Below are 71,677 nucleotides of genomic sequence, written 5' to 3' on the forward strand. Positions count from 1 at the left end.
GTATTCTGATGTTTACAATGACAAATCATTGAAGAGGATGGGATTTGTTAAATCTGAGAAAAAATGGACTCATAAAGGGAAGGAAATTCAAGATGACAGTGGTCAAGACACTCCTACACCACACAAAGGCAAAAGAATTCCTACACAAGCACCTCCAACAGAACCTTCAGTCAGTCAGTTTCCACCTATTCAAAGGCAATCAAATCCTCCACTCAGACTTGAAAAATGGCAACTAAAAGCTATTGGGGACAACATTATTACAGCACTGCTTAATTCTGGAGTCAGTTTTAGCAAAGTCCATCATCTCACTAACATGATCCAAGAAGTGAAAGCAGAACTGCAAGGTTTAAGGCAACTAGCAGCTAACCAACAGAAGAGAATTACTGAGATTGAAAAATAGCTGCAAGCACAAGAAAATTCTGTTCAAGGCTCCATCCAAGAATTAAAAGAAGAACACACTCAGCTCACTAGCTCCATCACTACACTAAACAGTAAAATTGACAAGCTGATGGAAGAGCCAAAGGAAGATCAGTCTGGACCTTCATCTTCAAAATCTTGAACCTAGACTGACCTTAGACTGAACCTAACCTGAGCTTAGACTGAAACCCATGTTCTCAAAACATAACCATGTACTAAGCTTGTTTTGGCACACTTGTATGCTGTCTAATACAAATTGATCTCAATTGTAATCTTTTTGATTTATCAAGTGTACTTCATTTATCAAATGTAATGAATGCTTACCCTTCTTGAAATGCAGTGAATGTCTTTATTGATTTGTATGCTGCTCTGATATATTTTGAATCAATCCTAAATCCTTAATGTTGGTATCAGAAATTATTGTTAATTTCCTTCCTTTTGTTGATGACAAAAAGGGGAAGAAATATATGAAAAAGAATTCTAAACTGAGAGATAAGAAATATGAAAAGAATTCAGAATACAAATCGGGAGAAGTATATGAAAAAGAATTCTAATCTGAGAAATAAGAAATGTGAAAAGAATTCAGAATACCAATCTCTACATTAAAGATAATATATAGGAGGAGATTTAAATTATGATGGTAAACAAAACTTAAGAAAAGATGAAGAACAAGAACTCTGCATAATTCAAATGATTATAATTGATAGGGGGAGACTTTTCTCCTTAATTTGGTGAAATTATGCATATATCTCTGAATGTCATATTTGCTCTGAACTTCATTATAAAATTCTGATAATTGCTATGAAATTTTTTTAACTTAATGGTTTTGTCATCATCAAAAAGGAGGAGATTGTCAACCCTAAAGGATGAATTTTAATGATTACAAAATACTTGAGATAATGTTGTGTACTAATGACATTGGTCTAATTTTGAAGATTTCTAAGTCAAGAAAAATCAGAATGAATAAAGCACTGCAAAATCATAAGTTCTTCACAAACATCTCATGGGACATGTTCTAAAAGAAAATGATCTTAATCTAATCCATGGAGATCAGAGATGAGGTCTAAAATTTTCTGTTTAAAAGATTTGAGTCAATTTCTAAGAAAAAAGGACAAGTTTAAGTTGATTCTGATAAGTTTTATTCAAAGAACACAGTCAATGAGTCGACCCCCGCAAAACATGAGTCGATCCTTGTGTGGTTGAAAGTAAACAGAAAGTCTTTACCGCCTGAGAAAAACTTGAAGAGTCGATCCTTGTTCAAAATGAGTCGACCCCCAAAATTGAAGAGTCGATCCTTGCGTTTGAAGAGTCAACCTCAGCTAAGTTTAAGCGACAGCCGGAAAATTATGGTATGAGTTGACTCTTATATTTAAAGTGGCGACTCCTGAAGACAATGAGTCGACCCTTATGTTTAAAGAGGCGACTCCTGATGAAGATGAGCCGACTCTTAAGAATTAAGAGTTGACCCTTTGAAAATGACATAGCAAAAGTTTTTTCCACGTTTTGAAGTGCCGATCCAGAATGAATATGAGTCGACCTCTGAGATACATGAGTCGACCCTTGTACTGCTGGGACCACAACGGAAAGCTGTGAACGACTTTTATCTTCTTCTGTAACAGAAAAAGATTCTCATCAGAACGGAAAGAAAAGAATTCAAATCCCGTCGAAGAATTTGTCTATAAATACGAGGGAACCTCAGAATGGAAACAAAAAGGAAAAAGGAAAAGATTCTATTGAAAACAAAAGGTTTCCACTAAGAGAAAGGGAAGAAAAGCTTAACAGTTCATCTTCCTCACCAGTATTGTAATCTGAAACTTTCTCTTGTGAGGAGATCAGTCGAAGTTTCTCACTACATCGTGAAGAGCTGCTGTTCGGACATTGGAACATCCTTCCACAGCCAACTTCTTCATCGGCTTCAGTTTTTTACTTTCATTGATTTATTTTTTATATGCTCTGAAGCTTTAAGTTTTTTAGTTACAGCATTCTTTTAGTTGGATTAATTGTTGCTGTAACAGTTTCATTGATTTGAAATTTGTAAAAGCTCTTCCAAGCCTTAATTGGAAGTTGCTGAATCGAAAATATTCAACAAGAAAAAAGTTTCTGGTTGGTTTATCTGAAAACCAACTGGGTTGTTTGTGAGCCTGGAAAAACAAATGGTGTAAAGTTTTTGGTTGGTTTGTCTGAAAACCAACTAGGTTGTTTGTGAGCTCAGAAAAACAAATGGTGTAAAGTTTTTGGTTGGTTTGTCTGAAAACCAACTGGGTTGTTTGTGATCCCGGAAAACAAAAGGTTTCCGGTTGGTTGCCTGGAAAAACCAACTGATTTTGATTGTGAGCCCGGAAAACAATCAAGCTGTAATCTGCTGGGTTATAGTGAAATCTCAAGCTAGGCTTGAGAAGTGGACGTAGGTGCTGGGAGTGCACCGAACCACTATAAACTTTGATGTTTGTGATTGTGGTTTTTCTCTTCCTTTCCTCTGCATTTTTCTAACTGCTTTCCTAACTTTATTTACTGTCGTATTTGTGCAATCTTATTTCCGCTGTTGAATCTATAACATAATAGTAATTCAAACTCTCCATACGTTTTAACTTTGATTATTTTTAAAGAGATCCAATTCATCCCCCCACCCCCCCCCCCCCCCCCCACCTCTCTTGGGCTGCACCTCTGGGCAACACTTGGGAAACATGCGAGATAAAAGTTGCAGTTTAGATCTTAAATGCATGCCGAAGGTAGTCTAACCAAGACCTTGAATTGATTGGTTGGATTGTTTGGTAAAAGTGAGGAATCAAAGATTCACAAGCAAGAATAGTTATAACCATCATGATGGCTGCATAACTTGATAAGTTAGTTACTTAGCATATGACTGCTTTCATACTTTAAGATTCTTTTAGAGAGTTAACATAGAGAACATTGCAATTTATCATGGATCTACTTTAAGATTCTTTTAACTGCAAATTCTTTAAAATAAAGAATTTGCAGTTAAAAAGGTCTGTTAACAGAATATTCCAAAATTTCGTTATGAATGTTGTCGTGGATATTTTATATAGATGCCATGATCCAAAGTAGAGAATTTTTGCAAATTTTTTAGACTACTTTTTTTTAAATTCTCTACTGTTCGGTTTCATGATATTGAAGCTTGTTTCATGTGTAAAATATGATGGAAATCAACTGGTCATTTGGAAGAGCACCTATAAACAAAGGGTGCAGCAGTCAGGTCAAAGCAAGCGAAAATGTGGTTGTGGATTGTCTTTTCAGCAAGTGCTCTAGTTGAGTTGATTTCTGCTTTTAGATAATTTTAGTTGTTTGTGAGATTATTTATGTATGTTCAACAGTATGGATTGGTTTTAAAATAGTATTAGGGGAAATTTCTTGCTATAAAGGTTAAAAAATAGGCTGTAAATTATGTTTTTTTGGGAGTACAATCTGAAGCTTGAAGGAGAGATTGTCAGATTTTTCTCTTTTGTACCCCGTATCTATGCAGTGTCTTGGTTTGCTTTGGATTGAGCAAAATTAGCCCTTCTACCCTAGCTATATTGGTACTGATGAGAATAATGTAGAAATGTACTAAATCTATGGCTTCTTATGGACATGACCTCATAATTATACAAAGCAAAGGAGCTGGACTTGCTTTTATCTTTACTAGTCATTTATTCGCATGATTGTGTACTTCCAATCTCCTGAATACAAAAACTAATGACTGCAACACATAAGATAAAAAGGATATAGAAATTCTTCTGTTGTCCTTAGAATTGGGTGAGGATTATCATGGTCAAGGACCAATATTATGCAAGACTAGGAAGATGGATCAAATCAAAAGTAGTTTTTAGATTGTACTGCCTAGTAAAATGTGAAGCATATTTTCAACAAAAAAAAAAGTGAGGCAAGTATTTTCCTACTCAGTCATAGACTAGGAGGATTCTGCTCAGATCCGCAACTGAAATAACAATAATAACAGTATATTGAGGATTATACAAATACACACATGAATGTTCAGAAAAAAAAGGAAGAAAAAAAAAAGAAGCAAAGAAATCTCATCTCAGTGGCCAGTCTTATCAGCTTCCTGTAATACAAGGACGCTTCAGTTCGCTCTTCCACCTACCCACGGTGTAAAATTTAAAGATACCAAAAAAGACACCAATAGAGCTTTTTAAATTCCCTTCGTCTTCCTCTTATTCTTCTCATTATTATTTTGACATCAGGAACAGTTTCTTCGTGTGTGTGCATGAATCTACTGGCCAACAGCAAGGATCCCCAGTTGATGTGGCCTCAACATTCTCGGATTTTGTATGTCTTGCTTTGCCTTTGTGTCACAAATCTAGTGCAAATCTCTGGAGGGAAACTCTTCTTCCAATGGCCTAAGAACAAGGCATTTTGGGCAAAATCAATTTCAACAACAATGAGGGCTGCAGTTCCATCTGGGTCTGATCTACTTTTATGTCTCCTATAGGCCTGAACTGGGGTTTCCCTACATTCTGCAGTTCAAAGAAACATGGAAAACATGAGAAGATAGGGTCGCTTGATGCAAGATAAAGAACATATAAGAAAAATACATGTACTTGGCCCTTGAAGCATATTATTTTATGGCTTACCATGACTATAGAAAGCTCTTTGTCTAACTACTGAAAAGTGCTCATATACTGTTGAACTCTGCTTGATTAATAAATTGTTGTCTTTGTTCTCCAACCTGGATCATAGAACTGCCACCGTCCTGAAAATGAAGTGCTTTATTTAGTAATGACATCGCTTTTCATTTTGGATTATCTATTAAAAACTTTGATTTTGAACAAATAAGCCTTCTAAAAGGAATAAAGACCTGAGGAAAGGCAGTGGATCCTTGGCAATGTAATAAAAGAGGTACTGAAGGATCCATCATTTGGTAGATATTTCTAGCATTCTCAAAAGCTGGAGGATGAATGTGGGTTGTTTGGTTCACAAGTGGCACTTCTTGTTGTATGCTCTTCATTTTCTGAAATTTATTATTACAGATCCATCAGCATCAAATACCATACTCATAAAACTATAGATAACCATGAAATTCAAAAAAAAGAGAGGAGATATATAGGATAAATCTGCCTTTTGTTCTGCCTTTGGATTCACGGAGTTATCAAGATCCACCCCAAAGTCATATAACATCGGATTCACAGAAGCAAGCTTCATGGAAAGAAACTGCAGATGTTCCAGCAAATGCGGCATTAGAATCACTTCAGATCTGCTAAATAACAAGGGAGACTATCAATTCATGACTTGTGATTACCTCAATTTGGTTCTGCAAAGATTGCACATAGTTGACTATCTCATCGAGCACGAGGGCCTTTCCAGTAACCTACAAATCAAAACCATTAGCAAATCTTTAAGTAAAATGACTTCAAATATAATCCTTGGATTCAAATTAGCGCATTATAAGAAGGAGCTTCACCTTATCACAACCAGGAACAAGGCCTTGCAACATCTTCATCCTTTCACTTATCTTCTCCCTTCTGACCTGAAAGCCCATGACATGTTTCAAGCAACGAGTTTGATAACAAGTAGTCAATTTGGTCACAACAGTAAAAGGATGTATTCAAGACTTCAGGGATACCCTTTCTGCAAGGCTGTGGCTATCTGTTGCTTGACCTCTCTTCGATCTTACATGAATGTAGCCTTCAGGGGGTTCTTCTCCAGCCTTTGCGGCTTTCCAGTCATCACATTTGGGCTTCTTCCCCCGTTTTCCCTTCAATTCACCAATGGGTTTCCTCTGCTTCCTACTCTTACTTTCTTTTGTACTCTAACAACACGGAATATATAGTACATAGAAAAGAAAATAATATTTATTAGAAACCAAGACCTACACACCCTTCAAAAAGTTAAATCTTTTTAGATGGTTTGGGATTACTGCTGTCCTTAGGCTGGATTGGCAATAACTCGAGCGAGCCTCATCTCCATTCTTTCTTTTCTTCTCCATGGATCCTTGTTGTTTGGGGACCTTCTCGTCATGGGGTTTAATTACCGCTGATGAAAGTGGAATCTGGCACTCAACTAAAGGAGCTTTTGTGGCAGTGGCAAGAGAGATGCTGCTCTCATAGGCTGAGGTATCACCAGATGAGACCTCTAGGATGGCTTCAGGTGAGTAGTAATAGGGAAAGCAAGAAGAGGAGTTGTTGCTGGTCTCTCCAACTTGCCGGGTGGAAAGGTGCGTCTCAAAGGGGATGGATGCAAGGATAGGAGAGTCCAGAAGGAAAGGGTAGTATGAGAAGGCTTCCATTGAGGAGAGATGAGGTTTGAAATTTAAAGAGATGGCAGTGGATGGAGATATAGCAGTGAAGCAGGCTGGATCTGATGCTAGGCCTATCCTGGTTTGTATAGCAGTGGGGGTTTGGAGGAGGGAGGCTGGATCTGGTGTTAGGTCTATCCTGGTTTATATAGAAGATAGAAGTGGGGGGTTCGAGTGGGGGGGGGGGGGGGGGGGGGGGGGGGGGGGGGGTGGAAGAGAGAGAGGGTCCATGCAGATATATGCAAGTTTGACTGGTCTAATCAGTTCTGTCTTCCCTCTTCATTTGCTTGAGGATGGGTGAGTGGTCGGTTCTTGCGGTAATTCCCTTCCTAATTGCACCATTGCTGGGAGGAGTTTTAATACTGCAGTTCTTCCAATCTTTAGACAGACCAATCGCGTTCAAGGTAATGTCCTGTTGGGATTGGGGGGTGACAACAAACAAAACAATTAAAGTATAACGGAATCAACAACTCTTCCACCTTGTGTAAACCTGTTAAGAAACAAATAACTAGAGCTAATCCACCTAATATATATATATATATATATATATATATATATATATATATCTCAAGGCATTCACAAATACCTAGTTGCTGATTAAATTATCAGAAACACAAAAGGAACGCCATTTTTTTATATGGAAAACCTTCCCAATGTGGAGAGTAAAAACCACGAAACCGTATTCCACCCATGGACATTACAATCTATTCTCTCTAGCCAACTCTAGAGGCATATATCACCACATAATCTCAAGAACAATATTCTTAGCAAACATCAATAATAAGAGAGAAAGATTGAGAAGATCTCACATGAACAGTAGCGACGTTTCTACAAAATTTGACTATGCTAGAAGACTGCAAATGACGATCATACATTGAAGATTGAAGATCCATGTGTTGTGAGCCTGCTATCAAAATTTCAGCTCGATCGGACCACGAATCGCCTTCCGATTGTCGTTTGATCAAGACTGTGCACTGAATATCAATTTTGCATCTTCTCCATTGCCTCCCTCTATTTTTAACTCATGGAAGATGGCTCATATACCCTACCTTCTCAACATAAAACGTTGCACTAATGAACCTCTCATTTTGGGCCAAAAATAGTCTAACTAAAATGAACTAAAAATAATTAACTTAGCCGACATTTGTTGAGCTAAGTCTCCTCCAACATAGAAGGGATAACTCAACAAATGTCCCTCTCCCGACTATGTGGAGGGATTCACCATTCTGGCAATCAATCAACATGCCTCAAGCTTTTTTCTTGGCAAAGACTTCGTCAACATATTAGAACCATTGTCATCTGTATAAAGTTTCTCAAGTTCTAACAACTTAGAACTCAAAACATCTCGAATCCAATAGTATCTCACATCAATATGCTTCGATCTTGAATAAAAGGTAGAGTTTTTACCAAGGTGGATAGCGCTCTGATTATCACAATATAACATATAGTGCTCTTGCTTGAAACCAAGCTCCTTAATATATTTTCTCAACCATAATAGCTCTTTACATGATTCTATTGTTGCAATGAACTCTGCTTCGGTAGTAAAAAGTGCAACACACTTCTGTAATTTTGATTGCCATGCTACTGCTGGTTTAGTTTCTCCCACATCCAATTGATTTCAACCTCTCAAGATTAGTTTCATCCTCTCCATGGTGCACTGGTGCGGACACGAATACTGGACTGATTATTTTGCGGGATTCTGGTCGTCGCAGAAAGACGGTCCAGCCACTTTCATTGTGGCTGGATTGATTGATGTTTTTCTTTTATTATTATTTATTTTGATAGGATTAGTTTGCATATTGTCTTGTGAGGACCTCTTTCGAATCGTTTTTATTATTGGGACTTATTTGTTATTTGGTGGCCCTATATATATATAGGGCATGCATTTGTTATTTTTTTTAATGAATTATTGAATGAAAATTGGTCTTCTTCTTCCTCCTCCTTTTCTCCTCCTTCTCTTCTTCTTCCCCTCTTCCTCTCCTCTTTCTCTCTGTATTTCAATCCGTACTTCCGTCCTGCATCAGCTTTGGTATCAAAGCAGGGCTGACTTTGCCTCTGTTGCTGAAGTCGAAGGATCCAGTTTATGGACGGACCCCCGCCGATTCCTTTTCGGCCTTTTCCTCACCTGTACTTTGCTAGTTCATTTGCACCGCGAACGCCGGAATGCACGGAAGGTCGTCGCACGGCACGTACTCCGAAGAAGAAGGGTCGCTCCCTTTCTTCATTAGTTTCTTCCCTGTTCATCACCTCACCCACCGAGAAGAAAGAGAAAAACAAAACCCCCCGTCGGTCGACTGTCTTCCGGCGTCAATCCACAGATCGCCTTCGCAAGACGCCGTCGCCGCCCTCTCTTCCCACCGCCGCTGCCTCCGACGCTCTCGCCCTTTCTTTCCCTCCTTCTCTCGGATCTCACGCAGTGAAGAAAGCCACTGTCGCCGGAAAACCCCAAGGCAGCCCGGGAGGCAAATAAGCCGGCCTCCTCGTCAATTTCTCCTCCGATAGTCACTGTGCAAGCATCACCCACCGCATCCGTTTCGCCGCGCCGCCGGTTCGCCCTCGGTCGCCGCCGTGCTTCCCCGGGGGTTTCGGCAGCAGCTTGCTGCCACCGACCGTGGCCGGACCAAGTGAAGGACGTCGCCGCCCGTTCACTGCCGCACCAGCACCCCGCTCCACCGGCGCAACGCCTCCCCGCAACCACCGCCACGAAATCAGGCGCGACCGTCGGAATCGTCGAACGCGACCGTCGGATTCGTCGAAGGTGGAAGAAGATCCACAGTGCGGGTAAGGTTTTGACCCGTTAACCCGATATCCATTAACCCGAATTATTTCAAAAAAAAAAAAAAAAATTTGCGGGTCGGACTGTCCTAGTGGGTTGGGTCCGTTAACCCGACAACCCGGCAACCCGACTTGATTCAAAAAAAAAAAAAAAAAAAAAAAAAAAGAAGCTGCACGTGACGCATAAGTCACGCACGTGCTCTTCCCTTTCCCCTTTCTTCATTCTCCCGAACTTCTTCTTCATCTCCGATCACCGCCTCTCGCCGCCTCCGCCTCTCGTCCCACCACCAACATTCCCGCGGCCTTCCACTGCTCTCTGCGCCACCGCCCTTGTCCCGCCGCCGCCGCCATCTCCGCTGCTTGCACCACCGCGCCGCGCGCCGCTCACGCCTCCTCCGTACCGCCGCTTGCCGCTGCTATTTACTGCCGCACCGCCGCGCCGTCGGGCTGCTCCCACCGCCGCGCCGCCGCGTTGCCGTCGCCGCAGACCGCCGCCGTCGGGTTCTGACAGCCATCACCGCAGACCGCCACTGACGCTTCCCCTGCCAACAGTGGCTCCCACCTCCACCACCGTATCCCGCCCTCCCACCACCGCAACTGTCTGCCTTCCACTGCTGACAGCGCTCCCCGCTCGCTCCCCACCGCCGCTGCCACGCCTGCTGCTGCACCACAGCGCTGCGCACCGCCCCTGCCCTTCTTTACTGCCGCTCGCCGCTGCTAAGTCGCCGCCGCGCCGCTGCTACAACTTGCCATCGCCGGTCACCGCGCCATCAGCAATCACGAACTGTCCCGACCAAAGCCGCCATCAGTTTCTCTGATCACCTTTCCGGGAGGTCTCAGTGACCCCTTCTCTGCCACCGGTCGTCATCGAGCTTCTGTTCTACATCTCTGTAGACCACGTCTCTTCTGCGCGCACGAGTCTCTCTCCAGACCAGGTCAGCGCTGTTCTCCCATTTCCTGCAGATTCAATTTGCTCAATTAAGTTGGCATTAATTTTCTTAATTTGTGCGTGGTACTGCGTCTACAAATCCAAAATACACGCGTTCACACACGTTCACAAGACAAACAGAAACCCTAGTAGCAGCACTTTTAATATTAACTGTGGAGCTAGATCAATTCGGGGAAACATACGTGGCTCCGTACCATCTTGCATAGTCCGAAAACCTAGTACTACTGGACTGCATTACTTGTTGGCCTGCGCTTCATAGTAATTTACAGTTTGCTATGACTATTTGCTAGGGAGTAGTTTTAGTTTATATTGAGCATCTACTTTGCAATTGTGAATTCATTTCATGCATTAGGTCTACTTAGGAACCTTTATAGTTGGTCGGCTACTACATTTTGTCATTCATTTTATGCATCTACGTAGTGGTCGTGTCGCATCTCATCTTGAGTTTCCACTAGACATGGATTCCAAAATTGAAGCCCTATTAAAAGCTATCCATGACACTAATATTCAAGTCCAAAATACGAATGCCCAAGTCCAAGCAAACAACGCCCAAATTCATGACCTAACCACAATGTCCACCCAGGTTAATGCTAGACTCGATTCAATTGAGGCTTCAATTCAAAGGGTTATTGAATCCCAAAAGGTTAGTACTCCCCATTTACCGGGTCTTGATGAGGATGATACCCTAGAACAAATCCTAGAACAACAAGGTTCGGTTCGGCAGGGCAACTTTGATCATAGGTCTGTTCCAGGTCACCATTATGCCTACCCTCGCCCTAGAGGACCTGGTCCCATTCCTCCTGTTGATAGAGTTCACCGACATACCGTAGAATCTAGAGAGCCTCGTGACCCTGATGAAGATGTAATGCGAGGCATTAGGGTTGAAGCCCCCACTTTCGATGGTCGTCTTGATCCGAAGGTCTTCTCCGATTGGCTACACGAAATGGATCACTTCTTTGAGTGGTACAATCTGTCGGAGGAGAAAAAGGTCCGATTCGCTCGAATGAAACTCCTTGGTCGAGCCAAGTTGTTTTGGCAAAACACCGAACAACTGTTAGCCAGGAGACATCAACCTGCTATTACCGATTGGGTAGAGATGAAAGAAAAATTAAAAGAAAAATATCTTCCATTAAGTTATCAATCTGACCTCTTAGATCGATGGAACAATTTAAGACAAGGTAGTCGCACAGCTACTGAATACATCGCCCAATTTGATGAATTTATGATGCGTAGTAATGTAGCTGAAGATGAACGTATGATCTTGAGCCGATTTCGACGAGGCCTAAATGATGAGCTTAGGAAAGAACTTGTCCTTCGTGAAGTGTCCACCTTAGACCAAGCCTATACATTTATGCAAAATTATGAACAATTCTCCAAATCTATGTTTGCTAGGCGCCCTGACACCAGGCGGGTCCCCACTAGTGCCCAACCATCTGGATCCAGACCCCCAGTCGGTTCTGTCCCTCCTAAACCCTTTTCTTCTCCACCTATCCAAAACCGAGATATTAAAGGCAAAGGAATTTTAGGTGAACCTCCAAAACCAAGCTCACGAATTCAGTGCTTTAAATGCCAAGGGTTTGGTCATGTTGCCTCCCAATGTGCAAATCCGACCCTAGTTATTGACACACATGAACCGACGGATGACATAGATAATTTGGAGGAACAAATTTATGAGCCTAATTTAGATGATATTCACGATGTCGAAGACGAAACTGAGGAAGAACCACACATTTTAGGTTGTATCCGACCTACTCCCCAGATAATTGCCCACGAAGCTGACCGATCCACTGTGAATGTAGTGAGGTGTGCAATTACCCAGCCTAAAGAGACTGATGACTGGAGACGAACCTCAATTTTCCACACTTACATTAAATGCGGCGAAAAAGACTGTAAAGTTATCATTGATAGCGGGAGCTGCATTAATGCGATATCTTCCAGCATTGTCGCCCGCTTGGGTCTGACCCCTGTGTCCCAACCTCACCCTTATAAGGTCTCCTAGATCGACACGTCGTCCATTCACATTAAGGAACGGTGTCTTGTACCTATTCAAATCCTCTCTTATAAAGACACTGTCTGGTGTGACGTACTCCCAATGGACGTAGGTCATCTGATATTAGGTAGGCCTTGGTTGTTCGATCTCGATGTCACCATCTACGGTCGAACTAACTCTTGCTCCTTTGTATTCCAGGGTAAAAAGATTAAGCTTAATCCTTTACGGCCCAAAACGCTAAATAAGAGTACAGACAAGAGTAAATCAAAAGGGAAGGAACTGCATATCCTTAACCCCACGGAATTTGAGAGGAACGTCTTTAAGGACTCTCCGGTGTTTGCCCTACTAGTTAAAGAACTTCAGCCCCATCTTAACAGCACATTATCGGCTGAATCCCTCGCTATTCTCGAGGAGTTCAAAGAAGTTTTTCCGGAAGACCTTCCAGATCATTTACCCCCTTTGCGTGATATTCAGCACGCCATTGACCTAGTCCCGGGAGCTACCCTTCCTAACCTGCCCCATTATCGGATGAACCCTTCTGATCATGCAGAGCTCCTAAAGCAAATTAACGAGCTTTTACAAAAGGGATTTATTCGAGAGAGTCTAAGTCCTTGTGCCGTACCTGCCCTTCTTACTCCAAAAAAAGATGGGACTTGGCGAATGTGTGTAGACAGTCGGGCTATTAATAGAATCACGGTCAAATATCGTATTCCTATTCCCCGGCTCGACGATATGCTGGATATGATGGCAGGTGCCTCGATTTTCTCCAAGATTGACTTAAAAAGTGGCTACCATCAAATCCAGATTCGTCCAGGAGATGAATGGAAGACAGCCTTCAAGACAAAAGATGGCCTCTATGAGTGGCTGGTAATGCCTTTCGGCCTCTCAAACGCTCCAAGTACATTTATGCGAGTGATGACTCAAGTACTCCGACCTTTTATGGGCAAATTTTTAGTCGTGTACTTTGACGATATCCTTATTTATAGTCACACTAAGGAGCAACATTTAGGCCATTTAAGGCAAGTTTGTACGACTTTACGCAACGAGCGCCTCTATGCTAACCTTAAGAAGTGTTCATTTTTTACTACTCACATAAACTTCTTAGGGTATATAGTCTCCTCTGAAGGTTTATCTGCTGATCCTGCGAAAATCACCGCAATTGTTGAATGGCCTGAACCTAAGAATATTACTGACATCCGTAGTTTTCACGGCCTGGCCACATTTTACCGTCGTTTCATTAAGGGCTTCAGTACACTTATGTCACCTATCACTGATTGTCTTAAACGAGGTGATTTTCAGTGGACACGCGCAGCCGCTAAAGCATTTAATGACATTAAGACAAAAATAACGGAAGCGCCAGTTATGCGACTCCCTGATTTTAACAAAGTTTTTGAGGTGGAATGTGATGCATCTGGCTTGGGAATAGGTGGTGTGCTTAGTCAAGAACGTCATCCTATAGCCTATTTTAGTGAAAAGCTGAATGAGGCTAGACAACGATATTCCACCTATGACAAGGAATTTTATGCCATAGTCGAGGCCCTACGGTATTGGCGACATTATCTCCTTCCTAATGAATTTGTTCTCTATTCTGACCATGAAGCACTTCGTTTTCTTAATTCCCAGAAAAAACTTAATCATCGACATGCCAAGTGGGTTCAGTTCCTCCAGGATTACACTTTTGTCCTCAAGCATATGTCCGGTGCTGCGAACAAAGCTGCTGATGCGTTAAGTCGTCGAGTAACTCTGTTGTCCGCCATGTCTGTTTCCATCACCGGTTTTGATAGACTTAAGCTCGATTACTTGTCTTGTCCAGATTTTGGCCAACTCTATAATGCCCTTGCTGATGGACAAGGACCTTTGATTGATGGTGTTTATCTACAAGACGGGTACTTGTTCAAAGCTTCCAAGCTCTGCATTCCGCGCACTTCCGTGCGCGATTTCTTGATATGGGAAGTGCATGCCGGTGGTCTCTCTGGACATTTTGGCCGTGATAAGACCATAGAAGAAGTTGAACGTCAATTTTTTTGGCCAAGTTTGAAACGGGATGTTGCTAAAATTGTGGGACAGTGTCGCACGTGTCAACTAGCTAAGCACAAAAAACAAAATACTGGCCTATACACTCCGTTACCTGTCCCAGATCGCCCTTGGCTTGACCTTAGTATCGACTTCGTACTCGGCCTTCCTCGCACATTTCGGAAACATGACTCCATTTTTGTGGTTGTGGATCGTTTTTCTAAAATGGCCCACTTCCTTCCTTGTTCCAAAACTTCTGATGCCTCTCGAGTAGCCAAGATATTTTTTGATGAGATTGTTAAGTTATACGGTTTACCAAAAACCATTGTCTCCGATAGGGATGTCCGTTTCATGAGCTATTTTTGAAAAACCTTGTGGCATCTGGTTGGCACCAAACTTAAATTTTCTACGGCTTATCATCCTCAAACCGATGGCCAAACCGAAGTCGTCAACCGAAGTCTAGGTAACCTTCTGCGTAGTCTAGTCGGGGATCACAATCGTAACTGGGATTCTATTCTGCCTGTCGCCCAATTTGCATATAATTCATCAGTCAATAAATCTATCGGGATGAGTCCATTCGAAGTGGTCCATGGTTATAAAGCTCGCAAACCTGTAGATCTCCTACCTATGTCCCCCCATATTCGCATTTCTGAGTCTGCACATGCATTTGCACAGCACATTCATAATCTGCATCAGGAAATTAGCAAACGCATTCATATGAGTAATGCTCAATATAAGCTACAAGCTGATTCTCATAAGCGAGATAAATCATTTCAAACTGGGGATTATGTGATGATACGTATTCGGCCTGAGCGGTTTCCATCTGGAACCGTCAAGAAACTGCAGGCTCGTAGTGCTGGGCCCTTTCGAGTATTGCAACGCGTGGGTACTAATGCTTACGTTCTTGATCTTCCCTCTGATTTTGGTATTAGCTCCACTTTTAATATTGAGGATTTGGTTGCTTACAAGGGCCCCCTTTCTATTCCTACTGATCCTTTCGCTCCGCCATCACTTGAGCTTGATGATACTCCTCTTCTTGATTCCACCCCATCCCCGACCAATCTAGCTTTACCACCAGCACAAAAAGAACATATTGATGCCATTTTAGATGAGCAGACTGTTTCTACCAGTGATGGGGGTGTTCAGCGTTTTCTGGTTTGTTGGCGAGGACGCCCGGAGTCTGATACTACATGGATTACCCGTGCGGAGTTACAGCGCATTGACCCAGATCTTTTGGAGTACTACCAGAGTCATTCGTCGGGGTCGCCTTCTTCTTACCAGGGGGGAGTTGGTGCGGACACGAATACTGGACTGATTATTTTGCGGGATTCTGGTCGTCGCAGGAAGACGGTCCAGCCACTTTCATTGTGGCTGGATTGATTGATGTTTTTCTTTTATTATTATTTATTTTGATAGGATTAGTTTGCATATTGTCTTGTGAGGACCTCTTTCGAATCGTTTTTATTATTGGGACTTATTTGTTATTTGGTGGCCCTATATATATATAGGGCATGCATTTGTTATTTTTTTTTAATGAATTATTGAATGAAAATTGGTCTTCTTCTTCCTCCTCCTTTTCTCCTCCTTCTCTTCTTCTTCCCCTCTTCCTCTCCTCTTTCTCTCTGTATTTCAATCCGTACTTCCGTCCTGCATCATGCACTATTTGAACCCATACCACGACATTCATCCAAGGATTAGCATCCAATGCTCTTCGCGCTTATCCACAACCGTAAATCAAATTCGTTCCATCCTCTCCCCATTCGGTAAGCATCCCGAACAACTAAATCTAAAGATCCCCTATTTCCCAGCTTCATCTCAGCCGACGGCAGCATCTTCCGAATCCCCTGTTCCCACTGAATCAAGATTCATCCGTTCCCAAGCCATCTAGAACCAAGTCTAGATTAGTATCTAAACTTCCCCTCCCGTCTGTGTCGTCTTCCCATCGTTTCTTCATCACAGATCCACGTCCGAGTTTCTTCTACATCGTTCCATCCTTATCCTATCTCCCAACCAACTCCAAGCTTCATCCCGTTGTGATCTTCTCTTCTCTCGTTCGGATCAAGCAACTAATATCCCCCTGTTTCACATCCCGTTTGTAATCCCACTTATCCCAAAACCATGTCATCTACTTCCCAGATTATCTAGCCTTCATCCTGTTCGCAGATTGACTCCTTCATCCACGGAAAAGATCCAACAAGGATGAGCTTTCCGAACTCCCAGATTTCTTCCCAGCATCCCATGAATCTGGCTTACATTTCGTTGTGATCCATCTTCATCCAAGTTCATCCCAACATCCACGTTTGATCCCAGCTACATCCGTTCGCGTATGATCCTCCGCGTGTCCGAGTATCTCGTGGCCAACCCGAATTACGCTCCACATCACAGCCGAGTCCCAAGCTTTATCTTTCGATCAACTCCCCTATTCCAGCTTGCAGCATTATCCCACGAACATGAATTCATCCCACGACCACATCAAATCCCCTGCATCTCGGATTACAAGCTTATCCCCTGTTCTCAGTCCTTCCCAGCCGAATGCAGCCACCCCCTCACGGAGTCAAACCAACTGTTGGATCCCCTGAGAACAGAGTTTATCGTTTCATTCCTTCCACATTCAAAGCAACCCGCTCTCATCCCTGCTTCGGATCCCATCTTCTCCATGATCCATCCTCATCCCGTGATCACTCGGATTAGCATCCAGATTCTTTCGGCATCTCCACATAGCCGTGAGACTCATTCCGTCGTCCACGTACAATCTTTTCCCCTGCTTCTGAACAGAACCAAAATCCTTTCAACGCCCGTGATGAAGCTTCCCACGGATCACTTTCTTCTGTGGGCTCCCAGCCATCCCAACTTCTAGATCGCCTCTCAGCTGTCCAACACCTCCAACGCATCCGAAGATCAGCACAAAATCCCAGCAAGATGCATCTCCTCTGCGTGGAAGCAGCGTCGGTTTCTCCCTCCGCATCCCAGCAGCATATCAACTTCCGGATCGGCTCCAATCTTTATCCCGCGTCGTCCAAATCTTCTACGCACGCATCAGCCATTCCTCTACCCTTATCTCTTCACTCGGGAAGGCTATAAGAGGGGAAGGAGACGGATCCCATGGAGGAGGCGGGGGGGTTCTCAGGCTGAGTTCCCACCGAACCAAAAAGGGATAGATAATATTTTTTGGGTATTATGGGAATAACTCCCCATGGAAAGAAAATATATGTATATATATATATATATATATATATATATATATATATATATATATATATATGATGAAGGGAGTTTGATTCGTGTTGGGATTAGTCTGAGAAGGGAGTAGGAAGGGAAAAGAGAGAAGAGCCAGTCACAATGAAGGACCTCTGCGCTGCTGCTGTCACCCACGACTCCATGGAAGGCTGATCTCCTCTCCAAGGCTGGATGCAGCTCTAATAAAGGGCTAAAGGTTTTATATTTTTGATTTTTATTCTTGGAGTTGTATAAACTTTATTTTGCTGCTAATGAATATTTTATTCCATCTTATATTTAATTTCTGTGATTTTAAATATGACGTTTATACAATTGTTCTTTATGATCACTAAGTTAATACAAGATCACCCATGCTTAGGAAAGATGCAGTGTCCTGCCATATTAGTTTAGGGTAGACATTTCATGCCGACCGAAGATGGATGTTCCTAAATTACTTTAGTGAATTTTTTTTATTTGAATGCTTATAGGGCTTGCAGCCAATTTGCATGTTAATCCAAGAATGAATTAAAATACAAATAACCCTTGTTCCGATGTTAGTGGTGAATTCCATGCCCTAGGTTCCCTCAAACTGATATCATTTTAATTGTATTTTTTTATTAAATTTCTTAGTTTAATTTTCTTCACAAATTTTTTCTTTTAAATATTTTTATTTTTAAGAAAACAACTGTACCCCAATCTCTATGGATCGATACCCGTAATCACTATCCTATCAGATACGTGCTATTGCATGGTCTTTAAAGTTGACTATCAATGCTTCGAAGAAACTTTGTTCTGCTTACCTGCTAAGCAGTGAGCATAATTTCTCAGATAAGTATTCTTCACTCCAGGTAGTAGTCCTTTCTTGGCCAACATCGATAAGCCATTCTCACTCATGTGACAGTCTCTTGTGCCATAACTTAACTGTATCTTCATTCTCCACTGCATTGATACTGGGTCTGGAGAACCCTGTCAGTAACAAGTATAAAGTTGAGTGACCTGTAGCCACAACCAAAGCTTCTTTAATGAGCTTCCATCTGCCATCAGAGAAGGTATTGCAGAATCCTTCATCATCAAGTCTACCCATAGAAAGTAGGTTGTAACAGATGTCGGAAATATGTTTCACATTTTTAAGAACCAACTTTGTGCCATTGTTGGTTTCTAAACAAACATCGCCTACACCGACAACTTTAGCTATGCCACTATATCCCAATTTTACAACCCTAAAATCACCAGCTATATAGGTCGAAAAGAGATCCCTCCTCGATATAGCATGAATAGAAGCACCACTGTCAACTACCCAGCTCATCTCATGGCATGCAAAATTAAGAACATCAACATCGCAAGCAATAAGAAAGTTTTTAATAATGAAAACCTAATCTTTATCATTATCATCTTTCTTCTTATCTGTATCTTTGTTCTGCTTGTTTTTTCTTTTTAGCTTCCGACAATACTTCTTGATATGCCCCTTTCTATCACAATGATAACACTCAATATTAGCGAAGTTATTGGACTCGCTTCTATTTTTACCTCTGTACTTCGAATCTCTGCTTTTACTCTCCCTCTTGTCTCGATAACTAAGACATCTGACTGTGAAGAGGAAACCGATGATTTTCACCTTATCTCTTCGTTCAGAACACTACTCTTAGCTAAATCCATTGAGAGAACACCATTCGGGGCTGAGTTAGACAACGTTGTTCTCACTGTCTTCCACGAATTCAGTAGAGTGCCTAGAAGCCATAATCCCTGTACCTCATCATCAAAATTGATACCCATTGTGGCCAACTAATTAATGATCCCTTGGAATGTATTCAAATGATCTATTATAGGAGTTCCATCCTGATACCTCAAGAACATCATCTACTTCATGAGGAACAATTTATTGTTTTCAATTTTTCGAGCATACAACTGTTCAAGCTTGGTCCATAAACTACGTGCATGTGTCTCTCCACTAATATGATTCAAAATATTGTCATATATCCATTGCCTGATATATCCACACACTTTTTGATGAAGCAATTTCCACTTCTCTTCAATTTTATCATCGAATTTTGCAGTAGAAAATACCAATTGATGATAACCTTTCATATAGAGAAGATCTTCCATCTTTTCTTTTCATGTATGAGGATTAGTACCATTTAGATTAATCATTCTAGCAGTATTTATCTCCATTGTTCACACAAGATAAAATAATTCAACAACCCGCTCTGATACCACTTGTTGGGATTGGAAGGTAACAACAAATAAAATAATTAAAGCACAATAGAATCAACAACCCTCCCACCTTGTGTAAACCTATTAGGAAACAACAACTAAAGCCAATCCACCTAATATATATATATATATCAAGGCATTCATAAATACCTAACTGCTGATTAAATTATCAGCAACACAAAAGGAACACCAAATTTTTACGTGGAAAACCTCTCCAATGTGGAGAATAAAAATCACAGGACCATAGTCCACCCAAAAACTTTTACTATCAACCAATAATGGGTATTACAATCTATTCTCTCTAGCCAACACTAGAGGCATATATCACCACATAATCTCAAGAACAATATTCTTGGCAAACATCAATAATAAAATAGAAAGATTGAGAAGATCTCACATGAGCAGCTGCCACATTTCTGCAAAATCTGACTATGCTAAAAGATTGCAATAGCGATCACACCGTACAGATTGAAGAACGTTGTTGTGAGCCTGTTGTCCAAACTGTAGTCGATCAGACCAAATATCGCCTTTCGATTGTCATTTGATCAAGACTACGCCTCCCTCTATTTTTAACTCGTGGAAGATGGCTCACATACCATGCCTTCTTAACATAAAACGTTGCCCTAATGAACCTCTCATTTTGGGCCAAAAATAGTCTAACCAAAATAGGCTAAAGATAATTAACTTAGCCCACATTTGTTGGGCTAAGTCTCCTCCAACATAGGAGAGATAACCCAAGATGTCCTTCTCTTTTGTTGACTACACATCCATTATTGGTCATTCCCTTAATATCATTACTCATTTAGACATCTCAAAAAATTCTCACATGATTAGGTTGGACCATTACCTATTATTTTAGCCAATTGATATTAGTGTTGCTACTGCTGGAAATTGGTCCAACCTAGATAATGAGTTGGTGGTGGCCACTTGAGTTTTGATTCGATTAGGAAGACGAAAGATTTTCTCAACTCGCTCAACTCGAATCTCTTAAAAGAAAATTAGAAGAAGATTGGATAATTGTGTAAGTAGGGCTTGAGTCCCTTTTTCCTTTAATGAAGGATAAAAAATGAGGTACACAGTCTCTATTTATAATTATGAAGTCCGTCCTTGAACAATTCTTGTGAGATTCCTCTTTTTAATTCTAATAGGACCTCTATATTTAAATAGACATCATTAGTAGACATAAACTCAAAAAAGATACAATTCTTCATGAGGTATATCTTGACTTTTTCGTTAACTTTGGCTTCTACCACTTCACTTGATTCTTCTCGAATGGAGAGATATATATAGTCAAAATTTTAGCTAAAAAGAAAACTTTCAGTTTTACTACCCTATTTCAACCCCCAAACAATAAAATTGGGCTCGATCGATAGGGGCACTACCACCTAAAGGGTGAGGCATCACATCATAAATCTCAAAAAAATGTTCGATTTAGAAAAAAGATTATCTCAATCAGATATCGTATGATCAGGTTATGGCCTCTGAAAGTTTAGCACGCGACTTAGTTTTCCGATATGGTGGATCTCACTTCTAGATCCTATCCAACTCTACTCATAATGGCTAAAATGATCCACATCGAGTCGTGAGATCCTCCTGGATTAAGGCTCCCCTTATTTAGAAAATTTAGCTTCTACTAAATCAGAACTGAAGATGAGAAAATGCTTGCTTACCTGTCTTATGGTTGAACCACCAGGCTTTGCTAGGAGGCTAATCCTATCGACCGATCCGAAAAGACTCAATCATATTGTTCCTAGTTTCCGTGAATTTTCTCTCGATGTCAAAATCTTTGTCCAATGGTTTTTCTTTCTCCACCCATACGTCATCCACAGTTGGCAACACTAGTTTTTGGACTTGGTTTTCATCTAATATGGAAGGCTCGAACAACTTCAAATTTTCAGCATTAACTATCGGGTACATCTTCATGTGTGGTGGTGAGTCAAGCTGGAGGTATTCTCCCCTACCTTTTTTAGAATTTTGAAGGGAACATATCGAATTGCCTTTAGTTTTCTGCCTTCACCTCTTAATCTATCTTTCCCCGGGTGGAGCCAGACCAGTTCTCCCTCTTGAAAATTGCGCTTCATGCAATGTTTATCATGTCGATCTTTATAATGTTGTTGTGATTTATGCAACTGCATCTCAACCTTCTGATCCACTTTTCTAATATTCTTAAGAAATCTTTGAGCTTGTGTTTGGTCTACCTCCTCCTTACTATTCTTTCGTGGAGAACCAACTATAAACTCTAGGTCAAAGGGACTCTGTGGTAGATAGCCTAAGCAGACCTCAAATTTCTAAGTATAATGATGGATAGCTCGATTGTAAGCAAACCGGAGGTATGGCAGTCTATCATCCCAAGTCTTAGGATGCTTGGAATTATAGCATTGATGGAGAATCACAATGGTATGATTCATGACCTCTGTTTGTCCATCTGTCTATGGGTGGAAGGTAGTGCTCTACTTCAACTTAGTATCTATCATACCTCATAAAGATCTCCAAAAATTACTCAAGAAATAGCTATCTTGATTTGAAATTATTGAAGAAGGTAGCCCAAAGTTTTTCCATACCTGCTGAAAGAACAAACAAGCTACTGCTTCTTCAATAACCATTTTCTTGCAAGGAATCATTCATACCATCTTATTAAATAGATCAACCACCACAAACAAGTAATCATGGCTGTATTTTGTCCTTGGTAAACCTCCCAAAAAAAATCCTCCAAAACACTCTCCCAAGGTCTGCTTTGTACTAGTTGCTGTGTATAAAGTTGAAGCTTCCTATTGGTGAGTTTTGTTGTGCTGCATAGTACGCAATCCTTAGTGAATTGGGCCACATCTACTATTGTTTCAAATTAAATTTATTAGGCCTCTATTTCAAGTCATTAGAAATTTAATAGAAGTTTAAAATTTGAAATTAATGTCACTGCATCTACTAACATTCAGTTTATTAGAGAGTATCTATTTTGGTTCTTACTTTTATGCGTCGATAATCATCTTGTTTCCCTATTTTAATTATCATCTACTATGATTCTCTGGTATGGGTTGTTTCTATTTTGACTTTAGATATACTATGCTCAAAACCAATTGTTTCTCCTTTTCCCCTGTATGTTATAAAAATGTTGTATGTTGACATCAAAACCTACCATTGGATGTTAGTGAGCCAAATTGTAGACTGGTTAATTTTAATTTTGTGTCACAATCAGAAAAACTATTGATTTGTTAAGGTTAATTTGTGAATCTGTGAAGAATCAAATCTAAATTCTTCTAACTCAAATGTTACAAAGCTCACAGATTACCATAGTTTCAAGCCCTCTAAATTAAGAGTCTCGATACTAGCTTTATTTTCTCCCATATGTTTCTTCATGTTTTCACTTGCCTATATCCCCCTATTTTATTTTATTTTGATAGAGGCTCTAATGTCTCAAATTAGTATAGGTTCTCAAAGTGGCTCATCTTGGTTGGATTATTGAAATAAGCTGCTCTATTGTGGTCATGTGGCATCAATAAAAGCTTCGAATTCACAAAAAAATTAAATAATTGTATTACAGTTGTGAAGAACATCATTTCATAGATTGGTGTTTACTAGTAAATAATCAATCTAGAAGTCACTCTTCCATAATGATTGAAATTCAATTCAAGAGATAAGAAGAGAAATAAGTGATTTGAGGGTGGACTTAAGAAAATTGTATTGCAAGTTTATAGAATCAATTGACAATAGTGCTATGACAAAATAAGCTTTTGGTTGGAATTGTAGCATGACTTCTTTTCATAATAGTGTTTAACTGACTACCATTGAATTAGTGTTTGGGAGAACCTTTTATTGTGAGTGTTGTAATAGTATCTAGTATTTGTAAACAATTATGTTTTTTTAGTTAAATGGCATCATGTTATTTTGCTTGCTAATTGTAAGAAGGTGAGGATGACATGTTGTAAGATTGATATTATTGGTTATCATTTCATAGAAATTTTGTTGTAAATTTGATTATATTGACTATCATTTCAAAAATATATGTTGTAAACTCTAATGGAAAGAAGATTTCTGTAATTATGTTAAAATTTGTAAATTGCAATTTGTTTGGGATTTCATTGTTCTTATGATGAGATATTCCTTCAGGCCTAAATGGAGGTATGTCTATGATAGTATATATCATATAGTTTTATTAGTGTTAGAAGAGCTTAGAAATTTACAACGAACAAATGTGTTTGGATTTTGTTTTCTTGCTGTAGAATATACACCTTTCTCAAGATAATAAGCTATGTTAGTAGTTAAAGAGATTAAAAGTTATGGAGAAAGTATCATGCGGCTGAGAAGAAAAAAAGGTGCCTAGAGAAAGCACTTACAACTTCTATGGCCATTTGGTTTGAACTGCAGAAGAAACAGAAGAAGAAAGAAGAACAGGAATGGCTAGATGAGGAAGGTGCTACAACAGCAGAAGCTATTTCTCTTCATGTCCTTCTATAGGAAGATGAGATTGAGTAATGTCAAGTCATGGTGAAGAACAACAAGAGGTTCCACTCTTTGGACCATTCCAGCAATAGTGGCTTTTTCACAAGATATCAAAGCATAGCAATTATTCTGCTGAAGGACTGGGATGGTTATCTGCTTTATATGGCCATTCGTGCATATAGAGTTACTTGTTATGAAAATATAAGCCAATGAGTAGCTATCTTAATATGGCTCAAAGTAGCACAGGCTGTCTCATCACTACAAATAGCAAAAAATTTGCCCAAGGATTTAGTTTTTGGCCAGAGAGCTGCAATTGATTTCAACAAGATGTTGGAAATGAATGATTTGCATGATAATGTCAAAATCTATAATGATTTTTAACTGCATTATCTGGTACACTTGTATATATACATCTCCACTGTGTCATTCAACATGGAAACCAGATAGGAGATTTTGGGGCAAAATTACAGTTGAATGAAACTGCAACCTGGCACTTTTAGAAATCAAAATCAAATGAGAGATTTTGGGAAAAAGCCAACTAGAATATGCCATTCAACCTGAAAAACAGTCACTTGTGATAGAGTATTATCTAAAATAGTTTGGATCATATACAAATTGAAATATAATTCAAAATTATGCACTGAGAATATTTTTTGCATGGGAGATGGAGGATACCATTTGGGACGGAGAGAGGGTGGAGTGCCCAGGCTACAGATCAACATTCTTGCAGCTCCTTTGGAAGACCTAGAGGGGAGAATGGTAGCGCATAAAAAACTAGGAGAGGAGAACTTAGAGGAGGGCTCAGGAGGAGGCCAACGGTGCAAGGAGAGGGCGGAGCACTCGAGCTATAGATCGATGCTCGGGTAGCCCCATCGGAAGATCTGGAGGGGAGAATGGTAGCACACAGAGAACCTAGAGTGGGACTCAGAAGAAGGCCGATGACACAAGGAGAGGGTTGAGCGCTCGAGCTGCAAATCAATGGTCGAGCAGCTTCAATGGAAAATTTGGTGCTAATGATATCAATATTTCATCACCAATGTATAAGATTTTAGTGACAACATATTGCATTGGTACTAAAAACATAGATTTTTAATGATCACTCTATAAGCTCGTCATTAATGGTATATGACTATTTTACAATATTGTCACTAAAGATATTTGCTTTAGTGATGAATCATAAAATAGTCATTAGTATGTTGACTGATATTAATTTTAGCTCCAAAAATTATGACAACATACTATATCGCCACTAAGAACATAGAGCTTTAATGACCACTTCAGCTTGTCATTAAAAGTATATACCTACAATGATCATGATAAAACATCATTCTTAAAAAGTTTAGTGAAAAATTATAAAATTATCATTAGTGATTTGATCAACATCAATTTTGATACCAAAATTATGACAACATAATATATCTTTACTAAAGATATAAATTTTAATCATTAATGACCACTTTATAAGTTTATCATTAAAGATGTATATTTACAGTGACCATTTAAAAATATCATCACTAAAGATATAAATTTTAGTAACGAATTATAAAATTTCTATTAGTAATTTGACCGACATCAATTTTGACACTAGAATTATAGCAACATAATATATTGTCACTAGAAATATAAACTTTAAATGACCACCCTATAAGTTTGTCATTAAAGGTATATATCTACAGTGACCAAGTTAAAATATCATCACTAAAGATATGATTTTAGTGATGAATCATAAATTTGCATTAGTGAGTTGACCAAAATTGATTTTGGTACCAAAATTATTTTTTCACTTTAAAAAAACTCTATTTAATGATAAATTTCTTATGACAAAGTGAAAAATAGTCACAAAAGATATATATTTTGTGATGACATCTCATTTTGTTGTTAAAAATATTGAATGAAATGGTTTGTTGTGACTAATTGTTTTTGTCACTAAATATGAAATTTTTAGTGACTAAACTTATATTTCATCACTAAAATTCTGAATTCTTGTGGTGTGTATTTAGGAATTAGTATCTTTTGAATCTAGCCAATCATAAGTGTTCAATAGTATATGCTATTTGTGTGCATGTTTTTCATGCACTTCAGAATTAATTTTCTTTCAGGTCTAACTAGTGGTGACAAAATGTTGGCATATGTAGATCGATGGCATGCTGATGTATTCAAGAACTAGTCTCTTTTGAGCTTTGCCATACATAGATTATGCACATAGTTGTAGAAAACTAAAAGAGGAAAAACACTTGTTATTGCTTTTACTTATAATTTCATCAAAAGGGTTTCTCGATGAGATGCATTTAAAACTAGTTTTTATTCTAAGATTTTGAATGGTGATATTTCTAAATTGTTAAAAATCTATTTGTCGGTTGTGGATTTCCTTAATGAACATTTACCATATTAGTCTCAATTACAATTTATTATGATATATGCTTTTTTAATATTATTTTATTTAAATATATATTTTCTACACTATTAGCTCATATTTTATTTCTTTTGTTATTTTTAGATACTGATGAATAGCTCAAAAGGGATTATGAAACTAAGAATAGGAGAGGTAAGACCTAGGATTTGCCTTTTTCTTTTTTTTTAAATAACTGTTATGTGATTGACATTTGATCGAGCCTAAGAAAAATGCTGGATTTATAATATCAACTTTTATTATTTTAAGACCTAGACTAATATTATGCAAGAAATATTGAGAATACTTTAATATCTCAAGTAGACTTTGCATATCCTAGAGATCAAACCCTAAAGAGTGGCTGACCGTCTATCACATGCTCGCTCATGCTAGTAGGATGAAGAGTGAAGCATGACAAATTTAGTAGTATTATAGCCTAGACTTTAGATCTTATGCTTAGTCGAGCTAGCCAAGAGAGGATAGATTTTAAGGGATGATGGAATATCTTAGAATAATTTTTGCCTAAAAATAAAAAAGAATAAAAAAATTGTCTGGGTTGTTTAACTTATTAATAACATCGAATCTTATCTCTTCCCATAGATATAGGTTAAGTTGGCTCGACCTAAAACTCAAAAATTAGCCAACCTTGCTTAGGGATCTTGAGCGGCTAGCACTCATCACACTGTAGGCACCTCCCTAGCGAGAAACAACCCTCATGCCCCTTCTACCTCTCAGATGGTTTGATAGCCTGTTGACAACAAGGACATATAGATGGGATATTAGTTCTGCCTACTATCAAGGAGACACCCCCAACATCATTGATAACAATTAGAGAGCTGGTGGAGTTCCAGGGAATCAACACCAGATGGTTGATTTTCTTCGGACCATGACTGGTTTCTATGGCAGATGCAGTGGATAGAGCAACCAAAGACCGAGGTTGGCCAACAATCAAGAGCAGAGATAGGAATTGCTGAGTTTAAGAAAATGGCACCACCCATCTTCAAAAGATCTCCTGAATCTACTAAGTCCCTAAAATGGTTGAAGAAACTAGAAAAGGCTTTGGCAACCATGGATTACACAGACCAAGAGAAGGTTCGCTTCACCACCAATCAACTGCAAAAGGAAGCCTATGAGTGGTAAGAAGCCATCAAGAGGCAGCATAGGAATGACTCGAAGCCTGTCACTTGGAGCGTGTTTTGTCATGAATTCCTAAATATACCCTAAAAGCCTTCGATACTAGAAGGAGGAGTTTATCAAGTTAACCTCGTGCAATACAACAGTAACCTAGTATGCAATGAAATTTATAGAACTATCTCACTTTGTTTTGGATTGGGTGATCACTAAAGCTAGCTAAGCTAAGAGGTCAGAGAGGGGATTGAGGCCAGGAGTGAGGGCTAGTGTACATCCCATGGAGCTGACCACTTAAAGGAAAGTGGTCAACAAGGTGAAATTGATATAATAGGAAGTGGAAAATATGAAGCATGCAATAGGTGACAACCTAGGAAGGAGGCCTAGGCCAGGCAGAAAACTAGGAGGTCAACCCTCAAGTGATCATCCTATGACATAGGTGCCTTTTAGAAAGAATGGTAGGGCCCAACAAGAGAAAGGACCTTGATGTACTAGGTCCAAAGGCTTCCATGCTAAGAATGATTGTCGTTGGTTCTTTGGGGCATGTTTTAAGTGTGGCCAACAGGACCATAGAGTTGTGGGCTATCCTCAATGTAGAGGTGAGTGATATGGCCATTCAACCTAGACTGCATCGAAGCCGCTACTCTCTCAACTTCTTCCTGCTGGTCGAACTCCTTGACCGGTTCAAGATGCTCGTTCAATGTAGGATCATGTAAGAAAGCAGAGACCTAGGACCTAGGCCCGTGTCTATCCATTGACCATATAGGATGAATAGGCATCTAATATGGTTGTGACATTATACTCTCATTGATCCTTATGCTTATTTATGTTTATCTCATGTATGAGATGCTTTTATAGCTTTGAAGCATGTTTAATAGATTAATAAACTTGAATTGTGATAGATATTGTTAGATTATCTTACCTTCTACTTTTGCTTATATCATGTTTGACCCTAGGGCTATCCCCTCCTTTACTTCTACTAGGTGTGTTAGAAAAAGTGGTATGTTCCTGTGCCTCTAGAATCTGAGCTATGTTCAAATAAGAGTATCATTATAGTTGACATAGTCCACAAGTCCTCTACTATGACCATATATAGGAGGACATAATCTCTTAAATAAAGTAATGGTATTAACTATGAAGGACTTTGATGTAATTCTAAGGATGGATTGGTTAGTAGCATATCATGCCTTAGTGGACTAATGAAGAGGGTGACCTTTCAAATTCTAGGGCTAGCAAAGTTCAGCTTCACATGCATATAGTGGAGTAAAATGCCCCTCTTCAGGTCATGTCATCTATGCAAGCTTTTCAGATGTTGAGGAACAAGATATCTGGTTGCTCTGACTGATACTCCGTAGAAAAAATCTAAGCTGGAGAACATCCCTATCATGAAAAACAATTCTAATATCTTTCTAGAAGATTTGCCAGGACTGCCTCTAGACAGGAAGATAGAATTGTTCAGAGATCTACTATCACGTGGTCGACCAATCTCTAAGGCTCTATACTGAATAGCTCCAACTGAACTGAAAGAATTAAAGGAGCAACTCCTGGAACTGCCGAAAAGGAGCTTGTGCCCTTGTGCTATTTATTAAGAAGAAGAATGGGAGTATGAGAATGTGAATAGATTATAGAGAGCCAAATAAAATGATAGTCCAAAATTGATACATCTGTCAATGATCGATAATCTCTTCAGTTAGCTACAAAGTTCTCAAGTCTTTTCCAAGATCGACCTTTGATTCAATTATCACCAATTTAAGGAGCAAGGCTAATGATGCGCCCAAGATCGCCTTTCGAACTAGATATGGGCACTATGAGTTTTTGATGATGCCTTTCAAACTAATGAATGCTCTAGTACCATTCATGCCTTTCAAACTAAGTAGTCAAACCCTATTTAGACTAGTGTATTGGAGTCTTCATTGGCAACATCTTGGTGTACTCCAAAAGCTATGAAGAGCATGAAAAACACCTGAAGATAGGTTGCGAACTCTGAAGGAGTAATAGTTGTATGGAAAATTGAAGGAGTGTGAGTTCTGGTTGAATAATATCTCTTTTTTTGGTCGTATAAGTTCTAAAAAAGTTGTTCCTATTGAACCAAAGAAAAGGCAACCATATATTAGAGACGGCTGAGCAACATGACTAAGATCTATAATTTCTTTAGATTAGCAAGTATGAGAGTGTTTATAGGCCAAATGATTCACCAAGCATGTACCTTTGGCTCTTTGATGTATAAGCACATGGGAAGAAGCACTCTAGAATTAGGATTGAAGAGCTTTCATATTCGGACTTATCTTCTCCATACAGCTCCCCAAACCCTTTTATTTTCCCTCTTAGAGAGCAATAGAGGGCGAAGATATTGTTTAATATCTTATATGAAGGGGAAACTTAAAGAATTCCTTCTAGGTATATATATGATCCCTCTTCATGTCATCTCTCACTATTCATGTACACAAAATAGAGGCATCATGCATGAGCAGGACCCCATGGCCTGACTTAATTGGATTCGGACAATCCACCATTCGGATCCCATGATCCAATTTAGGATTGTCCAATCTTTCTCAATTTCAATCCCAAGATCTATTCTAGATCATACAATCCAAATCTTGGATTGGTAGATCTTAACTTCAATGCACGCACGCACGCATGCATGCACACACTAGATGTGATTTTCTTAGATTTATGGCATTGCAAGCCATTAGCACTCATGTGCTAACATCTACATCTACAATAGGCCACACGAAGGGTACTCAATATTGAATTACAAATGGTCAGCATTTAGCAACAATATTATTATTGTAATTTATTTCTAAGGTGTGTAGTCATGGCTTGCCAACTTCTCAAGTGCCAAGTCATGCATGCGAATGTGTAGTCATGGCTTGTAGTTCATTAAACCCTATTTAGAAGGAAATTATTATAATATATCTCGTTGAATAAAGTTAGGGTATGTTTGTCAAGGAGGAGTTGGGGCCCAGAATGGGAATGAGAATGGGTGACTCCCATTCTAGTCATTTGGTTCTCGATAAGTTCCATCATCCGAAAAAACTCTACTCCTTTCACGCAAGCTGTGTTATGTCTTGGTTTTATGTCAGAGAAATTTTTGATAGATTCAGGTATATTAGGGTTTCATCAAGTTGAGATTTTAGTTGATCAATTGAAGAGGGACTGATAGGCAACAGTTAGCCACAGCAAAAATAATTTGCAATCATTTCCGTGACGGTGAGCACAACATACATGCTTACTATTCGAAAAAAAGCCTGACTCACTCTGCTTGTTGTTACCAGCTTGTATTCATTCAGAAGTTTTAGATTTTAGGATTACAATGGATATGAAAACATTTGTTCAGCATGATTTTTCCCAGCTAAGAGTATTAGCTTCTTTTTACATGATTAAGTTATTGGCACTATGCAGGCTTGGCCACTACATAACCCCTGAAGAAATGGATGACGTTTGCAAGTGGCTTACGGCTAGGTTGGGGCTGGACAGGTCTCGCTTATAACTGGGGAGTTTCAGTAGGACTTTGATAACACCACAAAATGGGGGAAAGAAGTATCTAATAACTACAATGAATAGACAAATATATATATGTATGTATGTTTGTTCACATGTTTGTTTCCTCGGTTGCTTGGCTTGGCATTAGTGTCTCTAGAGATTCTTATGGTAATATCACTCTTTCAGATGTTAGTGGTATGGATTTTCCGTGTGTTATGTGATGTTAAGTGACTATTTCTGAGACATGAAAGATTTTGTAAAATTTTCCTGGTGGTTGAGACTCCCCAGCAATGGTACAATTTCTATGTTGTTAATTTTAATAAACATTGATCCTCTATGCAAACTGCAGTATTATTTATAGTTGAGGTCATTGAAATGCCACGAGGTGGTGGCATCTTCCAGAATTATTTTATGGTTTAAATAGACTGGATATGTATATACTCAAGATTGGATTCAATGCATAATCTCTGTTTTGGAGAGCTACTGATGCTCTGATTCACGAGGATGCTGCATCTTTTGTGGAAGCATTAGTGGAATGAGCATCCGACTATTAGTACAGGATGCCCAAAGTACCTTCTATCATGCCTATTTTCTCTGTAGATATGCAAATAGGTAGGGCCTGGCTGAGGATGTAGCTAGCCATAAGCTGTCATCGGCTATTTCATGTACCATGATGATTAGTTGATAATCTGAGTGAAATATGTGGCATCTTGATTTTTGTTGATTTCTTTTGCTTGGTTCTCCATATTTTGCTGAATAAAATTATTTCAAATCAAACCATTTGAGTTGAGAGCTTGTTTAAATTGATGTATTCAGTTCCCATACATGCATGAATCCTTCAAACACCCTACATTCTAGAGTTAAGAACATTGTTTTATCTATGTTTAAAAAACACCCCTTCCACCCTGAAAACATATTAGGTGATGCATTCACATTTCTTTTTGTTGTTCTGGTCTTTTTCCCCGATATTTTTGTATATATTTTAATATGTTTGGACATTGTTCATCCTTCTGTCCCATTTCTGCAGCTATTCTTTTATTATTGACTTCTCAAGGATGCTGGCCTAGCATGAAGTATGTGTTTGGTGAACCCCCCGCTACGGTCTTTTTTCATCTTTACTAGATCTAGCATTTGAATAGCTCAGAATGTTATTGATTGCAAACTCCATGCCATTATTGCTGATTTACAATAGAAATACTATGATTCAGATTTGAAGTACTTTGCATGTTATGCTATTGGTTGCCAATGTTTTTGCTAAAAGATAATACCTTGGGTGGCTGTGTACATAGAAAATGGCTCATTGCCCTATGGATTTGAGAAGGAGGCGAATGTGTTATATTGGCATTATGTGTATATGTTTGTGGTATGTGTGACTTGGTATCTTAGGAGGTGTCAGTTGATGATAAAGAAAAAAGATAGGAAATTGTTGAGAATTGGAAACCTAGGTAAGCTTATTAGTGGGAGTGACATCTCCGAATGGATAGAAGAACATTTGCTATACTTTGTGAGATGCTTAGAGATATTGAGAGGTTGAGAGAGTCCCGAAATATGTCATTACAGGAAAATTGTTGCTATGTTTCTTTGCACATTAGCCCACCATCAGGAAAATAGGACAATTGGAAATTACATTCATAGAAGCAGGGAAACTGTGAGTCGATAGCTTCACTATGTCTTAAGGCCATGTTGAAGTTACATAGGGAGTTGTTCGAAACCCCTGAGCCTATTACAGAGGATTGCGTGGACAATGCATGGAGATGTTTCAAGGTATATAACAATATACCTCATTCTGCTTTCTTAGTAGTTAGATATTTTTTGCATTAATTTCTTCTCTTTTTTTTTGGTGTTTTAGAATTGCTTAGGATCATTAAATGGTACCTCTATTAGACCTACAGAGGGCAAACCAAGGTATTGAACAAGGACAAATGATGTTGCAACCAATGTCTTAGGCATTTGTTTGCCTGACATGTAATTTATACATGTGCTGTCTAGCTGGGAGGATTCTGCACAAGATGCTTGTAAGGACCCGTGCGAGCGTGTGTTTAGTTCCACATCGGTTATTCGCTTGGTAAATCTTGGGTACTTATACAGGATCAAGGAACCCAAATAATACCTTCCGACTAGCCATTTTGAGTGAGGTCTTGGGTTATTATAATGCTGGTGTGCTCCAAGATGCTATAGGTTTAAGGGTGCCTTAAGTCATGTAAATATTGACAAACACAAAAATGTGCAAATGAAGCTTATTTTAATTTTACATGACTTATAATTGCGATGTGTAATGTGTTTTTGTTTATATGTCAAGGCTGTCAATACTTGGTTGATTCTGGATACACCAATGGAGAGGGACTCCTTATCCCATAAAGAGGGCAATATTATCATCTCAATGAGTGGAGCAATGTGCGATGACCACAGTCTAGATTTGTATTTCGACAAGGAACAAGCCCAAGCTAGAAATGTGAATGAGAGATGTTTTGGGCTGCTCAAGGGACAATGGGCAATTCTTAGGAGCCCTTCGTTCTTCCCTATACAGACCCAGTGTCTGCATTATCATGGCTTGCTGTCTCCTTCACAACTTAATAAGGAGGTGCATGCACAGAGACCCTACAGAAGAGGAAGAGGAAGGAGAGGAAGGAGAGGGAGGAGGAAGCTGAGTTCATCGCCACTCTTGAGACATCTGACCTTTGGACCAATTTTAGGAGCACTCTGGCTCAACAAATGTTTAGCAATTGGAGACCTACATCTTCTAGGAGTTGATTGTGCTTTGTGTTTGTTTTTTTTTTTTCTGAGTATATTAGGTGAATATTAGAACATTTGATGTAGTATGCTATGGACTTGCTATGGAATTATTTACTTGTTATGAAACTGTTTGTTATCATGGTTTTGCTTCTTTATGTACTTGATATTTTGGATTATAACAATGTTATTGTTATATACTTGTTATATTATGCTATTTTGAAGATAATGGTTATACTTGTTATAATCATTAAAGTCATGGTTTATAATTATTATAGGATGGAATCTGATAAGGATGTGGTGATGGTGGAGTGCCTTTAGGAGTTGTCCACGATCCCATATGAAAGGGGAGGGCAATTTTAAGAACAGATATATGAACCAGTTGGAGAAAATGATTGAAGAAAAGCTGCCTAGTTGGAGGGCTACTCCACATATCGAATCTAGGATAAATATCTAAAGCGAAAGCATAGTGCCATTGTAGAGATATTGTCACAAACGGGGGGCATGTGGAATGTCCAGAAGAAGATGATCTCGTATGATAAAAAGCAGTACATCGAGTGGTGTAAGGTACATTTTATAAATAGTCTTTACAATTCAAATAATATGTTTTTATTTTTCAACTCTTACTTAATATCTATGGTTTTCCAATGACAGACATACGAGTACACAAGGGCTTGTGGGAATTGACCTTCCCTTTGAACTCAAAGATATCTATGGGAAGGACAACAAAGAGGCGGTACGTGCTTGGCCTTCTTGACTCGGGCATCGGTGGGTCAGGTTTTAGATGTTAGGGCTCGTTTGGTTCGCGGGAAAAGAAGGGGGGAAAGTGTGGTCAACGGGAAAGTAATGAGATGCCTCTTGTTTGGTTGGAGTTTTCAAAGGAGAGAGAAGGAAAAGTTGTATTCCCATGGAAATGTGATTCCCACATTTCATGGGAAAGTCTTTCCCATGAGAAACATGGGAAAATTACTTTCCCATGAGGCGGGAATCACTCCATTTTTACTTTTTCCCAAAAAGTCCCTTCAGCATTAAAGAAGCATTAAAGAGGTATTAAAAACCTAATTTTTATTAAGGGCATAATAGGAATTATATATAACTTTCCTAGGAAAGTGGATGGCCAACCAAACATAAGCACCTTGGAAATTTGTCACTTTTCCATAGTCAACCAAACATGCCAAAAGTACTTTCCTAGGCATCCTCTTCCTAGGAATTTGTTTCCCAGGAATCATATTCCTAGGAAGGAAAATGCTTCCCGCGAACCAAACGAGCCCTAGTGTTTTATGTGATGCTATTATTGATGATGAGTGCCTAGTTTTCTTATTGAATTTTATGAGATTTTATCTCTATACCTTGTTATATAGAGCAACGACCACTATTGTAGCCTTGGTTCACGATGATTAGGTCTAGCTACAGAAATTAGTAACTATACAATTTTTCTAATACATCTTTTACTGAAAATATGACTAGTTATCATAGTTTGTTATATATATAATTTCCTTTGAAAGATGTCTTTGATAAATGATTGCTTATTGGAGAGAGTTTTGGGGCCAAGTTGGAGAGAACCATCTGCATAGACTAGCCCACTAGCCTGTGAGTTAAATGATCCAAATTAATAAATTATGTTCAATTTCAAATCCCTTGATATGCATTTTTAATGTCAAATAAGATAAATGTACCAAAAATAGATGAAAACAATTAATTTTTGAAGATATTTAGTTCAAGGGCAAAAATGAAAATTTGGATTGATTCCGATTCATATCTTTAAATGAACAAGAACAATGGAAATCATCCATTCTGATTTCGATTTCAATTCTAGACACGAACCAAATATATCAGGGAATATGATTATTCTGATTTCCATTTCAATCGATTCTAATTTAGATTCTGGTTGCGAACCAAACTCGCACTAGCTGATTTACTCGAGCAATCCGGTTGCTCTTTCTATGGTTGAAGCCATAAGATTTATCATTTGTTGTCAATCACTGCCCCTGAATTCCTGATTGTCCCCAAGATCAGGGTAATATGCATGTCTGGCAAAAAGTTTGCTCCTTAACTACACTGTCAACGAGATGGTTGGGTGGTCCGGTGGCAGTAGCAAATTTTTGGGTTAGTCACCTTAGGAATCGCTTGTCTGTAAGCCCTTTCTATCTTGGACATGAAATGGAGGCATGAAGCCTGGCTCTTCTAACCATTCTTATCACTGTTAGTGGTGTCTTATTACATTGTTAGTCTACATCTCTATTTTGTGTATTGGAATAATAGTATGGGAGAACATGTTAATTTATTTTTTTTTTCTCATTTTGATAAGTAATTCAATGACTCTCATTTTCACTATTAAAATGATTGCTCGAGTCAGTTTAGTAAGTAGTTTTTCATTCTGTTTCAGGTGTTTATCCCCCTGCAAGTATATTTTTGCAGGGGGGAATATTATTGGAATTATTGGAATTTAGCTCATGTCCATTCATTATAGCACTAGGTGTGAATATTGCCTCATATGGCATCCATCCTCTTCATGCAAGCACCGACGATAAAATTACTGCAAAATTACTGCATTATACATGTAAGCTTGGGCCTTTTTTGGTTGATTATTCAGCCAAATTAAGGGGTTTTTTTTCTTTTAATCAAGATGAAGGTAAGGTATCTTTGAGATTTCAAAAAATGTTAAAAAGCACTTATTGTGTATCTGTTTCTTTTTTAACTGGTCATTTTCACAGAATAATTTTTCTGGGCAAACAGATTTGGTTGTCGAGAAAGTGAAGTTTTTTCAGTTACCAAGGAATTTTTAAGCTTTTGCCAGTTAGCTAGTAGAACATGATGTCAAGGTCCAACTTGCACAACAAAAAATATGGAATGAACTCTTCTGAATGATCTAAACTAATCAAAGTTTTGAAAGGTTCTTCTTTTTTTCTTTTTCTTTTTTTTGGCTGGGGCGGGGGGAGGGGTGAGGATGAAAGCTCAATTTTGATCATGGCAGTTCTAGCCACTTACCATCATTTGTTTTTAACTTTGAATAAATGGTGGAAATATCCATTAGCCTTTATACAATGTGTGTGAAAGAAGGAAAAATAAGGGAGCCGAGGCTTCCACACCAACATAAGATCAGATTAATAGTTTATCCAACACCTATCAACGAATAACTAGCTACTCAGAAAACATCAACTTTAAGCACTGGCAATATGTAGTTCAGTTAAAAAAAAAAGAAAAAAATCGTTTTATCCACAAACCTTCATTATGCGGCCCTTATGGTCCTTCACCTTCTCTATAATAAATTTCTCAGCTTGAATTAGGCATATATTTATTTTGAAATGTATGCAAACATGTTTGGGAATCATGCATTGCTATTTCTCACGAGCAAGGTTTTGGTGTCAATATAACTTGGCTTGGATAAGGTAATCCACCAGAGTCGAGATTGTATAAATGCCATAAAGAAAAGGCACACTCAATCAGCACAAAATTACTGTACTAGATATACACAAGTAAAAGAACATGAAATATATATAAATTGTAGTCAGCTGGAAAACAAATTTGGCTTGTGATGTATGACCAATGGTTAACCTCAAGGGGAACAGCTTCGAAGGACATAGGAATAACCTATCTTGGGGACTCGCTAGATAGTTTGCTACCATGAGAGTATTTTGCAGTGGTGCATCTCTACAACTGAAATTTTGCTACTCCAGCTTCTTCCTGTCCTGCTCATACTTAGGTGGTTCTGCAGGGAAGTATTTGATACCCACAAGGTCACCAACTTTGCTGATAACCTGGGAAGTAACCATGAAACGTCACACAACTTAGGTCCATGATCACCTAGAAAGTCAACTAAACAAGTGATTGAAAGAAAGGTGTACATTGGAAATCAACTAACCTCCAGGCCTTTAATCAGGTCTTCTCTGCTGTGTGAAGCAGATATGCAGATACGGGCCCTTGCCAGGAGAAGAGGGGTTGCAGGGAATGCAACAGTCACAACAGCAACCTACACAGTTTCAGCAGCAGATGAGACTGTTATTTACCATGTAAACAGTGATGATAGCGATTTAGATATTAGCCTGTAGATACTAGCATGGATAAGTTTGAAATATAGATCATATATACTTTGGCGTATAGGATTTCTACACAAGATAAGGTCAGCGTGGATACAAACAGAAGTGCTAATGCATCATATAAACTGCATTTGAAATAGACAGATACTTCTTTTGGAGAAAGAGACTGTTCTACAAGTCATCGCCCCCTCCCCACAGATATGAGGCAAAGAGATACACATTTTAGAAACCTCGATACATATATAGAAGGATAAAAAGGAAAAAACAAATGAGAAAAAAGAAAATGGTGACACAACAGGTACCACCTTTTGAGTGTAAAAAGTCTAAACGAAAAATGGAAGATAAAAATAATCAAGGATTTTCAGAATGGATTGCAAGCAGCTGTATACTGATCTCATCAGACTTTTAACAAAGTGTAACTAGGAGCATCAAAAATCTTTCAGCACTGATCCCATAACAGAAAAAAAGGAATTCTGCTAATGAGGGGAACAAGTTGCATGCCACTTAACACCTTCCGGTGTAACACACATTAAATTAAGTCATGAAGACAGCCAGGCTTGCTATATCCATTTTGTCCATGTGGAATGGTGACATTTTACAATTTATCATCTTGTCAAGCACAGTGACATTTTACCATTTATCTTCTTGTCAAGTACGAAATTGAGGAAAAAGTGCACAACCCATGTATCCATAGCCATTTTATTGAGCTCTGTCCAATAAAGCTTGTTTAGTGATTCACGATGGCAGATTTTAAATGAGTTATGTAGAATCGTTTTGAGTATGGAGTTATCTCCACAAGGATACATTTGTCTACCAACATGCAGTCTGGCATTCAAAGTAGTAAGCATTCTTTTTTATCATGCATCACAACCTTTTAAATAAGATGTCATACTTACATTCTGCCTTAGACACTCCCTAGAGAAGGCTGGGATTTTTGCTGGGTTGTAAAGCATTATAGGCATAACTGGTGAGTCATTATCCCCAAGAACCTCAAAACCCATTTTCTGAAGTTCTGATCTGAAGAAATTGCTATTCTCACGAATGCGTGCAAGTTTCTGGGCCCCTGATAACCAAATAAATCACACATAAGAAATCTCCCAAAGATAAACATCAATGACATCATCACAAATCCTCAGGAAGATGATAAACTGTTTCGACATATTTCCTTAGGTACCTCTGTTAGACCCATCTTCTCCAAGAATAATTTTAATTGCAGATATAACCTGTTGCACAGCAGGTGGTGACATGGAAGTTGCATAAAGATGTGCAGGGCAAGTGTACTTCAGATATTGGATGATTTCCTGAAAAAAGATAAGAGGGCAACTAAGCAATCTCGGACTCCATTTTTGTAGTTAAAAAACATATAATTATGCAAGGTGAGCAAGAATTGTACCTTTGATGCTGCAATATAACCTCCACAAGATCCAAATGATTTTGTAAATGTTCCCATCATAATATCTACATCAGCAGGATCCACTCCTAGGAGCTCACAAACACCTCTTCCTGATTTTCCAACTGCACCAATACTGTGGGCTTCATCCAAGTATGTGTACGCCTGTTTCAAAGAAACATAAAATAATCAAGTTCCACATATTCTAACCATTCCCTGGAATACATTGCAAGCTAAAATTAATGAAACATCCACATTGAATTGGGCTCTAGTTTAGAGATGAAAGAACAACGGCTTTGTGTTGTTACCAGATTCATGGATGTAAAAGGACAGAAAGCATAGGAAATCTAGAATCAAGATTTCAATGTGGTCAGACCTTATATTTCTTGCACACAGCTATGATCTCAGGAAGTTTGCATAGCTCTCCTTCCATGCTGTAAATGCCCTCAACGATAACGATGATTTTCTTCCAGGGTCTATGCGTTCGAGGCTGTCCCTCAGCTATCTGCTCTCTCAACACCTCTTCCAAGTGAGAGGGATCTACAAGGACAAGAGGAGTAAAGATTGAGAACATGAAAATATAGTAGATAAGCTGACATTCTTGATCCATGGATATATAACTTACTGTTATGTTGGAATACCCGCACTGTTGCACCTGACCCTCGAGCACCATTGACAATTGAGTTGTGGTTCAGAGAATCACTAATTATCAGCCCTCCCTATATATGATCATATTGAGCACATATAAATCAGTAAATTTTGGTCATATGGAAGCCCACGTTTGTAACATCTAATTAACTTAAGAAATTGCACAAACCTTCCCAATCAGAGCAGGAATGATGGCAGAGTTTGTCACATAACCCATGCCAAAAAGTATAGCAGCTGGCTTCCCAACGAATCGTGCGACCAGCTCCTCCAGCTCTGTGTGCAGTTTAGTCGTGCCTAGTGCCAAACCAAATATAAATAAATTATAGCCCAAATTCATGAAATTTGCATAATTTGACATATTAAGAAGAATATTCTTACCGCCATCCACACGAACGCTGCAGGTACCGGGTGAGTATTTCCTTAGAGACTCAATAACATGGGGTGTGCAGTATTCATCTGCTGCTGCAAACCCAAGGTAATTATATGAACCTAGGTTGAGACATTTAGTAGTATTTGAGGTCCGGCTGCACCAAATAACAGAAACAGGCATAATTTTAGGACATCCCAGAGAAGATAACACCATCACAGAAGCATTATGTCTAATAGCAGCAGATGGAAAAAGATAACTTCTGTGCCCATTACTGAGGCTCGAAATATTCTTAAAAAATGAAAACTATCCGCAACAGATATGTTCCTGATAACTAGGCTTACTAATTATGGCCAAATTTCGATACCTAACGGAAAAGCCATACAAATATACTTACTGTAGTGTCTTGTTATTGTCATTTGAATAACGCTCAACCACATCAAACCAAGCATCTGGGGCGCTTGCAATCGGCCGGCCAAAACAGTCCTGCCAAATCAGAACATCGTGTTAAAAGATTATACTTTAAAAGCTTTTGGGTAAAATCCTTATGAACTTGTAGCGCTTTAAAGATATGGATGATGATATTATCCTAGTGGATCAGACTTGTTTTGAAGACAATACTATAGCAATTTGACTATCCTAAACATGCACAAGTTCTCTCACCTAGAAAATCCGATCACTCTAGCTATCCCAGAAATCAAAACCAAAGTAGTGACAAGGATCATATCTCATTGTAATTCTTATTCTAGGCTTATATGATTTTTGTCTCAAAACATGCTCTCACATACAAAAAGTGATGTAAAATGCATGATAAAATCTGCAAACTTCTGGTACCTTGGTCTACTGTCCTTCCAAAGATATAACTCAACAGATATGTATAATTCTTAGACATATAATCACTTGTATGAAAGCTAAATTCAAGATTCAAGATTTTCAACTTGTGTTTTCTTATTTAGTTATTATTCGTATCAATAATCAGATCAAATCTAGAGCATGGAATTAGATAGGTTGGAGTGTGAGTCATCTTAGGATGGCACTAGGTTGTGTTAATAAAATTAGTTTGACTTGGTAAAAGGCTTAGTCAACTTGTATCTTTTAGTGCTTAATTATATCACTTGGTCTATGTGCATTCAAATTATAATTAGATTTTTCTACTTGGTTGACCCCCAAGTCTTATCCTCTACTTGATGAATTCTGCATCACCCATTATCTTCCTTTTCATCCTTTCCTAATAATTCCATTACTTATGGTCTTCCCTTATTTTAGTAGCAAACTGCATTAGATTCATCATCTTTGTAGTTGTTATGACCAAATATTATGAGAGCATAACATAAGACCAATCATTTTCTTGAACCCAGAGCTCCAGTTGCAAAAACCGAAGATCAAAAAAGAAAAAAGAAAGAAGGAAAAGAAACTAATTTGCTGTGGAAAGGAAACCAACATCCATAGTCAAAGAACCAAAAACCTACCAACAGTTCTCTTTTCCTGAACCTTTTATTTGTTTGTGTATAAGTAGCGAAAGGGGTGAAAAGTACATCAGAGTTATTCTCAAATGCTTTCAAAAAGCAACCTTTTACCACAATATAATGGAACATATTATCCCGAATCATTCCTGCCAATACGACACTGTTCTTATTCAATAAATTTATATCTTCTTTTTTCATAGGGAACAGAAGGTTCGAGCATCATCAGAAGAAAACCGATTGCATTTGAGAAAGAAAAGATGGAATTTTGAACAAGAAATCGAACAGAAGATCGAAGCAAGAAAACACCTGAATGCGGAGATAGAGGCGACGGGTGTAAAAATCCTCGAGGCCTAAGCAGATCGGCGCATACCCCTGCTTCCAATGGCAACCAAATACCTCTCAGAGACCAAATCCAAAGGAGATACCAAAGAAGCCAGACAAAGCTAGAAAAGCCAAATGGAGAAAGAATAGAAACCAAGGAGGACGGCGGGACCTTGAGGTCTTTGGATTTGGTCCAATCGATGAGCTTCCGGAAGAAATCCCTCAGCTGCCCAAAGGCGAAGAGGAGGCCGTAGCTGAACAGGGTCGTGAGCGCTGTCAAGTACGGCAATCTCACCATTGTTATCTTCGCCGATCCTCGGAACCACAGCTAATCCTGAAAGAGAGAGAGACCTAAGGAGGGAGGGCAGGGCAGAGCAATAGCGATAGGGATACGTGAAGAGGGAGGGGAAGATAGGGTTTTAACGGAGTGGGGAATGGTCGTCAATGGCGTCCGGAGGTCAGAGAGAGAGATTTGAACGTTGAATTGGAGGAGGTGGAGGAAACGAGAAGGGCGTGTTGACCGGGGAAGGGAGCTCTCTCTCTCTCTCTCTCTCTATTTCTCGCTTCTCATTGGGCATTTCCCAGGGATTTTTGTTTTTAACATTATGATTTGGTTTATTATTTAAGAATTTTATTCAACACTAAGTTCCTAATTGAGAAGAATGGGAATAGGTTGTGGTTAAGAATGAGCATAAAATGGCAAGTGAATGTAATCAATTTTAATGACTGTGGACTTCATAATCACACCGGATGTCATATGTGGTCAAATATTCCACAACATCAATTGTTAAGAATCTTATAAGACCACACACGTCTACATGAAAGCCAATGATATAGGCCCTGTTTGGGGGAGCTGTTGGCAGTAGAGCTGTTGGAAGTAGAGCTGTTAGAAGTAGAGCTGTTGGAAGTAGAGCTTTTATAAAAAGCTGTTCGCTGTTTGGTAACTACATTTCTAAAGTGCTGTGGCACTTTAACATTTGTTTGGTAAACAAACTGAGAAAGTACTTTTGTATGACAAAATGACCATAAAGGACATTACTAGTATTATACAATAGTGCATAATAAAATATAATATATATTAATACATAAATATATGATATAGTATAATATTAATATAATGTAACATAATATTATTATAATATAGCACTATAACATTGTATACTATAGGATAATAATTTAATATAATATTAAATTATTTAACATAACATAATATTATATTATATTATATTTATAGTATAATATAATAATAAATATATAAAATATTATAATTATTAGTATAAATTAATTTTTTACTCTTTTGATGACCATTTATTTCTCTAACAAATTTTCTAACTAGGTGAAAAAATTGGTTAAATAATTACTAATATTTTTATTTATTTATTTATTTATTTATTATTTTATTTCATTGAAATATATTTATTTATTATTTTATTTATTTATTTATTTGTTCATTTATATACATATTTATTTATTTATTTATTTTTCTTTTTTTCTTTTTCTTTCCTTTTTCTTTTTTTTCTTCTCTTTTTTTTCTTTCCTTTTCTTCTTCTTTTTTCTTTTCTTTTTTCTTCTCTTCTTCTCCTTCCTTCCTCTCTTTCCTTCTTCTCCTTTCTTCTTCTCCCGCAAAGCCGGCAGCGCCGGAAGGGGGGCCGGGCCACGGCGGCTGCGGGAGGGGGGCCGGGATGGCGGGCCGCGGCGGCCGCGGTAGGAGGGGGGCTCGGGATGGGGCCGGGACAGCGGGCCCCGACGGCCGCGGGGGAGGGGGGCTCGGGAGGGGGCCGGGACGGCGGGCCCCGACGACCGCGGGGGGAGGGGGGCTCGAGAGGGGGCCGGGACGGCGTGCCGCGGAGACCGCGGGGGAGGGGGGCTCGGGAGGGGGCCGGGACGGCGGGCCCCGACGACCGCGGGGGGAGGGGGGCTCGGGAGGGGGCCGGGACGTCGTGCCGCAGCGACCGCGGGAGAGGAGGGGCTCGAAGGGGCCGGGACGGCGTGCCGCGGTGACCGCGGGGGAGGGGGGCCGAGACGGCGGGCCGGCCGAGGAGGCAGCGGCCATGGTGGCCCCTTCCTCCCCTTCCTTTTTTTTTTTTTTTTGCTGTGTGGTGGGTCGCAGCAGCGGGGGGCTCGGGTGGGGGCTGGGGGGCGCGGCCGCGGGTGGCCGGCGTGGTGGCTGCCTCCCAAAAAAAAAAAAAAAAAAGAGGAGGGCCGGCGGCATTGAGGAGAAGGAGATAGAGAGGGAGAGAGAGAGGGGGGGGATGGTGAGAGAGAAACAGGCGGTGCGATTGAGATTTTTGGGAGGAAAAAGAAACTTTTAAATGGGGGTATTTTGGTCAAAAATACAGCTTCCCGACAAAGCTGAAAACAGCGTTTTTGGAAAGCTCCAAAATTGAGCTTCTGCCAAAAAGCTGTTTTCAGCTTCCCGCAAAAGCTGAAACAGCTTCTTGGAAATTTTACCAAACACACTTTTTTTACCTAAAAGTACTTTTGGAGGGCCAGAAAGTGCTTTTTGGCCCTCCAAAAGCTCCCCCAAACAGGGCCATAGTAATCACACCAAGACTATGTTATGGATTCCTATGGCTGTGGCTCCTTCTCGAATTGTGGATGTTTTATGTTTTAATTTCCATAGATGTATTTATATAAAACTCATATAATAAAAAAAATTGCATAAATATTCTCCTAAATATCGAATTTTGTATGAATACCCTTCTAAAATTGATGTTTGCATGTCCATCCTCGTAAAACACTTGTTTTGCTATTCTACTTTTTTTTATCCTTATTTTTGCATATTTACCCATACCATCATCTAACGCCGTTAATTAATGATTTCAAATTAAAATGACTAAAATGCCATTAATGGGTAGATGTGCAAAAAGAAACATTTATAAATGTATACAAGCAGATAGCAACTTACAAGGATATTCATGCAATTTTGCATATTTAAAAGGGTGTATATGCAAAAAAAAGAATTCTAGTAGATAGAAAGAATTTAGACACATTAATTAATGTGATAGCATTCAAAATCCTATATTTATTAGTTAATATCATAGCGTTCAAAATTTTACATTTATTAATTATTGTTATAGCCATCAGAGTTATGCATTTATGCTTCTACACAAGTAGAATGAATTAATACATCACAAATTAATATAAGTCTCAAGATCTTTAGTACTGCTCTTGTATTGATAGTTTTGAAATTGTCAAAAAAAGATTAAGAGCTCTGAAGAAAATTTATACTCTCTTTGCATGGTGACATGTTCATAAAGAAGATGATGTCGATGCTATGAAGAAAGTGAAAAAGGGCTCATTATTCTTTTTTCTTTTCTCTAGAAGCTTTGGTTCATTCACATCAGCCACGTATATTGTAAGGGATCAAGATAATTATGGATGGGACTTGGGATTTGGCATTTGTGCTCTATCCATGCGTTTATCTATTTGTAGTTTTTCTTCGATTCTGTATTTTATAGATTTCAACAACCAAGAGAAAACTCTGCTAGAAGACTTTGTTATATTATTGTTGCATCTCTTCACAAGTGGAAAATATAAAGCTGCATTAGAATGCAAGCATAACAAGCATAACATAAGGTAGAGAAATAAATATTTTTGGTAAATAAAAATTTGTTCACAATTCTGCAATCATAAAAGGATTATCTCATTGCAAGAATATTGTATTGATCATTGTAGAACAAAATACATTGCTGGAAAAAAAATAGATCCATATCCAACATAATCTCTATTGCTCCAGCAAAACATGTGATCAAATATGCAATTAACAAAAAAATAAAAAAATAAAATATGAGAATTAATTCTATATCAATCAATAAATTATGTTTAGCAATAATACTAAAAGTGATCCAAATAACTTGAAAGCAAATAAGGTTCAAAAGTTGGAATAGGTATATCCAATCATATACCAATCAAGATTAGGGTAGGCAATATCTTCTCTAACTAAAGTTTCTATTCTTTTAGCTAGCTGCAGGGTCGTCCTTTATTTTTTTTTTCTCTTGGTGCTATAAACACTGCATGTGTGCCTCTTGTAACTGACACTCTTCCTCTTGAAGCATTTTCTTGCAATATATCAATGATAAACAAGTGATAAAGGACAAACATCATTAAGATAGTAATTATGGACATTCTTAGATATTTATACAGAATATAATTATTAATGTCAATATTGAACGTAAAAATATTATTTTCTTTATTTATATCTATAAAATTTATATAATTTAGTATTTAAAGATATCTATAAGTATTAAAATATTACAAGTTTGATAGGGATTCCATATCCATGAAAAATGAGTATGACCATACAAGTGAGCCAACATATTACCTGCAAGTGATGTTGTTTGGAATGAATCACATAATTCACATTAGATATCATTATGATTGTCTCTCATTGTTGGTCAGAAACTTGGAGGCATAATGTTAATGATTATGGCTTTATAAAAAATATATATATAATTTTATGGCTTATAATGCCATTACTAGTTCTGAAAAAAAATATTGTTATTGATTTTTATTTAACTAAATAATATTTAAAAATTTGTTTGGAATATTTTATTACCATGCTTAGCCAAAAAATTGTTTGTTCCCGTATTGAAAAATGGACAATTTTAGCTATTTCAACATAGTACTTTGTGATCACATCCATTTCAGTAAAACTTTAGTAAACCATTGCTCCCCTACTTGTTCCTAGGAGAGGTTTAAGGTTTGAATTCAAATAGCGGTTGATAGAGGGAAAAATGGGTCATCCAGCCCACAACTAAAAGGCCGCCCAGTTTTGGCCCATTTAACACCAACAACAATCGGATGAATCTTCACCTCGGCCCAGGGCTAGCTCATCCTCGGAACTTCGTCGAAAGCTACACCAACTCCAAACGTTCGTCGACCAAGTTCGGGGTGCTTCCAGACAAATGCCGACCTATCCCGACCAACTTCGGGACGCTAAACCCCCAGCAATACGCTCCGATCCTTGAGCTTCGGGCGCACCTCTGAGCACACCCACGGAACCCACGAAACCAAGCTGCTCCCAGTATTCGCCAGGCCGACCTCGTCAAACACATGACACAACTACTTAAAAAGCTCGACCTCGTCAGCAACCGCGCCGTGTCATATCTCCATAACCAGCCATACCCTGCTTTGACTGTCAATATCCTACCGTTCTCAAAAACAGGCTGTACCGCACGTCACCAGCCAGCTTGAGCTGCGCGCGATCCGACTCAGAGCCATACCCCCTGATTGTAATACCTGGGCCCAAAAATCAAGGCTCATATTGGAACATTGGGCCATGACATCTAATAGGCTAATCGGGCCCATGGTTGGCAGCCCGTTTGATGGCTGCCACCTCCTGCTTTATGCATGGATTTGACTAGGGCTAGGTGGGGATCAGAGGAAGGCCCAGGTGTTAGGTCCTTCATAGGGGAAAGCTGGGGGTGACACCTCACCCTAGCTAAAAGAGCCTTACCGCTCTCCTTCCTCCCCAAGGACTTTCTAGGATGATGGCTGAAACACCGGAGCAGGAGGCACCGCAGTTCATCCCCGGAAGCTAGGTAAGCCCCCCTGCCTTCTCTCCCCTGGATTCTTTCGGAACAACAAAGAAACAAAGAAAGAAGGGAGGAAGGGACTGCTGGCAGGCCGAGGGCCACCGGCGACGGCCACCGGCGTCGGCCGCGATCCTCGTCGACGCGGGCGTCGGCTGCTGGTAGGCCAAGGGCGCGGCTGTGGGCTCAGTCACAGGCACGGCTGAGGACGCCGCGAGCCCGGTCGTGGCTCAGACCTCCCAAACTCCCCTTCTTCCTTCACAAGAGAAGAATAGAGAGAGGAAGAGAGAGGGTTTGGGAGCGAGAGAGAGAATATGGGAGGTTGGTGAAGGGAGGTTGAAGAAAAGAAGAAGAATGAAAGAAAGAAAGGAAGAAGAAAAAGAAGAGAGGAAGAGGGGACTCATCCTCGTCGTCGTGTGCGGCGGCCGCCGGCTTCGGCCACGGGCACCGTCGTCACAGGCTCGGCCGGGGACGCCGCGGGGCCTGGCCGCGGACGCCGCCGGTCGTGGCCTGGCCCCCTTCTGCTCACCGTCCCCCTTTTCGCTTGCCATCCTCCCTTCGTCGGAGAAGAGAGGAAGGGGAGATCGGGATGAAAGAGAAGAAGGGAGGAGAAGAAGAAGCTTCGGGAAGGAGAAGAAAGGGAAAAAAAGAGAAGAGAAGAAAAGGAGAAAAAAAGGGAAAGGAAAAGAAAAAGAAAAGAAAAAGAAGGAAAAGAGAAAAAAAATGAAATGGGTTTAGCCAAATTTGACTAACCCAAGCCCAATTAGACTGGGCTAAGTCTAAATCCGAGCTCAATTAGATTGGGCTAAGTCTGGACGAGCCTAAACTATAAATTGGGTTAAATCCGAGCTAATTTAAGTTAAATTGAAATGGGTCCGAACCCAATTAAGCAGAGTTGGTCTCAGCAGACCTAATTGATTGTGAATCAGGCTCAATTCAAGCCCAATTCAACTGACAGAAGGTTGAATTGACCTTGGGCTAATCCTGACTCAGGCCCAAATGAGCCACATTGACCAAATCAGAGGGCCCAATTGGCTGGACCCAATTATAAGCGAGGCCCAATCCTTTAATTAAAAACCCAATCAACCCATGTGGACCTAATCTGGTTTTAAATCGAGCCCCAAAGGCTCTAAATTGAGTAAATTGGACTTGGGCTAAACCCTTGGATGGGATCCAAGCAAGTAAGTTCATAGTATGATGAACTAAGAAATTTTATAATAAATAAATGGGGAATAATGTGATCCCTATGGTGTTGTTTTAGGTGATTAAGGATTTGTCACCTGGACTTGAAAAATTTGGAAAGCGAATTGAAGTAAGTAATCTATCTTATTCTTATCGTAGATCTTGTACTACGTTTTATAAGATGAACCAGTATTTTTCATACAATTTGAATTATATACATGATTTGTGAAGAAAGTAAGTAATCTATTTTAATCTTATTATGGATCATGTGAGTACTATGTTTATTAAGATTTTAAAGTGTTATTCGTGTATATATTTCATGAATGGGTGTATCTTGCTGTGGACCATGTATGTAAGTAACCTGTTCTAATCCTATTATGGATCATGTTATGTTATTAATATTTTCTAAGCATTTTTTTAGTATATATGTTTCAAGCATGATATGTTACGACGCATAAGCAACTTGCCTGATCTCATAAGCTATGGCCATGTATGCAACATGATTATGCTGATATTTTAATCATGCATGTAAGTTTGTATAGTCTTAGCTAGCCAAGAGGCACTATAATGGGCTCAAAGATGCTACTGATCGAATGCAACTGAGCTGGCCTTGCTAGTGGCCGAGAATAACTTCGCTGGCCTTGCTAGTGGCTGAGAATGACTAGCTGGCCCCGCCAGTGGCCGAACGGACTTCGCAGTAGCATCCGAGAGAATGGACCACGGCATGCCGGGGGCACGGTTTCATATGCATACTTTATGAAAATGATATTTGAAGCATGATCATGAGGCTCGTTTCAGAGCCTGGGTATATGAGGCGGGTGTTTCCAAATTCTACAGATGTGTTTTGGGGAGAAGCAAAATCGGTGAGGGGTTAAGTGCGGCGCATACGCGCGCGTACGGACCCCGGAACCGGCCAACATCTGGCAGGGGAGCCTCGTGTTTCCCCCTCATGTGGGCCCGATAGTCATGTGCCCTGCGCAGGCGGGCCGTGACATTTATGAATGTGCCTGGCCCAAGCATACATTATTTTACGACGGGTTTTTGAATATATCCTTTATGAAATATTGTATTTTGCTATAACCGCTATTTCCTTTAAATGATGCTAATCGGATGAATTCTCATGGTTTATCCGGTAAGATTATGTATGATTACTTACTGAGCCGTGTAGCTCATATCCGTTTATTTACATTTTTCTTTCAGATCGTCACCACTGATAGCTGTCAGAGACACTTTAATTTGGTATCAGGGCTTCTTTCCTTTGGGGTAAAATAAGTATACTTTTGTGTACATAAACTATATAGAAGCTCTGTATTTGGGTACTAACCAGTATGTTGTACTAAGAATGCTTTCTTATATAAAGGTTTGGTTGGTTTGACTACACTGTTACCCATGTATGAGGCTGCATGCTATTGTGGGCGGTAGTCGGTAATAGCACGGCCGTGTCACGGATCCAGATCCGGGGCGTGACATTCTTGTGGTATCAGAGCAATAGGTTAACCATGAGTAAGAATTTTAAGTTTTAATAAGGGAATGGGTAGTTAAGTCTCATTTAGTGAGATTCCGCATAACTGGAAAGAAAGAAAAGATTTTATTGGTCGTATCATCAGTTAGTCACGAAAATTGCTTGACACAAATATTTTGATAGGTGATAATGAGCAACAAAAAGAAAGAAGTTAGGGCTAATACAAAGCCATTCTAGGGGCATGATTGTGACAGGTATGATATCAGAGTTTAAGATTTAAGACTACTAAGGATTTTGGTGTTTTGAACCAGAATGCTAGCAAGCCATGCCAAAATAAGAATAAATTATTTTGGAGATTTCTCGATGGAGTAATTTGTATTTTTTTGGATTATGATTAAATTAGATTTTGACTGATATTAAGTGGAGTACTAGCCATGGAATGTTAAAGTACATTGTGATTACTTGTGTATCAGTATATAGGTAATTTTGGAAGTTTAACTTGATACTGAGTACGGTGGATAATACTTCTAGTTTGAAGTTAATTATTTTGATGGCAAGATACGGTTCATTCATAAGTTGTTTAAGGCTTGGACAAGGAAAGATTTTATAATCTTCGAGGATGAAATTTATATGACAATTATGCATGAAACTATTATATAAAAAGAAAATATATCTGAGAATGAGAATTAAGAGTTTCTCCTTTGTTTACTTGGAAAGTGAAATATTAGATTTTTGCAAATTATAATGCAAGATTAATATTTTGATTGGAAGTCATTTAGTAAATTCTGAGAATAATTTTCAATGTTGAAGAATATTTTAGGCTCAAATGTTCTACAATGGATAAAGTGCAGTAGTTTATGATCTTGTGATAATCAATTAAATGAATATTAATGATGTTCTGGCACCAAAATAAATAAAAAAAAAGAAGTTTGAATTAGATCACCTATTAAAAGAACTAAATGTCGAAGTAATGGGCCTTACTCTTTTGATAAGATCTACTGATAAAGTTGTATTGATAAGGAGAATTATTAGAAGATCTGACTTAGATTTCTAATGGAGAAAAGTGTTGTTGATTCTCTGAATAATCTGGAGATAGCTATATAATTTCACTAGTGAGTTTTTTCTATTGTTGGCAATTCCTGGGAGATTTTGAGCATCTTAAATTTAGTATTAACGGATTGATGGTTCCTTGGTTGGACTTAGACCTAGAATACTCCCTACTCCTATCTATGATATTTTCGATCTATCTACTTGAAAAGGGTTTGAGGTTTTGCTAGGATAAGGGTTGATCATTAAATTGTAGGCAAGGTTAAGAGAAGAAAAAGGATTATAGATTATGAAAAGTATTTGATGCTAACGGTCTCACCTATTTCTGTTAAGCCGATTACGATCTTTGTGTGGATTTAATCGAGAGCAATTAATTTCTTGGGCCAAGGATTATAGCATTTAAAATCTAAGGTGGGAAGATTAGTCTTCTTTTGGAAGAGATCAAAAGAACTCCTATATCATATATGGAAGGAATCAAGTTTTGAAATGCCATGATTTTGCCAAAATCTTATGAGCAAGCATTTTAAGAGGGAGACTAACTGAGATCTCGAGGATGACTCGATGTTGAATACTTTTAAAGCCTGAACCTTAAGATATGACTAATTTCGAGGACGAAATTTATTTAAGGGGGGAAGAATGTAATACCTGGGCCCAAAAATCAAGGCCCATATTGGAACATTGGGCCATGACATCTAATAGGCTAATCGGGCCCATAGTTGGCAGCCCGTTTGATGGCTGCCACCTCCTGCTTTATGCATGGATTTGACTAGGGCCAGGTGGGGATCAGAGGAAGGCCCAGGTGTTAGGTCCTTCACAGGAAAAAGCTGGGGGTGACACCTCACCCTAGCTAAAAGAGCCTTACCGCTCTCCTTCCTCCCCAAGGACTTTCTAGGACGATGGCTGAAACACCGGAGCAGGAGGCACCGCAGTTCATCCCCAGAAGCTAGGTAAGCCCCCTGCCTTCTCTCCCCCGGATTCTTTCGGGACAACAAAGAAACAAAGAAAGAACGGAGGAAGGGACTGCTGGCAGGCCGAGGGCCACCGGCGACGGCCACCGGCTTCGGCCGCGATCCCCGTCGGCGCGGGCGTCGGCTGCTGGTAGGCCAAGGGCGGCCGTGGGCTCAGTCGCAGGCACGGCTGAGGACGCCGCGAGCCCGGCCGTGGCTCAGACCTCCCAAACTCCCCTTCTTCCTTCACAAGAGAAGAATAGAGAGAGGAAGAGAGAGAGTTTGGGAGCGAGAGAGAGAATATGGGAGGTTGGTGAAGGGAGGTTGAAGAAAAGAAGAAGAATGAAAGAAAGAAAGGAAGAAGAAAAAGAAGAGAGGAAGAGGGGACTCATCCTCGTCGTCGTATGCGGCGGCCACCGGCTTCGGCCACGAGCACCGTCGTCACAGGCTCGGCCGGGGACGCCGCGGGGCCTGGCTGCGGACGCCGCCGGTCGTGGCCTGGCCCCCTTCCGCTCGCCGTCCCCCTTTTCGCTCGCCGTCCTCCCTTCGTCGGAGAAGAGAGGAAGGGGAGATCGGGATGAAAGAGAAGAAAGGAGGAGAAGAAGAAGCTTCGGGAAGGAGAAGAAAGGAAAAAAAAAAAGAGAAGAGAAGAAAAGGAAAAAAAAAGGGAAAGGAAAAGAAAAAGAAAAGAAAAAGAAGGAAAAGAGAAAAAAAATGAAATGGGTTTAGACAAATTTGACTAACCTAAGCCCAATTAGACTGGGCTAAGTCTAAATCCGAGCTCAATTAGGTTGGGCTAAGTCTGGACGAGCCTAAACTATAAATTGGGTTAAATCTGAGCTAATTTAAGTTAAATTGAAATGGGTCCGAACCCAATTAAGCAGAGTTGGTCTCAGCAGACCTAATTAATTGTGAATCAAGCTCAATTCAAGCCCAATTCAACTGACAGAAGGTCGAATTGACCTTGGGCTAATCCTGACTTGGGCCCAAATGAGCCACTTTGACCAAATCAGAGGGCCCAATTGGCTGGATCCAATTATAAACGAGGCCCAATCCTTTAATTAAAAACCCAATCAACCCATGTGGACCTAATCTGGTTTTAAATCGAGCCCCAAAGGCTCTAAATTGGGTAAATTGGACTTAGGCTAGATCCTTAGATGGGATCCAAGCAAGTAAGTTCATAGTATGATGAACTAAGAAATTTTATAATAAATAAATGGGAATAATGTGATCCCTATGGTGTTGTTTTAGGTGATGAAGGATTTGTCACCTGGACTTGAGAAATTTGGAAAGCGAATTGAAGTAAGTAATCTATTTTATTCTTATCGTAGATCTTGTACTACGTTTTATAAGATGAAACAGTGTTTTTCATACAATTTGAATTGTATACATGATTTGTGAAGAAAGTAAGTAATCTATTTTAATCTTATTATGGATCATGTGAGTACTGTGTTTATTAAGATTTTAAAGTATTATTCGTGTATATATTTCATGAATGGGTGTATCTTGCTGTGGACCATGTATGTAAGTAACCTGTTCTAATCCTATTATGGATCATGTTATGTTATTAATGTTTCCTAAGCATTTTTTTTAGTATATATGTTTCATGCATGATATGTTACAACGCATAAGCAAATTGCCTGATCTCATAAGCTATGGCCATGTATGTAATATGATTATGCTGATATTTTAATCAGGCATGTAAGTTTGTATAGTCTTAGCTAGCCAAGAGGCACTATAATGGGCTCAAAGATGCTACTGATCGAATGCAACTTCGCTGGCCTTGCTAGTGGCCGAGAATAACTTCGCTGGCCTTGCTAGTGGCCGAGAATGACTAGCTGGCCCCGCCAGTGGCCGAATGGACTTCGCAGTAGCATCCGAGAGAATGGACCACGACATGCCGGGGGCACGGTTTCATATGCATACTTTATGAAAATGATATTTGAAGCATGATCATGAGGCTCGTTCCAGAGCCTGGGTATATGAGGCGGGTGTTTCCAAATCCTGCAGATGTGTTTTGGAGAGAAGCAAAATCGGTGAGGGGTTAAGTGCGGCATATACGCGCGTGTACGGACCCCGGAACCGGCCAACATCTGGCAGGGGAGCCCCGTGTTTCCCCCTCATGTGGGCCCGATAGTCATGTGCCCTGCGCAGGCCGGCCGTGACATTTATGAATGTGCCTGGCCCAAGCATACATTATTTTACGACGGATTTTTGAATATATCCTTTATGAAATGTTGTATTTTGCTATAACCGCTATTTCCTTTAAATGATGCTAATCGGATAAATTCTCATGTTTTATCCGGTAAGATTATGTATGATTACTTACTGAGCCGTGTAGCTCATATCCGTTTATTTACATTTTTCTTTCAGATCGTCACCACTGATAGCTGTCAGAGACACTTTAATTTGGTATCAGGGCTTCTTTCCTTTGGGGTAAAATAAGTATACTTTTGTGTATATAAACTATATAGAAGCTCTGTATTTGGGTACTGACCAGCATGTTGTACTAAGAATGCTTTCTTATATAAAGGTTTGGTTGGTTTGACTACATTGTTACCCATGTATGAGGCTGCGTGCTATTGTGAGCGGTAGTCGACAATAGCACGGCCGTGTCACGGATCCGGATCCGGGGCGTGACACTGATGATGGGTACTGACAGTACCTTCGTCATCCGGGCCACTCCACCAAGGCTATAATTAGCTCGGTCAAGTAATTTCTAACTCTAAGGGACCTCTTTTGGCGGAACCAAATCTGCCCACTCTAACTTGATTGTCGGAGGCCCTCACCAGGAGCACCGGTGAGGCTTTGTGCAGGTCCGCAGCTGTCGCGCAGGAGACGGCTCCTGTCTTCTCCTTTCCAATACCGGCGGCTCCCTCGGCTTCACCGGCGTGGTCACCCTCGGGCTAGATTTGAACCACAACATATTTGCGCTAGAGGAAGGGCCTAAGTCGTGATCATGAGGTTAAGGAGTTACGGAGCTCCGAGTGCATTGAGTGGCCGAGTTCCACTACCCGGCCGCTCTCGCCAAAATCTACCCCCCCCCCCCCCCCCCCCCCCCGCGGAGCCTGCGCTAGTGGACCAGATCCCGCAAATCCAGCCAGAGCGATTTGACCTGCTACTTCAGCAGGTCCAGGCGCTAACCGTAGCTGTTCAGGGCCTAATCTGCGGCCCCTCTCCATGGGTGCGAGTCTACGGAATGTCACCGCGGCGTCACTCCCCTGTCAGACACGGGCGAAAGGGAGCTTTGTCATCGTCAAAGTCCTTGCCAGATCCGGTCTCCGAGCTGGGAAAGCTCACCGCGCCATCATCATCTTGGAAGCCGACGTCGAAGCCTGGCCCCGCGGTCGCAAGAACAGCCATCAGAGACAGGGTCCGCCCCATGTCGAGGCGCCTACAGTGTCGACCAGGATCCGCGAGACCCTGCCAACCACAAGCGGCGGCGTCCGTGCCAAGACTCAACAGGAAGGTCGAGGAGCTGGAACGACAGATCTAAATGCTCCGAGACCAAGCTCCCAGGCATGACATGGACGTCGACTTCACGACCGAGTCCCCATTCCCACGATCGGTTGCAGACGAGCCGATCCCCCAAAGGTTCAAGATGCCACAAATAGAACCGTATGACGGTTCTTTTGACCCTTTGGACCATCTGGAAAGTTACAAGGCTCTCATGACTCTCCAAGGAGCCTCAAACGCCCTGCTTTATAGGGCCTTTCCGGCGACTCTCTGCAAGGCAGCTCGCCTCTGGTTCTTCAGGATAAAACCTAGTTCGGTTCTCTCTTTCGAACAGTTGGGAAGGCAACTCACCACCCACTTTGCTGCTAGCCAACGTCAGCGCCGGACTTCAGACTCCCTCTTCGCTATTAAGCAAAGGAAAGGGGAGCCTCTAAAAGATTATATCGACCGCTTTACCTTGGCTATATAGAAAGTTCGAGATCTTGACAAGTCAATCGCCATGTCGGCGTTAAATACTGGAGCTCGATCCTACAAATTCCTCTTCTCCATCGACAAAAGCTTTTCCGTTGACTTCGCTGAGATGCTGGCTAGAGCCCGGAAGTACGCCAAGGCCGAAGAAGCTATGGCCTTTCGACGAAAGACGGCCGAGCCACCGGCCAAAATGAAGAAGAAACGCTTTGAGGAACGCTCCAGCCCAAGGAGCCGATCTCCTCGGCGTGAGAAGAATCCTCTCCAGCCCCGGAGCCCGGTCGACCCGAGGTCTCCGGCCAAAAGGTTCAACAAGTATGCACCCCTTCCGAAGTTTAGGAGGTACACCCCCCTTTCTTCCACCCGAGCTGAAACTCTCAAGGAGATTGAGGGTCGAGGTAACCTCCGACCTCCACCAAAAATGAGATCCTCGGCCCCACGGAAGCGCTCGGACAAATATTGCTGCTTCCATAAAGACTACAGCCATGATACGGAGGACTGTTACCAGCCCCATGATGAAATCGAGGCGCTCATCCGCCGTTGATGGCTAGGACAGTTTGTTACCAGCCAACCTGAAAAGAGGGCGCCCAAGGAACAGAATTGCGAGCCGCTCGAGGAGCAGAACAACAGTCGTCCCGTTGCGGGCATTATTCACACCATCGGAGGACGACAGCCCAGAATGTCCGAGACAACAGTCTGAAAAGAAGGAGCTCCTTCAAAATGCCCGCGCACTACGGAGATCATCTTCTTCTCCGATGAGGACCTAAAGGGTGTTGAAACTCCTCACGACGACGTTGTAGTGATTTCCCTTACCATCGCAAACTATGATGTAAAGAGAGTCATGGTGGATAATCAAAACTTTGCAGATGTCTTGTTTTATGATGCCTTTCAAAAGATGGGAATGGCCGGAGAGCAGCTTGAAAGAATAAGTACCCCCTGGTCGGATTCACAGGAGACTCTGTGCCCGTCGAAGGGGTTATTAGCTTACCAATCACGGCCGGAAGCGCGCCTCGAGAAAGTACTATGAAGTTGAACTTCCTCGTGGTCTAGATCGCTTCGGCCTATAACACCATCCTTTCGACCAGGGCTGAACGCCTTCTGAGCGATGGTGTCGACTTATCACCTCCTGATGTGGTTCCCTACAAGCAAAGGGGTCGGCGAGGTTCGGGGAAATCAAATAATCGCGAAGCAGTGTTATATGACTGCGCTCAAAGGCAAGCAGCCAGCCGAGTGTCCCCCTCAAGCACTGCCCATTGAAGGACTAGAGGTATGGGATGAACCAAGATAGCAACGAAGTGAGCCAGGCTAGCCCCTCCTTCACATTCTCCTGAGGGATGACAGACCCGACCAGACTGTACTGATCGGGTCTGGTTTGGGCCCGGAAGTCCGAGCCCATGTGATCAAATTTCTTCAGGCCAATGCGGACATGTTCGCTTGGTTATCCGCCGACATGCCAGGAGTAGACCTCGAGGTGATGGTCCACCACCTCAAAGTACAGCCGACCCACAAGCCGGTCTGACAAAAGAAGCGAAGCTTAGCAACTGACCGAAAACAAGCAGTACCCGAAGAAGTCGACAATCTTCTCAAAGCCGGCTTCATCAGGGAAGTCACTTATCCCGATTGGCTCGCCAACATTATCCTCATAAAGAATGCTAGCGGGAAGTGGTGCATGTGCGTAGACTACCCCGACCTGAACAAAGCTTGTCCGAAGGACAGCTTCCCTCTTCCAAGGATCGATCAACTCGTTGACGCCACCGCCGGACATCAACTTCTAACCTTCATGGATGCCTTTTTCGGATACAATCAGATCCGAATGGCATCCTAAGATGAAGAAAAAATCGCTTTCATTACTGACAATGGCCTCTATTGTTACAGGGTCATACCTTTTGGACTGAAGAATGCCGATGCGACCTATCAACAGCTTGTCAGCAAGATCTTCAAAGATTAAATTGGGTAAAACATGGAGGTTTACGTCGACGACATGCTAGTAAAGAGTCAGCCGGCCAGTCACCACATTGCTGACTTGGGAGAAGCATTCTCCACGCTCCGAAGGTACCGAATGAAGCTCAACCCGGCGAAGTGCGCCTTTGGGGTCACTTCAGAGAAATTCCTCGGCTTCATGGTGACGCAACGAGGAATCAAAGCTAATCCCGAAAAGATCCGGGCACTGCTGAAAATGATGCCGCCGAGAACAGTCCACGAGGTGCGGCAGCTCGCTGGTCGAGTAACAGCTCTTGAAAGATTCGTCACCTGATCAGCCGAGCGGTGCCTCCCCTTTTTCAAAATTCTCAAGAAGCCTAAGGACTTTGCATGGTCCAAAGAGTGCCAGCAAGCCTTTGAAGAGCTCCGACGCTACCTCGCTACACCCCCGTTGCTCACAAAGCCCCGGTATGGAGAGGCTCTCTTTCTGTACCTTGCGGTCTTTCCGACCGCAGTAAGCTCGGTGCTGGTCCGAGAAGAAGATAAAAGCCAGAAGCCCATATTCTACACCAGCCAGATCCTACGAGATGCGGAGACCAGATATTCCAAGCTAGAGAAGACCATCTACGCACTCGTCACCTCAGCCCACAGGCTCCGACCATACTTCCAGGCGCACCCCATAGTCGTGCTAACTGATCAACCCTTCAGGCAAATTTTGCAGCGGTCTGATCGGGCCAGAAGAATTGCGAAGTGGGCGGTTGAGCTCAAAAAATTTGGCCTAGAGTACCGTCCCAAACCAGCAATCAAAGCCCAAGTGCTCGTCGATTTCCTAGTAGAATCCACATTGTCGAACGACCCTTCGGCCACGCTCAACCAGACCGGAGAAAAGGCCTCTGAGTGACCGTGGATCCTGCACGTCGATGGCTCCTCGATGTCGAGGGCAGTGGTGCGGGCCTCATCCTCACTAGCCTGGAAGAAGTAGTCGCAGAGCAAGCCCTGTGCTTTGAATTCTCCGCTTCCAACAATGAGGCGGAATATGAAGCCCTGATCGCCGAAGTCAAGTTGGCTAAAGAACTTAACGTCCTCAGTTTAAAAGTCTTTAGTGACTCCCAGCTCATGGTGAGCCAAGTCCTGGGAGACTTCGAAGCCTGAGAACCGTCTATGGTAAAATACCTACAAAAGGTGCGGAGCATCACTTCAACTTTGGCCAACTTCGACATCCAGTATATCCCCAGGTCAGAAAATGCAAGGGCCGACCTGTTGTCGAAGCTGGCAACCTCCACCTCAGCCGAACTCCCATCAGGCACTTTTCTCGAACACTTGATGATGCTAAGCATGGAAGATCCCGAATCAGTGCTGAGCGCGGAAATCGAGCCCAGTGGATGGATCTCCTAGTAGACTTTCTACAGAATGGAATCCTCCCCGCGGATAGGCTTGCGGCCCGGCAACTTGAGCGCTCAGCTTCCCATTATATCATGTACAAGGGCAAGCTATATCGCCGATCTTTCACATCGCCGCTCCTCCGATGTCTCCGACCTTCGGAAGCGGATTACGCGATGCAGAAGATACATGAGGGGATCTGTGGGAGTCACCAGGGCGGCCGAGCCCTATCACACAAGATCCTGCGGCAAGGGTATTACTGGCCCACTATGCAAAAGGATACGGTAGAGTTCGCACGAAAGTGTGATCGATGCCAACGCTACTTTAGTGTTCAACACAGACCTGCGCCGCCGCTAACACCGATCAGTGCCCCTTGGCCTTTTGCCCAATGGGGAATAGACATCCTTAGACCATTTTCTCCGGCCACGGGACAACGAAAATTTCTCATTGTCGCCATCAACTATTTCACCAAGTGGGTTGAGGCCGAACCCGTCGCCCAAATTACCAAATTGAAGGTACAAGATTTCATCTGGAAGATGATTATATGCCGGTTCGGACTTTCCAGGGTCATCATCTCCGACAACGGTCGCCAATTTGACAACGCTCGGTTCGACGAGTTCTTCTCCGAGCTCGGTGTGAATCACCGCTACACGTAAGTGGCCCATCCGCAAGCCAACGGGGAAGTTGAAGTTACCAACCGAACCGTCCTACAAGGGCTTAAAGCCCGATTGGACCGGGCGAAGGGGCAGTGGGCAGAGGATCTCTACAATGTCCTCTAGGCATACCGAACAACTTTCCAAGTTCCTACTGGGGAAACCCTCTTCAACTTATCTTATGGTACGAAGGCAGTCATTCCTCTCGAGGTCGGGTTGCCCTCCCACCGAGTGGAAAGCTTTGACGCTACCACAAACTCGGCACGACTTCAAGGTAATTTGGACCTACTTAAGGAAACAAGAGAAACCGCCCAGATTCGCATGGCTATATACCAGCGAAAAGCGGCGCAATACTATAACTCCAGGGTCAAGCCCAAGATGTTCAAGGTCGGCGACCTGGTCTCAAGGAAAACCGAAGCCTCCCGACCTTTGGAATAAGAAAAACTCGCCCCAAACTGGGAAGGGCCATACCGAGTCATCCGAATCCAACGGCCAGGAGCCTACAAGCTGGAATCCCTAGATGGCAGCCCAATTCCTTGGACTTGGCACTCTGAAAACCTCCGGATATATTATCAATAAAGGCAACTTTTAAAAAGTCGCCAAGTGTTTCTAAAACGCCCTAGCTAGTTCGGCAAAGAGAAACCCCACCAGCTATGGAAACAAGGAAACCCCTGATCTGAATGGGGGGCATCTGCAAAGTCATCCCTTGAGCTCGGCTTGGGATGCCCTGCAGGGTCAACGGGGAGCCGAGAAAGAGCACCTCCCTCCGTAGGAATCTACAAGGAAGCCCCTAAACTGAGTGGGGGGCATCTGTAAAGTCATCCCTTGAGCTCGGCTCGGAATGCCTTGCGAGGTCAATGGGGAGCCGAGAAAGAGCACCTCCCTCCGCAGGAATCTACAAGGAAGCCCCTGATCTAAGTGGGGGGCATCTGTAAAGTCATCCCTTGAGCGCGGCTCGGGATGCCCTGCGGGGTCAATGGGGAGTCGAGAAAGAGCACCTCTCTCCGCAGGAATCTACAAAGAAGCCCCGATCTGAGTGGGGGGCATATGTAAAGTAATCCTTTGAGCTCGGCTCGGGATGCCCTGTGGGGTCAATGGGGGGCATCTGTAAAGTCATCCCTTGAGCTCAGCTCGGGATGCCCTGTGGGGTCACGGGGAGCCGAGAAAGAGCACCTCCCTCCGTAGGAATCTACAAGGAAGCTCCTGATCAGAGTGGGGGGGCATCTGTAAAGTCATCCCTTGAGCTCGGCTCGGGATGCCCTGCAGGATCAATGGGGAGCCGAGAAAGAGCACCTCCCTCCGCAGGAATCTACAAGGAAGCCCCGATCTGAGTGGGGAGCATATCTAAATTCAACCCTTGAGCTCAGCTCGGGATGCCCTGCGGGGTCAACGGGGAGCCGAGGAAGAGCACCTCCCTCCACAGGAATCTACAAGGAAGCCCCTGATCTTAGTGGGGGGCATTTGTAAAGTCATCCCTTGAGCTCGGCTCGAGATGCCCTGCGGGGTCAACGGGGAGCCGAGGAAGAGCACCTCCCTCCACAGGAATCTACAAGGAAGCCCCTGATCTTAGTGGGGGGCATTTGTAAAGTCATCCCTTGAGCCGAGGAAGAGCACCTCCCTCCGTAGGAATCTAAAAGAAAACTCCTGATCTGAATGGGGGGCATCTGTAAAGTCATCTCTTAAGCTCGACTCGGAATGCCCTACGGGGTCAATGGGGAGCCGAGAAAGAGCACCTCCCTCCACAGGAATCTACAAGGAGGCCCCTGATCTGAGTGGGGGGCATCTATAAAATCATCCCTTGAGCTCGGCTCGAGATACCCTGCGGGGTCAACGGGGAGCCGAGGAAGAGCACCTCCCTCCGCAGGAATCTGCAAGGAAGCCCCTGATCTGAGTGGGGGGCATCTGTAAAGTCATCCCTTGAACTCGGCTCGGGATGCCCTGCAGGGTCAACAGGGAGCCAAGAAAAGGCACCCCCATCCATAGACTTTATATGAACCGTGCCCGACTTGAACGGGGAGGTAGAAAGTTCGAATGCGACCTAGCTCAATTCCGAATATTCCCTTTTAAACTTGGGAAAACCCCAAAGTTGGGAACCATCAGAGTTCGCAACAACCATCTGTGTTGTAAGTGTCCTAAGCTACGATGCAAGAGCTAAAATAGGGCTAAAACTCTACCCAAGCGCCTAGCGCGCGCTAACAGACGAGCCCGGGGATAATGGATGGCAAAGTTAAAAGCGGACGCCGACCATGCAAACTTCGGTGAATGCTCAGCATGGTTCCTCCCACATAGGCCGGATGTGAACGTAAGCACTGCAGTTCGGTTTCTTTTAAACGATCGAACGTAAGACGAAAAAATTCAAATAGATGATTAAGTCTTAAAGACGGAACCACGCGAAATTGAAGTCATAGAAGAACTAAAGAATGAAAAGTCTACTTCATTAACGCCAAAAGGCGAAGGGCCAAATACAAAAAGAATTGACCTCAAGGTCAGACAAAATACAAAAGGCCTAGCCAACCTATCCCACTTCTGGTCAACGATGGGAGAGGTTTTTGCTCTCAGCTTCGGTAGCGGGCGCCGTCGTGGCTTTCGCAGCATCTTCAATGAGGTCTGCCGCCCCAGTAGTAGATTCATGCGCCTCCGCTGACTCGTCCGCCTCGGCGTCATCATCCAGACATGGGCATAAGCCACTGAGGTCGACCCCGGGACATATTTTCTGGGCTTGGTCTCGGCAATTGTCGAAACCCCGGACCATGGCATCAGTCGCCACCTCCGCTAACTCATCTATGTACTCCCCGAACTCGCGGAAGTTCTGAACAGCCCTTGAAACTTGCTCCTTAGCGAGCCGGCCGAGCTCCACGGCCTTTGGCTCAAGAGCTTCGATCTTGCGCCCCTCATTGGCCAGCGCAGATTCCAGTTCCGAGATGTGACCTTCAGCCGTCGATCGCACCTGAAGAAGCTCAGCCTCCATCTTTCGAACTCCGGCGAGCTCAGTCTCGACCCGAGCCTCGGCCTCCTCTCTTCGTTGCTTCTCAGCAACTACTTCCGACCGCAAATCCCAAATCCTTCTTCGAGAGTTGGTCGTGGCGATCCCTAGTATGTCGACTAAGTGCATCATCTAGCACAGAAGAACCAAAGTAAGCCGAGGTCAAATACTTGTGCAAAAAAAAAAACAATATCGCTTACCAAAACAATGGTAGAGTAGGCCTCGTCAACAACTCCGGGTAGCCCGAGCTCCACCAGCTCAGTCCGATCGCACGGGAGTGAGGGCCAACGCACGACCTCACGCGCGACTTCACTCGATTGGAGTGCTCTGTCATCCTCGAACAGCTGGCAATCAGGGTGAAATGGCCTCCTTCCAGACTCCGGAGGGGTGGGCTGAACCTTGGACGAAGTCGCGACCGTAGAGGGAACCCGAGCTTTAAGCCCATTTTCAGGCTCGACACCCAGTGAAGGCGACCGAGCGGCTCTTTTAGCGCCGCAAGCTTTAGCGGGCGATGTAGCCACCCGCTTGCCCACGGCCTTCCCCGCCACCAGAGGTGGCGGCCTTACTCCAAGTGGAGTATCTTGTTCGGGCTCAAGCTTAGCAGGTTCTGCGATGACGATCCCGAGACGGCGCCTCTCGACACCAGGTCCCGAAGCAGCTAGGGCTTTCTTCTTCGGCTCCGCCCGAGCTCCCTCAGAGGCTACCGCTTTGCTGCGGAATTTAGCCATTAAAGTTTCGGAATCTAAACGCATCCCTGCAACTTCTGACAAACGAAATCTCATCAAAATTCAACGATAAAAGAGAAAAAGAAAAGAGCAAAATAAACATTTTGCCATTACCCCCGGGATGGGCCGAGCTTAAGCCGATGTTTACCAGGACTTCCTCAGTGAGCAGGTCAGAGAGTCCTAGAGTTTCTTCTGAATCGAGCAGCTTGTCTAAAGTCGCCTGTTCGAGCTATGACAACTTGGGCAGCCTGTTATTGACAATAACCCCGATCCGACCCTCCGGAGGATCGTCGACGCAACCTCCGGGACCTGGGAGTTCCAAAGTGAACCCCGAGGGAATGAAAAACTATCCCCTGACATGGGACAATTCTTTCCCTACCATGCAAGAACTAAGACTATATGGGTCAAGGCTCCCATCAAGCTCCACTTCCTCCGATGATGAGGAAACTCGAGCCTGAGATGGGCCCGCGCCAAGCACTAGAGCTCTCGAGGGTGACCCCATTGCCTCACCTGCAGTAAAGAAAAAAGGAAAAGATCTCCGAGCAACCCACAAAGGGTAAAGACACCTGCCTAGGGGACTCACAAAGAAAAGAAGACAGAAAAAGGTCCGTCGGGAAACTCTAGATTACTCCGTGAACCTTCAAAAAGGTTTTAAAAGGAGACGACGACAGATAAAAAAGGAAAGAAAAATAGGGATCCCAGAGACCTCCTTCTTAGGGCTTTATATAGCCTTCTTCAGCGGCTCCGATCGGCTTCTCGAAATGGCAGGACGGTTAGATCTCGCCACGCGGCAACACCCGAGACCGCTGTATCAAATTTTCCCCCAGGCTGTCATACTAAAGGCCGGTCATCATGATGGGCGCCTTTAAAATTGAGCATTAATGAGGCCCCTCGCATTCCACCCGGCAACGCTTCGAAAGGAAGCGCGCACGCAAGGCATTAAAAGAACTCTAGCAACCCCTTCCACTTCAACTGACGTGCCGACCCAATCCAACCCAGCTCGCCTCCCGCAACACAACTAAAGGGAACCAACCCTTAATATACATATCTAGTTCGGTACACGCCTCTCTCTGCTTATCTAACTGAAGCGCTAGACGATCAGGAGATTGACTACTTCCATCATCCGAGCCGCGATGCAGCTCGGCCTCGAAAGTGGGGGGAAAATGATAGAGAAAAAAATGGGTCATCCATCCCACAACTAATAGGCTGCCCAGTTTCGGCCCATTTAATACCAACAACAATCAGATGAATCTTCACCTCGGCCCAGGGCCAGCTTGTCCTCGGAACTTCGCCGAAAGCTACACCAACTCCGGACGTTCGCCGACCAAGTTCGAGGTGCCTCCAAACAAACGTCGACCTATCCCGACCAAGTTTGGGATGCTAAACCCCCAGCAATACGCTCCGATCCTCAAGCTTGGGGCGCACCTCCGAGCACGCCCCGGAACCCACGAAATCAAGCTGCTCCCAGTATTCGCCAGGCCGACCTCATCAAATACATGACGCGACTACTTAACGAACTCGACTTCGTCAGCGACCGCACCCGTGTGCGAGCCTACGCCCACTTACGCGGCCATACTCCACCACACTGCCGCGGCATGTCTCCATAACCAACCATACCCTGTTGTGATTGTCAACACCGTACCGTTCTCAAAAACAGGCTGTACCGCATGTCACCAGCCAGCCTGAGCTGCGCGCCATCCGGCTCAGAGCCATGCCTCCTCATGATGGGGACTGACAGTACCTTCATCACCCGGGTCACTCCACCGAGGCTATAAATAGCTCGGTCAGGTAATTTCTGAGGGATCTCTTTTTGGCGGGACCAAATCTGCTCATTCTAACTTGATCATCGGAGGGCCCTCATCGGGAACACCGGTGAGGATTTGTGCAGGTCCGCAGTTGTCGCGCAGGAGGCTGCTCCTGTCTTCCCCTTTCCAGTACCGGCGGCTCCCTCGGCTTCACTGGCGTGGTCAACCTCGGGCCAGATTTGAACCACAATAGCAGTACTTCCTCATTTTCTCAATAGAAACACACAGTGTCTTTAAATGTTACAATTATGAATATTTGGCAAATTTGAAAGTATACAATGTATTTCTTTAAAAAAGAATGTATACAATGTAATGGGCATATTCTTGAACCATTGGAAGCACATTTGTCATGCTTGAAGTGTAATCTCCTTGTGCGATAAGATTTTAGAGATTTTTTTGAGTTACTAAAATTAAATCAATAGTGACACTATATATTAAGAATTATAAAATCTCAAACCTTTGAAAAGATCTATGAAACTACACTTGAGAAAGTCATTAAATTAAAATGCATAGGTAGATATTAGCTGCAAGTGTTGGGGTATGTGGAAACCTTTGGTGATGAAGAGAATTGAAGGAAAATCAATTCTGCATAGTTTTCTGTCTGGCGGACTGTCGGAGTCGACTCGAGCTTCAGTCGAGTCGACTCGGGAACAGTCGAGTCGACTCGAGGTCTGTCGAGTCGACCCGAGAGGAGAAAGCCGCAAAAACCATGTTTCTATCTGGACTGTCAGAGTCGACTCGAACTACAGTCGAGTCGACTCGGAGCATCGTCGAGTCGACTCGAGATACAGTGGAGTCGACTCGAGATCGTGCCAGTTAAACTGAAAGTTGTTCAAACGTGCCAGAGTCGACTCGGATTTCAGCCGAGTCGACTCGGGCTCGCGAAAAATCGTACGGACGATTTTCTTTTGGTGTTTTTGGTGGCGTTTCGACGGCTATGATCATCTGAAGGTCTTGAGACTATATATAGGACTCATGAGAGCCCTAGGGTAGGATTATTGGCCGTATATTTGAGAGAGACTCTTGTTTGTGAGGCTAGGGTTCTAGAGAAGAAGAGGATTGGGATCCTACTTCTTGTGCAAAGGAAATTCTGTGTGAATCTCTTGTAGATCGATCGCTTGTGATCGTTCGGGTGTGTGCTATCTCTGTAATCAGTTTATCCTTATTGAGATTTGGAGCGGTGGAGGACGTAGGCTATTTGTAGCCGAACCTCGTTACATTTTTGTGTTTGCTTTGCTATTTTCTTTCTTCTTCTTCCTTTGATCTTTGATAATCCGTTGCGGTGCTCAAGTGTTTTATCCTACTGATACCACGGGGTAATCTTTTGCCCTTCGTAGGCGGAGCGAAGAGGTGATCCTTGAGTCCGGAGTCGAGGGAGCGAGAGAGTGCTTATCCGTTTGTATCTCTCTTGCTTGTCTGACGTCGGTGGCGGCGCTGGTGTGAGTGGGTTCCGGTGCGGGGCGCCGACAACAATTGGTATCAGAGCTATTGGTTATTCTGCAATGGCGGATGAAGGGAAGTTGCGAATTGAGAAGTTCAATGGCACGAACTTCGGGTTTTGGAAGATGCAAATAGAAGATTACCTTTACCAGAAGGATCTCTATTTACCTCTTGGAGGTAGAGTAAAGAAACCAGAGAAGATGTCCGATGAAGACTGGGAGGTCCTCGATCGGAAGACGCTCGGCACCATCAGATTGTCACTTGCATCCCAAGTGGCATTCAACATCAAAAACGAGAAGACGACGATGGAGTTGATGGCAACATTGTCGCGGATGTACGAGAAACCCTCAGCATCAAACAAGGTATTTCTCATGAAGAGGTTGTTTAATCTTCGTATGAAAAATGGCGGCAGCATAGCAGAATACCTCAACGAGTTCAATGGACTCACGGCCCAGTTGGAGTCAGTGGAGATTAGTTTTGACGATGAGATTCGGGCATTGCTAATCCTCTCCGGATTGCCTGATAGCTGGGAGGGCCTGGTGATGGCGGTGAGCAACTCTTCGGCAACGGGGAAGTTGATTTTTGATGACGTTGTGGGAGTGCTTCTGAGTGAAGAAGCAAGAAGGAAATCTTCTGGAGCTACGGAGTCGTCTGGAAGTGCACTAAACACCTCTGACCGGGGAAGACAAAAGAAGGACGGTCGATTTCGAAGCGACTCGAAGTCGAGATCCAGCAGGTCTCGAGCACCTCAGAACAAGGGAGCGAAGTGCTGGAACTGCGGGAAGACGGGGCACTTTAGGAGGGATTGCAAATCTCCTAAAGGGAAGCAAGGCGACCACACCGAAGGAGTCAGCAAGGATCTGGCAAATCTTGCTGAAGACGGTGATATGGATGCCCTCGTTCTATCTTTGTCTACCTGTGACGAGTCTTGGGTGATAGACTCGGGCGCGTCTTTCCATGCTACATCCCAACGGAAGCTTCTTGAAGGATATGAGAAGGGAGACTTTGGCAAAGTCTACCTAGGGGATGGAGAGCCTTGCACCATACAAGGAAGGGGAAGCGCGGAAGTGAAGTTGGTTTCTGGATCTTCACTTGAGCTTGAGGATGTACGGCACGTACCTCAACTGCAGAGGAATCTGATTTCTGTTGGACAGTTGGCGAGCCAGGGGTACAAGGCTACTTTCACAGCTGATCAGTGGAAGATATCCAGAGGTTCGTTGACGGTGGCTAGTAGCAAGAAGGTTGGGACACTTTATGTCACCAACGGCACGGAGAACTCTATTGGAGTTGTTGCAGCAGATGTGGACACCAAGTTATAGCATTGTAGACTTGGGCACATGAGTTATCAGGGACTGGAGGTGATGCACCAGTTGGGAAAGCTGCAGGGTCTCAGGAGTGTTGAGATGGACTTCTGTGAGGATTGTGTTCTCGGAAAGCAGAAGCGTGTTTCATTCAACAAAGAAGGTAAACCTCGGAAGCAAGAAAAGCTAGATCTCGTGCACACGGACGTGTGGGGGCCTGCACCAGTTTCTTCCATTGGTGGATCTCAGTACTATGTTACTTTTATTGATGATGCTACCAGGAAGCTTTGGGTGTTCTTCTTGAAGCACAAGTCAGAGGTATTTGGGGTCTTCAGGAGATGGCAGGTGATGGTAGAACTCGAGACAGGAAAGAAGTTGAAATGCCTGAGATCGGACAACGGTGGTGAGTATTGTAGCAGGGAGTTTGAGGACTACTGTGCAGATGCTGGGATCGTCAGGCAAAGGACAGTTCCAGGAACACCACAACAAAATGGAGTTGCTGAAAGGATGAACAGAACAATTAATGAGCGTGCCAGGAGTATGAGGATACATGCTGGATTGCCACAGCAGTTTTGGGCGGAAGCAGTTAACACTGCTGCCTACTTGATCAACAGAGGGCCATCAAAGAAACTTGAATTTGGGATTCCTGAGGAAGCATGGACAGCGAAGAAGATTGATTTGGCGCACTTACGAGTATTCGGTTGTACCAGTTATGTCCATGTTGATTCCAGTCAAAGAAGCAAACTAGACGCCAAATCAAAGAAGTGTATTTTCGTTAGATACGGAGGTCAACAGTTTGGGTACCGACTTTGGGATCCCGAACACAAGAAGATCATTCGTAGTAATGATGTGGTATTCAATGAGAAAATGCAGCAGAGCACTGAATCAGAAACAAAATCTGTTGAGCCGTGTTTTGTGGATCCTGAAGAGGAGTCTACAAATTCTGGTCAGAAGACTCAGTCAGAGCAAGAACCTGAAGCATTGGCACCCCCTCCACAACTAAGAAGGTCCACTCGTAGTACTCATGGGAAGCCTCCTCAAAGGTATGATGGGACTCTTAGTTATTTGCTGCTCACAGATAATGGCGAACCTGAATGCTTCACGGAGGCATTGGAGGTTGATACCAGGAAGGAGTGGGAGTTGGCCATGGATGATGAGATGAAGTCATTGGAGCAGAATCAAACGTGGGATTTGGTGGATCTGCCCAAGGGGAAGAAAGCACTGTCAAACAAATGGGTTTACAGGCTGAAGGAAGAGCAAGGCGGGAAGAAGCGATACAAGGCCAGGCTGGTTGTAAAAGGATTTCAGCAGAGAGCAGGTATCGACTTCACAGAGATCTTTTCTCCTGTAGTCAAGATGAGTACTATTCGAGCGGTGCTGAGCATGGTGGCAGTAGAGGATCTTCACTTAGAGCAGCTTGATGTGAAGACGGCCTTTCTCCACGGAGATCTCGATGAGGAGATATATATGTAGCAGCCGGAGGGATACATTGCAGCTGGCACGGGTGACTTAGTCTGCAAACTAAAGAAAAGCCTCTATGGTTTGAAACAGGCACCCAGACAATGGTATCTCAAGTTTGATAGTTACATGCTTGAGATAGGATACAGGAGATGTCAGGAGGATCACTGTTGCTACTTCCGGGACTTCGGTACATCTTACATTATCTTGCTATTGTATGTTGATGACATGTTAGTTGCAGGAGCTAGCATGCATGAGATTGCAAAATTGAAGCTGAAGCTGTCAAGAAAATTTGCAATGAAGGATCTAGGAGCAGCAAAACAGATCCTTGGGATGCGGATCAGTAGAGATAGGTCTAAACATATCCTCAGACTATCTCAGGCGGAGTACATCAGCCGAGTACTCAGGAGATTCTGCATGGAGGGTGCCAAACCTGTTGGCACACCGCTGGGTGCCCATTTTAAGCTCTCAAAAGGGCAAAGTCCGAAGACGCGGGTGGAGGAGCTCAATATGTCAAAAATCCCGTATGCATCGGCAGTGGGGAGCTTGATGTACGCTATGGTGTGTACGAGACCAGACATTGCTCAAGCAGTGGGAGTTGTGAGTCGCTTCATGAGCTGCCCAGGCTTGGAGCATTGGCGCGCAGTCAAATGGATACTGAGGTATCTGAAAGGCACTGAGCACATGTCATTGTGCTATGGAGGTTCTGAGATCCGGTTACAGGGCTATGTGGACTCAGACATGGCAGGGGACTTGGACGGCAGGAGAAGCACGACAGGGTACTTGTTCACTTTGGGCAGTGGAGCCGTCAGTTGGATTTTCAGGTTGCAACCAGTTGTTGCATTGTCGACTACGGAGGCGGAGTATGTGGCAGCCACAGAGGCGTGCAAGGAACTAATATGGCTTCAAGTCTTGATGAAGGAGCTTGGGAAGGAACAGAAGGATTGCATGTTATATTCAGATAGTCAAAGTGCAATTCATCTGGCAAAGAATTCAGCTTTCCATTCAAGGACGAAGCATATTGACATACGGTACCACTTCGTGAGGTCATTGCTCGAGCAGGGACTCGTCAAGTTGGAGAAGATTCATACAAGTCAGAATCCTGCAGATATGTTGACGAAGGTCGTCACGGTGGAGAAGCTGAGGAGTTGTTCAGCTTCTGCTGGTCTTCATGCTTGAAGACGTTGAGGAGGCATCGTACCTATTTCACTAGGATGATTTAGTTTTAGTGGGAGCACAGAGGAGAGCCAAGTAACAAGAGGATATACCCAAGGTCTCCAAGTGGGAGATTGTTGGGGTATGTGGAGACCTTTGGTGATGAAGAGAATTGAAGGAAAATCAATTCTGCATAGTTTTCTGTCTGGCGGACTGTCGGAGTCGACTCGAGCTTCAGTCGAGTCGACTCGGGAACAGTCGAGTCGACTCGAGGTCTGTCGAGTCGACCCGAGAGGAGAAAGCCGCAAAAACCATGTTTCTGTCTGGACTGTCAGAGTCGACTCGAACTACAGTCGAGTCGACTCGGAGCATCGTCGAGTCGACTCGAGATACAGTGGAGTCGACTCGAGATCGTGCCAGTTAAACTGGAAGTTGTTCAGACGTGCCAGAGTCGACTCGGACTTCAGCCGAGTCGACTCGGGCTCGCGAAAAATCGTACGGACGATTTTCTTTTGGTATTTTTGGTGGCGTTTCGACGGCTATG

At 42.2% G+C, this 71,677-nt stretch overlaps 3 protein-coding genes and 1 long non-coding RNA gene across 6 annotated transcripts; 2 read left to right on the forward strand and 2 right to left on the reverse strand.

Moving 5' to 3' along the window:
• Positions 1 to 4,313: 4,313 nt before the first annotated feature.
• LOC103695557 (basic helix-loop-helix protein 80-like) lies at positions 4,314 to 6,805 on the reverse strand. The gene is made up of 8 exons (XM_039131131.3): positions 6,290 to 6,805; positions 5,996 to 6,181; positions 5,834 to 5,899; positions 5,672 to 5,740; positions 5,503 to 5,583; positions 5,231 to 5,383; positions 5,007 to 5,125; positions 4,314 to 4,889 (listed from the first exon to the last, which is right to left on the reverse strand). Exons 1-7 carry the CDS (start codon positions 6,656 to 6,658, stop codon positions 5,048 to 5,050), a joined length of 1,002 nt encoding a protein of 333 aa, XP_038987059.3. The 5' UTR covers positions 6,659 to 6,805; the 3' UTR covers positions 4,314 to 4,889; positions 5,007 to 5,047.
• A 4,157-nt stretch (positions 6,806 to 10,962) lies between these two features.
• LOC149751429 (uncharacterized) lies at positions 10,963 to 15,774 on the forward strand. Its single transcript, XM_089927031.1, has 3 exons — positions 10,963 to 12,381; positions 12,580 to 14,310; positions 15,070 to 15,774. Exons 1-3 carry the CDS (start codon positions 10,963 to 10,965, stop codon positions 15,772 to 15,774), a joined length of 3,855 nt encoding a protein of 1,284 aa, XP_089783157.1.
• Positions 15,775 to 30,569: 14,795 nt separating this feature from the next.
• LOC113461120 (uncharacterized) lies at positions 30,570 to 42,395 on the forward strand. Of its 3 annotated transcripts, XR_015972677.2 has the most exons (4): positions 30,570 to 30,985; positions 31,178 to 31,353; positions 34,267 to 34,555; positions 34,643 to 35,533. It is a non-coding gene; the product is annotated as an uncharacterized LOC113461120 (long non-coding RNA). The 3 variants fall into 3 exon arrangements; XR_016398181.1 differs by lacking the exon at positions 34,643 to 35,533 and adding an exon at positions 42,097 to 42,395 and having other exon boundaries at positions 31,178 to 34,555; XR_016398180.1 differs by having other exon boundaries at positions 31,178 to 34,555.
• Positions 37,398 to 42,524, reverse strand: LOC103695554 (long chain base biosynthesis protein 2a). The gene is made up of 12 exons (XM_008776920.6): positions 42,390 to 42,524; positions 42,203 to 42,268; positions 40,828 to 40,916; positions 40,442 to 40,587; positions 40,233 to 40,357; positions 40,041 to 40,134; positions 39,792 to 39,955; positions 39,419 to 39,580; positions 39,200 to 39,326; positions 38,922 to 39,088; positions 37,851 to 37,958; positions 37,398 to 37,746 (listed from the first exon to the last, which is right to left on the reverse strand). The coding sequence occupies exons 1-12, from the start codon at positions 42,513 to 42,515 to the stop codon at positions 37,657 to 37,659; spliced, it is 1,464 nt and encodes a 487-aa protein (XP_008775142.1). The 5' UTR covers positions 42,516 to 42,524; the 3' UTR covers positions 37,398 to 37,656.
• Positions 42,525 to 71,677: the final 29,153 nt, after the last annotated feature.

This window comes from Phoenix dactylifera, chromosome 13 (assembly GCF_051530095.1).
Source record: "Phoenix dactylifera cultivar Ajwa chromosome 13, Ajwa_hap1_PhDact_Kaust_v1.1, whole genome shotgun sequence".
Taxonomy (NCBI): Eukaryota; Viridiplantae; Streptophyta; class Magnoliopsida; order Arecales; family Arecaceae; genus Phoenix; species Phoenix dactylifera.

Excerpts from the sequence above, each read along its gene's own strand:
- LOC103695557 (XM_039131131.3), bottom strand. The coding sequence starts at position 6,658 with ATGGAAGCCTTCTCATACTACCCTTTCCTTCTGGACTCTCCTATCCTT. Across the intron at positions 6,182-6,289 it reads AATCCAGCCTAAGGACAGCA|AGTACAAAAGAAAGTAAGAG; the intron begins GTAATCCCAAAC and ends CCGTGTTGTTAG. Across the intron at positions 5,741-5,833 it reads TTGTTCCTGGTTGTGATAAG|GTTACTGGAAAGGCCCTCGT; the intron begins GTGAAGCTCCTT and ends TTTGATTTGTAG.
- LOC103695554 (XM_008776920.6), bottom strand. The coding sequence starts at position 42,515 with ATGGTGAGATTGCCGTACTTGACAGCGCTCACGACCCTGTTCAGCTAC. Across the intron at positions 42,269-42,389 it reads CCAAATCCAAAGACCTCAAG|GGGTATGCGCCGATCTGCTT; the intron begins GTCCCGCCGTCC and ends CATTGGAAGCAG. Across the intron at positions 39,089-39,199 it reads AGAAGATGGGTCTAACAGAG|GGGCCCAGAAACTTGCACGC; the intron begins GTACCTAAGGAA and ends TTTGGTTATCAG.
- LOC149751429 (XM_089927031.1), top strand. The coding sequence starts at position 10,963 with ATGTCCACCCAGGTTAATGCTAGACTCGATTCAATTGAGGCTTCAATT. Across the intron at positions 12,382-12,579 it reads CCCAACCTCACCCTTATAAG|GGTAAAAAGATTAAGCTTAA; the intron begins GTCTCCTAGATC and ends TTTGTATTCCAG. Across the intron at positions 14,311-15,069 it reads TCTGCATTCCGCGCACTTCC|CACATTCATAATCTGCATCA; the intron begins GTGCGCGATTTC and ends GCATTTGCACAG.